Source organism: Tiliqua scincoides, chromosome 8, assembly GCF_035046505.1.
Source record: "Tiliqua scincoides isolate rTilSci1 chromosome 8, rTilSci1.hap2, whole genome shotgun sequence".
Classification (NCBI taxonomy): Eukaryota; Metazoa; Chordata; class Lepidosauria; order Squamata; family Scincidae; genus Tiliqua; species Tiliqua scincoides.
This window is the reverse complement of record NC_089828.1, coordinates 6,580,549-6,645,636: the sequence shown is the minus strand read 5'-3', so window position 1 is coordinate 6,645,636 and position 65,088 is coordinate 6,580,549. Positions and strand designations below refer to the sequence as shown.

General features: G+C 48.3%; 4 protein-coding genes across 4 annotated transcripts; 2 read left to right on the top strand and 2 right to left on the bottom strand.

Moving 5' to 3' along the window:
- The first annotated feature begins 17,515 nt into the window (after nucleotides 1–17,515).
- Nucleotides 17,516–33,502, top strand: CILP (cartilage intermediate layer protein). The gene is made up of 8 exons (XM_066635879.1): nucleotides 17,516–17,840; nucleotides 22,904–22,987; nucleotides 25,087–25,356; nucleotides 26,156–26,341; nucleotides 26,811–27,125; nucleotides 28,069–28,177; nucleotides 29,683–29,840; nucleotides 30,810–33,502. Exons 1-8 carry the CDS (start codon nucleotides 17,777–17,779, stop codon nucleotides 33,161–33,163), a joined length of 3,540 nt encoding a protein of 1,179 aa, XP_066491976.1. The 5' UTR covers nucleotides 17,516–17,776; the 3' UTR covers nucleotides 33,164–33,502.
- A 1,251-nt stretch (nucleotides 33,503–34,753) lies between these two features.
- On the bottom strand, nucleotides 34,754–41,121 carry MTFMT (mitochondrial methionyl-tRNA formyltransferase). Its single transcript, XM_066635369.1, has 9 exons — nucleotides 40,952–41,121; nucleotides 40,450–40,662; nucleotides 39,090–39,212; nucleotides 38,536–38,638; nucleotides 38,211–38,286; nucleotides 37,342–37,433; nucleotides 36,155–36,236; nucleotides 35,719–35,801; nucleotides 34,754–35,348 (listed from the first exon to the last, which is right to left on the bottom strand). Exons 1-9 carry the CDS (start codon nucleotides 41,119–41,121, stop codon nucleotides 35,154–35,156), a joined length of 1,137 nt encoding a protein of 378 aa, XP_066491466.1. The 3' UTR covers nucleotides 34,754–35,153.
- A 6,690-nt stretch (nucleotides 41,122–47,811) lies between these two features.
- SLC51B (SLC51 subunit beta) lies at nucleotides 47,812–50,612 on the top strand. The gene is made up of 4 exons (XM_066635317.1): nucleotides 47,812–47,851; nucleotides 48,302–48,439; nucleotides 48,651–48,741; nucleotides 50,393–50,612. Exons 1-4 carry the CDS (start codon nucleotides 47,812–47,814, stop codon nucleotides 50,610–50,612), a joined length of 489 nt encoding a protein of 162 aa, XP_066491414.1.
- A 4,513-nt stretch (nucleotides 50,613–55,125) lies between these two features.
- RASL12 (RAS like family 12) lies at nucleotides 55,126–64,330 on the bottom strand. The gene is made up of 5 exons (XM_066636347.1): nucleotides 64,213–64,330; nucleotides 62,494–62,550; nucleotides 58,305–58,378; nucleotides 56,023–56,213; nucleotides 55,126–55,765 (listed from the first exon to the last, which is right to left on the bottom strand). Exons 1-5 carry the CDS (start codon nucleotides 64,328–64,330, stop codon nucleotides 55,381–55,383), a joined length of 825 nt encoding a protein of 274 aa, XP_066492444.1. The 3' UTR covers nucleotides 55,126–55,380.
- Nucleotides 64,331–65,088: the final 758 nt, after the last annotated feature.

Genomic DNA, 65,088 nt, shown 5'->3' with positions numbered 1-65,088 from the left:
AATCCTATGCACGTCTACTCAGAAGTAAGTCCCATTAGAGTCAATGGGGCTTACTCCCAGGAAAGTGTGGGTAGGATTGGGCTGTGGGTGGTTTGTGAAAGGAAATTAGGATTCACCTAGAGTTGAGAATGGGACCGTGTGCTCTTACATATCCATTCCTTCTATTTCCCCCCCCCCACTCCTCCTGCAAGGAACTTACAGACGGTGGCGTAGCTGAAGGGGGGGCAGAGCACTCAGCTTGGCAGGGAGGTGAGCGAGCAGCCCCTCCCTTTGGAGCCATTCCCGGTGGGGGGGCAAAATGGAGCTGTATGGCTCCGTTTTGCCCCCCTACCAGGAATGCCTCCAAAGCGAGGGGCTGCTCGCCCACCTCCCTGCCAGGTTGAGTGCTCCGCCCCCCTTCAGCTACACCGCCTCTTACAGTACCAAACATGACCTCCTTCTGATTCTCACAGCAGATCTACGGGATTGACCAGACACTGTCTGGATCTATTCTGAGTCACTGAGGTTGCAATCCTACACCCAATTGCCTGGGAGTAAGTTCCACTGAACTCAGAGTAGGCTTATATCTGAGTAGGCATGTGTAGGATTTCACTGTGCATGAGGCTTGGGGCTACGCAGGGCGTTGAACCCATATCTCCCTCCAGAATTCTAACCCCAGTGTCCCCCACTGGCTCCCCAGGAACGGAAGCACTCTCTTTTTTGCAACAAACATCCCAAATGTACACATTGTGGAAAAAGAAGCCAAATGGATGCATTTAATAATTAGTCTATTACAGTTCCTTTTGATTGTGTTCTGTGGCATGTTCAGCATTCCAAACAAAACACTAAGTGTAAGCGAGAATGCCCCGTCTTCCTGTGTGTGATGTGAAGTGATGCCGGGTCTCTTTCTTCTTCATCTTCAGCCTCATTCACAGCTGCTGATGGTTTTTCCAGCGCTGTTGTATGAGTTCCACAGATGTCTGCTTCCGTGCGCATCATGGCCTTGTCTAAAACTCAGATTTTTCCTGCTCTCAGCATTAACTTCAGTAAATCCTCCAGTCTCCTCAATCTCTTTCAGGAGGGCACCTTCGACAGAAGATATCGGAAGCTGGAGCCAAACTGGTCCAGACTGAGATGACACAAGAAAGCAAAGCTTTTGGCAAAGGTGGGGAGTCCCTTTTGGCACATCCTGTGGACATGTGTGATAATTGCACTCCATTTGTTGCAACATCAGGAATGTCGGTGGTATTCAGGTTTAATAAACACCTTGCATGAAGAAAACTACAGGGAGAAGTTCCAGGATAGCCATTTGCCTGCCGTGCTCACTTTCTGTTTCCAAGGAGTTTAGTCATTAAAACCATTCATAAATTATCATCAATGTGATCCCTTAACTACACTTTGAAGTGGTATAGTCCGGTCTCCCATTCACTCCATTGCATGAGTGACCCAAGTTACATTCTACAATGGGTGTGCAACCTTTAGCTAGAGTCTCTGAAGCAAGCTTCCCATTGTCCCAAGGGGTTTTTCTTTTCATCATCTTTGTTTAATATTACTTTTCTCCCCTCCCCCTTTCAGGGAATAGACATTTAATTTTCTGATGACAATGAGTCAAATATCCATCATCAAATTATGGTAGGCCCGTCTGGGGTAAGGGAGCACTAATGGGACAGAAAGGATTGGCCCCCGCAATGAATCAAAAGGTTTTAAAATAAAACCCTTCACTGGTTTTGTTTCACAATTCGATTATCCTCCTGTTCGATGGCGGCGGTGGGGGGGGGCTCCCTCATCTCAGGGAAGCTCAGGTGAAGGAAAGTGACAAGCATATTCTAATTTGATGAAATGGATTGAATCTCCCCAGGTCAAAGGATGACAAATGAAAACACAGGATGCACATTAAAGAAACTAATTCTTGAACATCCAGCATGCTTCTCATTCAAACTGGTGACACCATCCATGATGGTGAGCAGGTAGCTCCACAAATAGTATTTTAAAAAAAAAATCTCAGTGGGAAGAAAGGAAACCTACACAAGCGGTGCAGAAGCAACTCCAGAATGTATCAACACAAGTGACCACTTTCAAAAATAATGATATTTTGGGACGAGCTAATTTGATTCTATTACAGACTATACCAGTCTGCAACGCTGAGCTGTTTACAACACAAAATGCATTAAGACACAAAAGTGAAACAGAATAAACAGTACAATCAATAAAGCATCAAAAATAGCATAACAGTAAATGACAACTGCCTTTAGAAGGATGGTTGAAAAAAAAAAAAGTTTAAGATCTTGACTCAGTGAAAAAACCCTTTGAAATAAATCAGTCTGTATCCTGCCAGTCAGTGCAGGGTATTGTCAACATAGACAAGTCAATCAGGGAAGACAGTCCTGTTCTAGAGCTTGATGAGGTCTCTCAAGTCAGGATGGTTAGATGGAAGTTCCATATTCAGAGGCAAATTCCACTATGCAACAGGTTCTGGGCTGTGAGTACGGGAGCTGGCTTTGTGCTCTGCTTGGGAGCATTTAGTTGGCCACTATGTGGAATGCAGGGTGCAAAATAGGTGGACTTCCACAGTCCAATTTCACAGGACATTTCTATTTACTAGCCACAATCGTTAGAAATGACACCTCCACATGCAGAGCTGTAGAGAGGGAAGCACCCACATTTTGCGGCCAGACTTCTTGATCTCACATGCACACAGCCAGAACCAGGATCCACTGGTGGATCTCTGGATGATCTGCTGTAGCTTGGAGAGGAGAATTGTTTAACAAGAGCAACTACAAAAAGGCTCTTACCCACTAACTCAGGGAGCTGAGGCCAAGTTTGGGAGCAAATCAGGATGGACTTTTGGGTTGAAGGAGAGTGAGCTCAGTTCTTGGGCTGAGAATATGCTAAGTGCCCCCCAGACATCGTTCTGTGCCTGGCTTTGGTTGGTGGACTTGGCAAGTTAGAAAAAGAGCAAAGGGTGCCCACCAGCCTTCCTACCCCTGGTCTACCCCAGGGGTACACAAACAAAGGAAGAGAAGCACAGTCGTTAACCAAGAACTATGAAGTGGTGGTGATGGTTCTCCATGCTTGTGTGCTGTCTTCCTCCAGTGAGTTGAGAATGGCATGCATGGGTGTAGGTACCCTCCATTCCATTTATCCTCACAACACTCTTGTGAGGTAGGCTCTCCTGAGAGGCAGAGCTGCTGGCCCAAAGTCACCCAGTGCGCTTCATGGCTCAGCTAGCAATCTGAAGACCAGTCTCCATGGCTGAAGCCCAGGCCTGAAGCCACTACCCCAGCAGCCACGAACTGCTGATATAGCAATAGTGTGATTATGTGCTGCAGAAACAGCCAGGACCTTTGAAATGTCTCTGAGTTAGCAAGGCAAGTCCAGCCTCCTCTCCCCCTGTCTGGAGCTCTCTTCCTTGAGCTGTTGCTAGCTACACATTTCTGGCCTCCCTTCTTGCGTCTGCCTGTCTGCTGCTCTCCTGAACTCTTGCACCGGAAGAAGCAGAGTCTGGCGTTCTTGGGCTGGCAAAGTAGCGCATTGTGGGAGTTCTGGCAATACGGTTCTCTTTTTCAGTATCAGCGGTGGGGATGGGGATCAGGACGCAGTTTGGAACAGGGTTGTGGCCACTTCCTCCTCCCTCCCCTCTCCCTCCCCCTTGTGATCCAAAGTGTCCCAACACAGCTGCAATTCCCTGTTGAGGGGAAAACCAAAGGATACAAAACCCGCCGTGTCTGACCGCTGCCTGGCCCTCTCTCTCAGCCAGCCGTGTGAGTGGTCCAGCAGCAGCCACGGCCGCCACCTCTAGAGCGCTTTCAAGGGAGCTGCTTGTGTAGGATCTGCCAAGTGAGGGAAGGGCAGAGTAAATGGTGGTCAGAGGCTGCAGCCACCTGCAGCCCACCTCCTAAGCAACTGCTTCCATGTGCCTTATGGGCAGGGCCGGTCCATGCATGAGACCAACTGAAATGGTCGCCTCAGGTAGCTGATTGGAGGCGGGCGCCCTCTCTGTCTTCCCACTTGTCTCCACTGCTCCTCTGCCTCCTTCCACTTCCTGGGTTGGAAAGGGATGAGGGAAGCAGAGAGGAAGAGGAGGAAATGGGGATGGGCTGCTGAGCTAGAGCATGGGAGAGTGGGAGGAGAAGAAGCTGGCCCATCACCGGGTAAGGGGGCAGCATTGGGCATGCTGTTTCAGGCCTCCCAAGGTCTTGGGCTGGCCCTGCTTACAGGCGAGTCAGCCCTGGTGCGGTGTCACAAGCACAGAACTCCCACATCATGCCTAATTCGGCCCTTTGAAGAAACACCCGCTCCGTGCTTTGCATGCAGAGGAACGTCACCTCATCTTCTTACCTTAGTCCAGTCTGTAGCCCCCTCCCCCAAACATCACACACAACCAAGGCCAAAGCAGAGGTTTGGCTTCCAGATGACAAGGAGAAAGTTCCAGCTGTGTGAGCAACATCTGCACTCAATTGCAAAGAAAGCAACACACAGGATTCCGTGGCAATGTGGAGCTGCCAACCCATTATAGCTTTCTAAATAGTGATCAATCATTTATTTTTTAACCAAGGGATTCAGGACTCGAAGCTGTTATATAAATGTGCATGTCGAAGCTTCACTGTATGGTTGTTTTGAGGCTATACTGAAGAAAGCGTGAGCTAATTTAATCGTATAGCGAACAAAATTATCAGACATCTTTGGATGGAAAGTAGTCTCTTTTTCACTCGCTGTTCAGGTTGTACTCGCTGATTAATCAACAGGACAATTTCTGAAATTGATTCCAGAAGCGGAGTGTGTACAGTTTGCCATGGCTTTCAGTTCCTTCAGTTCTTTTGCATGTTTTCCCTCCACTACATTACTAATGTGCCCGTGTGCATTGATAATAGCTCAGCAAGAAAGCTGTTGTACTATGTTGGCATGTGCGGTTGCAACAAAAATTTTTTTGTGGGGTGTTTTACAACATGCATTTGTGCTCCTGCAGTCTGGTAAAACCCTACAAAAAAAGATAATCTGGGTACAGCTGCATCTACATTGACCTCAAGTGTGATTCTTTGTGGTGTTTTTATCAGCACGAACAGACATGTTCTCTTCAGTGAAATGGCACAAAAATGATATTGACACAGCTGTGCAGATGATCACATTTCTGCAGTGTTGCAGAGGTAATATAACATGGGATAAGATGGAAAGGGAAAAAAGTGAACGTGGGGCAAACAGTGCTTGAAACAGACATCTCAGAAATAAGGAATGGCACAAAGGACTGGGGATGCAATCCTATCTGTACGTAGCTGAGAGTAAGCCCTACTGAACTCTGTGGGATTTACTTCTGAGGAGATATGGATACGATTGTACTAGGTCATTCAGAACTCCAAAAATGCTGAGTTTGGAAGAGGAGAATGTTGGAAGCACCCCTGCTCCACAGCTGAGTGGCACCGTGAGAGAGTTAGAACAGACAAAAGCAAATATTTCTTTACTCAGTGTGTGGTCGGTCTGTGGAACTCCTTGCCACAGGATGTGGTGATGGCGTCTGGCCTGGACGCCTTTAAAAGGGGATTGGACAGGTTTCTGGAGGAAAAATCCATTACAGGTTACAAGCCATGATGCGTATGTGCAACCTCCTGATTTTAGAAATGGGCTATGTCAGAATGCCAGTGCAAGGGAGGGCACCAGAATGAGGTCTCTTTTTATCTGGTGAGCTCCCTGGGGCATTTGGTGGGCCGCTGTGAGATACAGGAAGCTGGACTAGATGGGCCTATGGCCTGATCCAGTGGGGCTGTTCTTATGTGAACAAGCCCCTATCCATCCTTGACTGCAGAGAGTTAGCTGGGAGTCAGATTTGATCCACTTGTCCAAGCAAGAGTTGCAGCTGACCCCACTCCTCTTCCCAAGTACGTCTGCCATACTTTCTTGGCAACCACTGTTGTTCCCTACCCCCTCTGCTTTGTCTGTAATTGGTTCTGGCTTCTTTGAGAAAAGAATGTGAAAGGTTTGACCACTGGCCATGATCTGTGAGGTCATCTGCTTCTGCCTCGGGAGGCCCCTCCAGGTTTCTCATGACCCGTGACATATACGCTACACTCACAACTTCTCAGCCTGAATATAAACAGGTCCCTCCAGCTGAAGCAGGCCTGATGAGCTCTTGGCCCTGGAAGGGAACATTTCTTCCTGAGAGTAATTGAATTAAGATTGCTCTGCTCTTGTTCCATGCAGTGGGGTGCACAAATAATTCATCAGATTGGATTACTTGGGAGGGTGGTGGTGCAGGGCCCGGATTGAGATGCCCCGACACCAACTAGTCTGCAGCCGATTTCTTCTTCCCCAAGGTTGTAGAGAAGCAACTGGCTCTGTGGCCAAAGGGGATAACTCCTCACTACTGGCCATCTAACCCTAAGGAGAGTTGGGGGCCTTGTCTAGTCACCACATTTCTCCTAAAGTGTCATTCTGAAGCCATTCTCTTTAGCAAAAACCTTAAAGAAATTGCAAAGCAATCAACAAGAATTTTGATAGAACCAAGTGGCAACATTTCTCCCTAAGCTGCCACCAGATTTTGCCTGAAACTGAAATCATACTGTGTGGACATTTTCAAGCAAAATGAAAAGTTTCAACCATTTCCAGGAGGCGCCTGTGTGTCCTTCAGTTATGAATGAACTTTGGAGGTGAATTGGGGGGCTTCCTTAGCAGGTGAAACTCAAAGGGCCCCAAAAGATTTCAGAGAAGGTTGGTGAGATTACAGGAAGGCAGAGCTCCAAACTTCCCACTGATGCCTTAGTTAGCTGCCAGGCTTGTGACAGATGCTAGCATCTGAAGATTTGGTATAAAGGGTTGAATTTACTGCTAAGGTGTGCGTGTGGGTGGGGTGGGGTGGGGGAATCAGCACAACTTGGAGGCAGAACATCAATTTGTACGCAGACAGTCCTGGGTTCAGTTTTCCAGCATTCTTAATTAAACAAGGGTTTCAGAAGTAGGATCAAAAAGACTCTAGTTCACCTGGCAACAACTTTGTGTGGGGCTGAATGAGAGATGTGCTGTGAAGCCTGTATGGTTCCAACCAGATTTTGAGACATCCTGGAAGTGTGTCAGTCTGTATCATGTCGCCTTCTTTTGGTGCAGTTTTAACTGATGTAATTTCACAGTGGAGAGAGGTGAAAAGCGGTGTGCCCCAAGGGTCTGTCCTGGGACTGGTGCTTTTCAACTTCTTCATAAATGACCTGGAGACAGGGTTGAGCAGTGAGGTGGCTAAGTTTGCAGAGTGGCTAAGTGCAGAGTGGCTAAGTGCAGAGGTGGCTAAGTTTGCATACCAAACTTTTTCGTTAGGCAAAACGAAAGATAGGTGCACTGGGGAACGTTTTGGGACAAGCGGGGCCTGTACAAGAGGGACGGGCTCCATTTGAACCAGAATGGAACCAGACTGCTGGCGCATAACATTAAAAAGGTGGCAGAGCAGCTTTTAAACTGATCCCTGGGGGAAGGCCGACAGGAGCCGAGGGGCATCCGGTTCGGGACTCCTCATCCCTATGGGATGAGGATGGGGAGGTTAGAGAACAACAAGACAAAGGCAGGGTAGGAGAAGAAATTGGGAAAGGTAGGGAGATGGGATGTGATAGACGGTTTGGCACAATGAGAGGATGCGGGGACAAAGGAGCGAATAAGCAGCCCATCCTGGGGCATTCCGTGTATAAATGCTTTTATGCGAATGCCCGAAGTCTACGAGCAAAGGTGGGAGAACTGGAATGTCTGGTGACAAGGGAAAATATTGACATAGTGGGCATAACGGAAACCTGGTGGAATGCGGAGAATCAGTGGGATACCGCAATCCCGGGCTATAAACTCTACAGGAGGGACAGGCAGGGGCGTGTTGGAGGTGGGGTGGCCCTTTATGTTAAGGAAGGGATAGAATCCAGCAAAGTAGAGATTGAAGGTGGGTCCGACTCCACCGTAGAATCTCTGTGGGTTAAATTACCAGGCTTGTGCAGCGATGTAATACTGGGGGCGTGCTATCGTCCTCCAGACCAGAAATCTGATGGGGACCTTGAAATGAGGAAACAGATCAGGGAGGTGACAAGGAAGGACAGGGTTGTAATCATGGGGGACTTCAATTATCCTCATATTGACTGGGTCAATTTGTGTTCTGGTCACGATAAGGAAACCGGATTTCTTGACGTGCTAAATGACTGTGGCTTAGATCAGCTAGTCAAGGAGCCCACCAGAGGACAGGTGACTCTGGATTTAATTTTGTGCGGTACGCAGGACTTGGTTAGAGATGTAAACGTTACTGAGCCATTGGGGAACAGTGATCATGCTGCGATCCGTTTTGACGTGCACGTTGGGGGAAGAATACCGGGCAAATCTCTAACAAAAACCCTTGACTTCCGACGGGCGGACTTCCCTCAAATGAGGAGGCTGGTTAGAAGGAGGTTGAAAGGGAGGGTAAAAAGAGTCCAGTCTCTCCAGAGTGCATGGAGGCTGCTTAAAACAACAGTAATAGAGGCCCAGCAGAGGTGTATACCGCAAAGAAAGAAGGGTTCCACTAAATCCAGGAGAGTGCCCGCATGGCTAACCAGCCAAGTTAGAGAGGCTGTGAAGGGCAAGGAAGCTTCCTTCTGTAAATGGAAGTCTTGCCCTGATGAAGAGAATAAAAAGGAACATAAACTGTGGCAAAAGAAATGTAAGAAGGTGATAGGGGAGGCCAAGCGAGACTATGAGGAACGCATGGCCAGCAACATTAAGGGGAATAATAAAAGCTTCTTCAAATATGTTAGAAGCAGGAAACCCGCCAGAGAAGCGGTTGGCCCTCTGGATGGTGAGGGAGGGAAAGGGGAGATAAAAGGAGACTTAGAGATGGCAGAGAAATTAAATGAGTTCTTTGCATCTGTCTTCACGGCAGAAGACCTCGGGCAGATACCGCTGCCCGAACGGCCCCTCCTAACCGAGGAGTTAAGTCAGATAGAGGTTAAAAGAGAAGATGTTTCAGACCTCATTGATAAATTAAAGATCAATAAGTCACCGGGCCCTGATGGCATACACCCAAGGGTTATTAAGGAATTGAAGAATGAAGTTGCAGATCTCTTGACTAAGGTATGCAACTTGTCCCTCAAAACAGCCACAGTACCAGAAGATTGGAGGATAGCGAATGTCACGCCTATTTTTAAAAAGGGAAAGAGGGGGGACCCGGGAAACTATAGGCCGGTCAGCCTAACATCCATACCGGGTAAGATGGTGGAATGCCTCATCAAAGATAGGATCTCAAAACACATAGATGAACAGGCCTTGCTGAGGAAGAGTCAGCATGGCTTCTGTAAGGGTAAGTCTTGCCTCACAAACCTTATAGAATTCTTTGAAAAGGTCAACAGGCATGTGGATGCGGGAGAACCCGTGGACATTATATATCTGGACTTTCAGAAGGCGTTTGACACGGTCCCTCACCAAAGGCTACTGAAAAAACTCCACAGTCAGGGAATTAGAGGACAGGTCCTCTCGTGGATTGAGAACTGGTTGGAGGCCAGGAAGCAGAGAGTGGGTGTCAATGGGCAATTTTCACAATGGAGAGAGGTGAAAAGCGGTGTGCCCCAAGGATCTGTCCTGGGACCGGTGCTTTTCAACCTCTTCATAAATGACCTGGAGACAGGGTTGAGCAGTGAAGTGGCTAAGTTTGCAGACGACACCAAACTTTTCCGAGTGGTAAAGACCAGAAGTGATTGTGAGGAGCTCCAGAAGGATCTCTCCAGACTGGCAGAATGGGCAGCAAAATGGCAGATGCGCTTCAATGTCAGTAAGTGTAAAGTCATGCACATTGGGGCAAAAAATCAAAACTTTAGATATAGGCTGATGGGTTCTGAGCTGTCTGTGACAGATCAGGAGAGAGATCTTGGGGTGGTGGTGGACAGGTCGATGAAAGTGTCGACCCAATGTGCGGCGGCAGTGAAGAAGGCCAATTCTATGCTTGGGATCATTAGGAAGGGTATTGAGAACAAAACGGCTAGTATTATAATGCCGTTGTACAAATCGATGGTAAGGCCACACCTGGAGTATTGTGTCCAGTTCTGGTCGCCGCATCTCAAAAAAGACATAGTGGAAATGGAAAAGGTGCAAAAGAGAGCGACTAAGCTGATTACGGGGCTGGGGCACCTTCCTTATGAGGAAAGGCTACGGCGTTTGGGCCTTTTCAGCCTAGAAAAGAGACGCTTGAGGGGGGACATGATTGAGACATACAAAATTATGCAGGGGATGGACAGAGTGGATAGGGAGATGCTCTTTACACTCTCACATAATACCAGAACCAGGGGACATCCACTAAAATTGAGTGTTGGGCGGGTTAGGACAGACAAAAGAAAATATTTCTTTACTCAGCGCGTGGTCGGTCTGTGGAACTCCTTGCCACAGGATGTGGTGCTGGCGTCTAGCCTAGACGCCTTTAAAAGGGGATTGGACGAGTTTCTGGAGGAAAAATCCATTATGGGGTACAAGCCATGATGTGTATGCGCAACCTCCTGATTTTAGGAATGGGTTAAGTCAGAATGCCAGATGTAGGGGAGAGCAACAGGACGAGGTCTCTTGTTATCTGGTGTGCTCCCTGGGGCATTTGGTGGGCCGCTGTGAGATACAGGAAGCTGGACTAGATGGGCCTATGGCCTGATCCAGTGGGGCTGTTCTTATGTTCTTATGTTCTTATGAGTGGTGAAGACCAGAAGTGATTGAATTCTGGCAGAAATGGGCAGAATGGCAGAATGGGCAGCAAAATGGCAGATGCGTTTCAATGTAAGTAAGTGTAAAGTCATGCACATTGGGGTAAAAAATCAAAACTTCACATATAGGCTGATGGGTTCTGAGCTGTCTGTGACAGATCGGGAGAGAGATCATGGGGTGGTGGCGGACAAGTCGATGAAAGTGTCGATCCAATGTGCAGCGGCAGTGAAGAAGGCCAACTCTATGCTTGGGATCATTAGGAAAGGTACTGAGAACAAAACGGCTAGTATTATAATGCCGTTGTACAAATCTATGGTAAGGCCACACCTGGAGTATTGTGTCCAGTTCTGGTTGCCACATCTCAAAAAGGACATAGTGGAAATGGAAAAGGTGCAAAAGAGAGCGACTAAGATGATTACTGGGCTAGGGCACCTTCCTTATGAGGAAAGGCTACGGTGTTTGGGCCTCTTCAGCCTAGTAAAGAGGCGCCTGGGGGGGGGACATGATTGAGACATACAAAATTATGCAGGGGATGGACAGAGTGGATAGGGAGATGCTCTTTACACTCTTACATAACACAAGAACCAGGGGACATCCACTAAAATTGAGTGTTGGGAGAGTTAGGACAGACAAAAGAAAATATTTCATTACTCAGCATGTGGTTGGTCTGTGGAACCCCTTGCCACAGGATGTGGTGATGGCGTCTAGCCTGGACACCTTTAAAAGGGGATTGGACAAGTTTCTGGAAGAAAAATCCATTACGGGTTATAAGCCATGATGTGTATGTGCAACCTCCTGATTTTAGAAATGGGCTATGTCAGAATGCCAGTGCAAGGGAGGGCACCAGGATGCAGGTCTCTTGTTATCTGGTGTGCTCCCTGGGGCATTTGGTGGGCCGCTGTGAGATACAGGAAGCTGGACTAGATGGGCCTATGGCCTGATCCAGTGGGGCTGTTCTTATGTTCTTATGTATATTGCAGTTTTGCCTTATTTATTTTGAGCCAAGTTGAAATAACTCTTGAAAGGAGGCTTACAAACAGATGGACTCCACTCATCTTTCCCCTCTTGATATTGCACTGGGCTCCCCTTACAGGAAAAAAACTGCTGCCGTGGAGCAGAAGTTTGGTGTTTAGCTGGAGAGATCATAAAGCAGAATAAATGTACACGGTGAGTCCAGCTCAGAACATTTGGTAAATGTCCACAGCCATGGCCATACATTTCACGCCTTCCTTTTCTGGTGCTTGGTGGTAACTCTGGTTAGAAGGTTGTATCACACACACGTATGCCCCTGTGTGGGGCCCAGTAAGCAAGCTGAGCGACAAGGGTCCACTTTCATGGAAAGGAGGCCAACAACAATCCCTGTTTGTTATTGCAATAAGATTTTAGTGATCTCATTTGTTTTTGCCCTGTTGCTGCACAAACAGAAATTGAACTCAGTGCAGTCAAAACCCAGATATATTATTAGTTGTGTGACAACTTTCCAAACAATTTTCTCTCTGCCTTGGCCCCATCTTGCAAAGAAAGATGGGGGAAGGGACTGGAGGCAGACCTCTTTGACCCAGCAAGCCTTCCAAATCTCATTTTCTGCCTCCTACTCAAATTCAGGGAAGTACCAGGAAAATTCCTGGCTTGCTTTTGCTCTCTGCATGCAGGCACAAATGCAGCTTTATTTTCAGTGATCCCAGTTAAAATAACTGGCAGGCACAGGTGATAGATAGGGTCTTGTGGGAGAAGAGAGCGACAAGTCTGGGATGTCGAATTCTGAGCTTTGACAGAACTGTAACGACCAACTCCTTAGAGCAGTGCTTCCCAATCCTTTTAGCAGCTTCCAGTTAGCGCTCCAGAATACCTTGCAGCATCCGGGTAGCGCCCCAGAATGCCTTGTGGCATCATAGCTGGTGCCAGCCCACAACTTTATTTTAAGCACCACAACTTTATTTTTAGCACAACTGGTGCTGGACTGCAACTTGACTTTAGTACTTCATTGGCTGTGGCTTCCAGATAGCACCCCAGAATGCTTTGTGGCCCCACAGCTGGTGCCAGATACAACCCACCAAAAATCAGCTTGCGACCCACTGGCGCGTCATGACCCACAGTCCCAAAACTGCTGCTTTAGAACCTAAATAGGTTTTGCAATTAAATTGTGGGAGTTAAAACAACAGAGTCCTGTGGCACCTGAAAGACAAACGCACCTATCTCAGCACACACTTTCACGCCCACTAACCCACAAAGCTTGTTGCCCGATGCAGGGGATAGCAATTGCACCAGGCAACAAACTTTAGGGGGGCAGCAACCTGAGCTTGACACTAGTGGCCAAAACCTTGGCATTTTCGAATAATATCATCATGTTATACACCATTCGATGCGGAATTTAATGCAGAATGCAATGAAACAAACCCTGTCAAAATATCTCTATTATATCAAAAGTTATTGCCAAATAACCAGAAAATAAAAACAACTGCCTTATGTAACAAAAACTGGATTTTCTTAATTCAAAACTGACCAATGAGACTGATTGTTCCAAGAGCCAATTAGCTGTTGTTATGATATAGCGGGGAACCCATAAAGTAATATGGGGAGGGGGAGCTTGGGGGGAGGCAGCAGAGTCAGTGGGCTGCGAGCTGCTGGGAGGAGGAGGCAGATTTCTCCCCGTTTTCACTTTTTAAAAAACCCGGCATGATGTCATTTCCGGGGCATCATTTTGAGATCAGCAGCGGGCTACACGATCATTAGCTATGCTGCTGAGAGCCCCCTGTCGGTTGTCCCTGTCCTGTGGTCAGGACTGCCAATTCCCATGAAAGCCATTCATGGAGACTTTTTTTCCTTAACATAAGATAATGCTGAACATTCCTGGAGGCCTTGCTAGCCAGGATTGCTTTCAGGAGTCACCTGGAGGTTGATGTGGATTCCCGGAGACTTCAGCCCAATTCCAGAGGGTGGGCAACCCTATCAGAGATGAGGCAGGTGGCAACTGGGGACAGCGCCGTCTTCGTTGTGGCAGCTTGTTTGCAGAGCTCTGTTGCCAGAGAGGATTGCCTGGTGCCTACATGATTGCCCAGATTGCCCCCCCCCCAAAAAAAACAACTTGAGACAATAAATAGGTCTTCCCTTGGTGTCTAAAAGGGAAGACTTCTTTATTCTCTTAAGTTTTTTTTTTTTAATTCTTGGGGGTTTCTGAACATTTTGCCTTTGTATTGTTGTGTGTTGTTGTGGTGCTTATTGTTTTATTTCTGTTTGTTTTATCTTGTCAGCCACTTTGAAATCTATTCATACTGAAGAGTGGAATATATACTATGTAGGTAGGTAGCCCTGGCCTCTGCAGCATGAGTCAAAAGCTCCAGGATTTTGAATGCCCACAAAGTAAGGCACCCTCCATGTGCTGCCTTAACCTTCGCGATGTGGGGTGTGCAATCTGAGGATTCTCCCTTGGGGTGGAGGGTGGCTGGTACTGTTGCCACCCAAGCAAATGTCCAGTTGTGCTACTCTTTGGGGACAGTTCTGCAATTTGCCCAACTGGTACACCTGAACAAGAAGAAATCACCAAACAATCCCACGTTTTGGTGCTCTTTTCCATTCTCTTTGTGGTTACTTAACTTTCTCTCCTAGAGCTCTGCTGATGGACTTCCTGGCTGCTCGAATTTTCCCTGATCCTACAGAAAAGTTTGAACTCACAGTCCCTCCTTTAAAGAGGTTCGTAAAAGCTCTGGTTTCCTTGCTGCCAGAGCAGGTTTTCCATCTGTGTGGCTCAATGCCACCCCCTAAGCTCAATGCAAGGCTATATAAGAGACCCCGGCAGTTAGAAGACACACAGAACAACGGTATTTGGACTGGAGTTCAGTTGAGACCGGAGGATCCAGAGCCTTTGGTAAGCTGCAACTGTTCGTTATACTTGCATTATGTTATGATGTCTTGAAACTTTACTAATGGAACAACATTTGAGTGTCACCATTGTTAAAGCCATTGACAAAAAGCTTAAAGGGTGCAAAGCCTTGAGTGTGGCATTTATGCCAATGCTATATACAGCATTAAGAAATCAGAGGCAGAGAGAATCCAATGTTGCGCTGCTTTCTGCTCCATTTATGGCTAAATTCTATGCAACTGACAACAGCTAATTCATTCAGGGTCCTTCCTAATGGGGGGAGGGCAGGTGTTCCATCCTGTAGCAGGCTGCAGGATGTGGGGCAGGAAACAATTTGGTTTTATTTGCTCATATAGGATAAATGCAGTTTTATAGATGTATGTATGCAAATGAATATATGACAAGGGTAAACCATGCATTCAGATCATGCATCAGAGGGAAGACAAGGCAATGAAAGAGAAGTTATTCAAAGGTGCACAGTTGGAGGGGGCATCAACAATGCTTCTTTCTTGGAGGCACCATTTGGTCTAGGATCAGCCCATATTATTATTTCTTTGGAATATTTATATACCACCTTTCAGCTTCTCAAAGTGGTTAACAAAGTAAAGGACTGAGAGATGAATATCTGCCCAAAGGGATTTTTTTAAAATCCAAGGGAGAGTTCAGCACACAGCCCTTGGAAAAGTCACTCTGCTGGGGTAAGGAGGGATAGTTTACCCCCCCCCCCCGCTAAATATAAGACAACCCCACTGCTTTAAATGGCCCCTTTTTAGCCAAATTTGCAAAGGTTGATAATCAATGAGGGGGTGATTGGAGGAAATGCACAAGCAAATTTCCCCCCTCCAAATAACCCCAAACAAACCTGGATTGTATGCTTTCATGCAGTATTTTTTTTTAAACAATATTCCCAATTATTGTTGCCAATGGATTATAAAATGTGTCATGATGGATATCCAACAATGTTGACTTTGGAAAGTTAATGTTGATTGACTTTTTAAAAAAAAAAATCTATCCCTAAGACTGCGGGCCTTGCCTTTTCAACATTGCCTTTTTTCAAATGAGTATTTCAAAATGTTGAGTTGGTTTTATGATAATTGCAGCCTTGGTGTGTCACTGGTTGCAAGAGCATAACCAGGCAGGTGTGTGCTTTATAATTCCCTATAAATGCCAACTCACCCAAAATTTGGCACTGGGCATAGACCCCGGATCCCTGCGAAACTCACTTTTCAGATTTCAGACTACTTTCAGACTACTACATTTATAGTAGAGAGATGGGTTGGAAAACAGGTGGACCATGTCAGCCTGGTGAAATTGCCAAAGCTGGAGGGGACTCTGTAGGCACTCCATCAGGTTGGAGACATTGGTCCCCAGTATGGCTCACTCACTCTATTCCAGCCACTGGATTTCATACTAAGTTTAATTTCTAGCCCTTCCCAGCTCCTCCTGTTGGACTTTAGAGTTGGGTTGGGTTTTAGAGGCATTTCAAAGAGATTTTAGATGAGGCAGGAACTAACTGGCAGTTTGATCTTCCCCTTGATTTCAGTCATGCCAGTGCTTGCGAGAAGGCTGCAATCCTCAGCACACTTTCTCTGGAGAAAGCCCCATGAATATGCTGGGGATGTGGCTGTGAGGCTGTCGCCCTGGGCCAGTTTGCCTTTGCTGTGGGGACGCAGGGACAAAAAACAGTATATTATGTGCTGGGTGGAATGCCATTGTAGTTCCACTCACAGTGATCACCCAGAGCAATGCCTCTCAGCTGAGCTGAACCAGGAGACATCCACTAAAACTGGATGCAAGAGTGTTGGGAGAGTTAGAACAGACAAAAGAAAATATTTCTTTACTCAGCGTGTGGTTGGTCTGTGGAACTCCTTGCCACAGGATGTGGTGATGGCGACTGGCCTGGACGCCTTTAAAAGGGGATTGGACAAGTTTCTGGAGGAAAAATCCATTACAGGGTACAAGCCATGATGTGTATGCGCAACCTCCTGATTTTAGAAATGGGCTATGTCAGAAGGCCAGATGCAAGGGAGGGCACCAGGATGAGGTCTCTTGTTATCTGGTGTGCTCCCTGGGGCATTTGGTGGGCCGCTGTGAGATACAGGAAGCTGGACTAGATGGGCCTATGGCCTGATCCAGTGGGGCTGTTCTTATGTTCTTATGATAAGCCTATTAGTGGCCTGGATGAACTCATATTCTGCTTCGTCTTGAAGTATCAGCTTCAAGGCCACGAGGACTAGGAATATCCTTAAAGAACAATTCTGACTTTCTCTGTGTATTTATTTTTCATGTTTTTATAGTGTCCTTTCTCCAAGGAGCTCAAGGTGGTGTACATAGTTCCTCCCCTCCTTTTGTCCTCACAACAACCCTGTGAGGTAGGCATGACTAAGAGACAGTGATTGGCCCAAGGTCACCCAGGAAGCTTCATGGGTGAGCAGGGATTTGAACCTGGATCTACCAAGACTCACTCTGTCCCGAACTACAGCACCATCCCGGCTAACTTGTTTATCAAGCCAATGTTGTTTGCATGTGTGTATGCACAGCAAGGCAGCGGTGCGGGCTTTACATGCTGGAAGACTTCACTACAACATGCATAACTTCTGGCTCCATTCCTATCTGATTGAGAATAACACTGGCCATGACAACGCTCTGTATTTTTCTTAGCCTTTATCCCAGAGAATGTCCAGTCTCAGGAGGACAGATTAAGTTACAGGAGGGCTGTGGAATGGTCAGGCTTGGTTATTGCAGCATTCTTGACTCATCCCAGTCCTGGGGGTGTTTAATCCTTTTTAAAAGGGGGCCTCCAATGGGAGTGCAGGAAACTTGTCATCTGCAGAACAGATTTAGGGCTGGAGCTTAAGTGGATAGACAGATATAAATATGGGGACATTGTGTCTGATACAGGCTTCCCTGTTGCAGACTAAGAGTTGTGCCAGGAGGTTTTTTGGGAGGGAAAATATCTACCCACTTTTCCAATGAGATAAAGCAGGGATGGCTAACTTTCTGAGCTCAAAGGCTGGCCCCTCTCCAGACAAGATGGACTGTTCCCTCCCTTTCTGTGATGTAATTGACCTGCTCACTCCTAGGATACTGTTGGAAGAAGGCGTGCATGGGTGTTTTCAGTTCTGATCAACCCGACTGATGAAAGTGTCTTTCTATCCAGGTTGTTCCATGCAGGAAGATTTAACAAGAAGCTAAAACAGTTCACCTTCTAAGTGTGTTCTGTCAGACTGGGACTCGACTCTTGCGGAACTTGTTTTGCCTCCATAGGAAAAGATGGATGGGCCAAGACAGCATCTCCTTTCTTCCTTATTCCTTCTTGAAATGATGTGCATCTGTGGTGAGCATTACAGCTGGCTCTTTCTGGTGGAGACGAGCATGTCAAGGTGGCAGGGCATTCTGGAGGCAGCTCAGTGCACTTGTGCTGCAGTTCTGAAAAAGTTGTCATAGGGGGCGTCATTTGATTGAGCCGGCATAGGCAGAAGGAAGGGCTTCTTCATACCAGCTGCATGCATGCTTTAGGGATCATGACTCTGCTGGACCAGAGCAAAGGTCCAGCTAGCCCAGCAGCCCACCAACCAGACATTGCCAGGAAGGCAAGTGCACCCCAGCAACTGGTATTCTGTGGCATCTGCCTCTGAACTTTGGGTTCTGTGCCTAATGATGGCCGGATCCCAAAGGATCTCCTCTATGGAGAACTCGTGCAAGGAAAGCGTCCTACAGGTAGACCACAGCTGCGATACAAGGACATCTGCAAGAGGGATCTGAAGGCCTTAGGAGTGGACCTCAACAAGTGGGAAACCCTGGCCTCTGAGCGGCCTGCTTGGAGGCAGGCTGTGCAACATGGCCTTTCCCAGTTTGAAGAGACACTTGGCCAACAGTCTGAGGCTAAGAGGCAAAGAAGGAAGGCCCATAGCCAGGGAGACAGGCCAGGAACAGACTGCACTTGCTCCCAGTGTGGAAGGGATTGTCACTCCTGAATTGGCCTTTTCAGCCACACTAGATGCTGTTCCAGAACCACCTTTCAGAGCGCGATACCATAGTCTTTCGAGACTGAAGGTTGCCAACTGTAGGTGAGACCGAAGGGCCAGCAGCCTGTCTCCAGGGGCTGGAGGAAGTAGCTGCATGGGAGAGAGCTGGTCTCCTCCTGCTTTGCTCGTGAGGTCTGACGTGTGTTCATGTACTGTTGTATAGCAGAGTGAGTGCATGTGGGCCCAACGGGAAAGGGCCAGAGTAGCTCACAGTTTCACCCAATTAACTGTTCAAAGAGTCGTCTTTAAAAGTGATGTCCTCTTATGTTTAGCAGGGGGAGATCAACTGGGGGGGCACCAGAATGCAGGTCTCTTGTTATCTGGTGTGCTCCCTGGGGCATTTGGTGGGCTGCTTTGAGATACAGGAAGCTGGACTAGATGGGCCTATGGCCTGATCCAGTGGGGCTGTTCTTATGTTCTTAACTGGTCCTTTCCATCCATTTACTGAAGCATCTTTTCCAGTGGCTCTTTGCTGGGGTCTCTTTTTTGCATCTTTTAAAAAATGTTGTGGCCTTTTGGGACAGAAAATCACCTTCCCATCTATTTTGCTATTGTAAACATTTTTGCCCAAAAGCAGCATTTTAACAACAACAATAATAAGAGCTCTTGTAGCGCAATGGAGAGAGTGCCAGGCTACAGAGCAGAAGGTCGGAGGTTTGAATCCCTCCGGCGCTAGAAAAGAAAAAAAATCGTTACCATTCAGAGTGCGATACCATAGTCTTTCGAGACTGAAGGTTGCCTACTAATAACAACGAAATAATTATCTGTCATACAACGGTCATACATACAATACATATAATCATACAACAGTCATACAGAAGGGGACCCAGATCCCTGGAGTCTCCAGGTAGGACTGATGAAGACCCCTATAGGAATCTGGGGATTCCACTGTCAGGCAGTAAACAATACTGGGCTGGGGAGCAAAGAGCCTGACTTGGTAAAAGGCAGCTTCATCTTTTCCTATGATGGACAGCCTGAGAAGCATTGCCCACATGTGGAGTAGATTTGAAGGTGTTGGTGTCTCACAAAAACCCTTGACTTCCTTGACTTACAACGAGCGGACTTCCCTCAAATGAGGAGGCTGGTTAGAAGGAGGTTGAAAGGGAAGGTAAAAAGAGCCCAATCTCTCCGGAGTGCATGGAGGCTGCTTAAAACAACAGTAATAGAGGCCCAGCAGAGGTGTATACCACAAAGAAAGAAGGGTTCCACTAAATCCAGGAGGGTACCCGCATGGCTAACGAGCCACGTTAGAGAGGCTGTGAAGGGCAAGGATGCTTCCTTCCGTAAATGCAAGTCTTGCCCTAATGAGGAGAATAAACAGGAACATAAACTGTGGCAAAAGAAATGTAAGAAGGTGATACGGGAGGCCAAGAGAAACTATGAGGAACACATGGCCAGCCACATACAGGGGAATAATAAAAGCTTCTTCAAATATGCTAGAAGCAGGAAACCCGCCAGAGAAGCGGTTGGCCCTCTGGATGGTGAGGGAGGGAAAGGGGAGATAAAAGGAGACTTAGAGATGGCAGAGAAATTAAATGAGTTCTTTGCATCTGTCTTCACGGCAGAAGACCTCGGGCAGATACCGCTGCCCGAACGGCCCCTCCTGACCGAGGAGTTAAGTCAGATAGAGGTTAAAAGAGAAGATGTTTCAGACCTCATTGATAAATTAAAGATCAATAAGTCACTGGGCCCTGATGGCATCCACCCAAGAGTTATTAAGGAATTAAAGAATGAAGTTGCTGATCTCTTGACTAAAATATGCAACTTGTCCCTCAAAACGGCCACGGTGCCAGAGGATTGGAGGATAGCAAATGTCACGCCGATCTTTAAAAAGGGAAAGAGGGGGGACCCGGGAAACTATAGGCCGGTCAGCCTAACATCTATACCGGGTAAGATGGTGGAATGCCTCATCAAAGATAGAATCTCAAAACACATAGACGAACAGGCCTTGCTGAGGGAGAATCAGCATGGTTTCTGTGAGGAAGTCTTGCCTCACAAACCTTTTAGAATTCTTTGAAAAGATCAACAGGCATGTGGGAGAACCCATGGACATTATATATCTGGACTTGCAGAAGGCGTTTGACATGGTCCCTCACCAAAGGCTACTGAAAAAACTCCAGTCAGGGAATTAGAGGGCAGGTCCTCTCGTGGACTGAGAACTGGTTGGAGGCCAGGAAGCAGAGAGTGGGTGTCAATGGGCAATTTTCACAATGGAGAGAGGTGAAAAGCGGTGTGCACCAAGGATCTGTCCTGGGACCGGTGCTTTTCAACCTCTTCATAAATGACCTGGAGACAGGGTTGAGCAGTGAAGTGGCTAAGTTTGCAGACGACACCAAACTTTTCCGAGTGGTGAAGACCAGAAGTGATTGTGAGGAGCTCCAGAAGGATCTCTCCAGACTGGCAGAATGGGCAGCAAAATGGCAGATGCGCTTCAATGTCAGTAAGTGTAAAGTCATGCACATTGGGGCAAAAAATCAAAACTTTAGATATAGGCTGATGGGTTCTGAGCTGCCTGTGACAAATCAGGAGAGAGATCTTGGGGTGGTGGTGGACAGGTCGATGAAAGTGTAGACCCAATGTGCGGCGGCAGTAAAGAAGGCCATTTCTATGCTTGGGATCATTAGAAAAGATATTGAGAACAAAATGGCTAATATTATAATGCCATTGTACAAATCGATGGTAAGGCCACACCTGGAGTATTGTGCACAGCTCTGGTTGCCACATCTCAAAAAGGGCATAGTGGAAATGGAAAAGGTCCAAAAGAGAGCAACTAAGATGATTGCTGGGCTGGGGCACCCTTATGAGGAAAGACTACGGCCTAGAAAAGAGATGCCTGAGGGGGGACAAGATTGAGACATACAAAATTATGCATGGGAAGGATAAAGTGGATAGAGAGATGCTCTTTACACTCTCACATAACACCAGAACCAGGGGACGTCCACTAAAATTGAGTGTTGGGAGAGTTAGGACAGACAAAAGAAAATATTTCTTTACTCAGCATGTGGCCGGTCTGTGGAACTCTTTGCCACAGGATGTGGTGATGGCATCTGGCCTGGATGCCTTTAAAAGGGGATTGGACAAGTTTCTGGAGGAAAAATCCATTACAGGTTACAAGCCATGATGTGTATGTGCAACCTCCTGATTTTAGAAATGGGTTATGTCAGATGCAAGGGAGGGCACCAGGATGAGGTCTCTTGTTATCTGGTGTGCTCCCTGGGGCATTTGGTGGGCTGCTGTGAGATACAGGAAGCTGGACTAGATGGACCTATGGCCTGATCCAGTGGGGCTGTTCTTATATGCTTATGTTCTTATGGTGGTCTGTCATGCATTGGACAGTGTCTTGGCTCTATACAAGCTGAGTTTGCAACACACAGTGGCATAGCTAGAGTGGGTGCAAAGCACTCAGTTTTGCAGGGAGCCTCATCGCAGCATGCAATGGGCCCCTCCCCCTCAGAACCATTCCAGGCATTCGCCTCTGGTTTGCTTCCACCGCTCGGAATGGCTCCTAAGAGGAGGGGCCACTTGCACTACGCAGTGAGGCTGTCTGTGAAACTTAGGGCTTTGCACCCCCTCTAGCTATGCCACTGGCAACACAGCCCCTCTCCTGAAATCGACCTCAGAGGAGGATGTATTCAATATGGACTTGTAACGTGTTCAGCTCTGTAGAGAGGTTCTGCTCAACAGGCAGGGCAAACAGCTGCCACCTGGAAAGTTTCACTGGGAACAGAATTTGACAGAGAACAGAAATGAACCCTTTTGTTTCATTTTTCCAAAGCCAGCTGCTCTGTTTCCCTACAGGCTCTTTTGGCTGCCACGGAATTAACGACACACACAGCGAGCACCGCTCAAGTGTGTTCTTTATGTTTAAATACATCTCACACAGACATGCACACCTCTTGGCATTTGGGAGAGCTGGGCAGCTAAATGGCAGCAACTGGACTGAATTGTGGCTTTGCTGACCAGCAAGACCACAATTCCACCAACTGCTGTCCTCCAACACACCAGTCCGTTCTCCCCACAGTGAACCCAATACTGGTCTTATTACTCTGTAAAACAGTGAGGATATCTTAAGGGAATCATGGGCTAGCTGGAACCAAATTTTGAATCCTCTGTCTGGAACAGATGAAACTAATATGGGAAGACGTCTGAACATGTGCAGAGTTTATTTTTTCAGTTAATGTCACTTTTTGTCATAGCTGCTCTCCCACATCTGGAATCAGGGGGCCAGTGTTTCTAGTCAAGAATGCATCACTTGCAAGCAAATGTGAGCTCCAGCTTCTCTCTTTTTTTTCAAACACTGGGATGCTATTATGATCATTTTCAGATGTTATTTTCCCCAGGTTGAGTATGAATTTGGATTTTTCTCTCCAAGGTGAGCAGGTTTTGAAGCAATCTGTGAGCAGGATCCGGCCTGGACTAAAACCATACAGCCTTTCCGTCAAACGCGGCCCAGACAGTAAGTCATTTTCCATCTCCAGTAGTTTTGCTTTAGAAAAGACAGGGGGTGTCTTGTGTTTGCGAAAGAGCTGCTGCATTTTTAAAAACTCCCTTGGTTTATAACAGATCCAAGCTCTAAATTGTTTTTGGTAATGGAAACCATGTTAACTTCTGCCATTGCCAAACAGTTCTTGGCTATCTCCAAAAGAGACACCGCCTGACTGCTTTTTGCTTGGAACACCAAACATCAAAACATAGAACGGCTCTCTCTCTCTCTCTCTCTCTCTAAGACCTCACTTGCTGCCTTTGGTCTTGAAAGAGTCAAACTTCCTAAAAGCTGTGATTTTAGCATATAAAGCATGTCTTCATTTTGCACATCTGTGAAGGTGAAAATGCTGCACCACATTTTTGCGGGTTGCAGTGAGACCAGAACTGGCTTTGCACTGGAAATCTTCCTTAGGGGGCTCAGAACTTGTGGGATAAAAGAGTCTAGCCCACTGCATTGCTAGATGGGCTCAGAACAACAAACTTGTTGATCAGGAGGACTGACTAAAACAGGCACTTTTGGTCTGATGGGATCCTTTTATTCCTTTTGTAAACAGCACCTTGAACCACTAACAGCCACTTGCATTTTCCATGTTTTAGGAAGAAATGCTTAGAAGATTTACTCTTCCTGCTGGACCCCTTTTTGCTTTTGTTCTTGGTCAGGACTTTTCAACCAGGTGCAGAAGACAATGACCAAAATGATTACTGGACTGGGGTACCTCCCTTATGAGGAAAGGCTACAGCATTTGGGGCTCTTCAGTCTAGAAAAAGGCACCAGGCGGGGGGGGGGGGGAATGATGACAGGATTGAGACATGCAAAATTATGCACAGGATGGACAGAGGGATTATCCTTTCCCGCACACAACACCAGAACCAGGAAACATTCATTAAAATTGAATGTCTGAGAGTTAGAACAGACAAAAGAAAATATTTATTTACCTAGCATGCAATTGGTCTGTGGAACTCCTTGCCACAGGATGTGGTGATGGCATCTAGCCTAGATGTCTTTAAAAAGGGAATTGGTACAGTGCAGTGGTTAAGGGCCCAACCCTATCCAAATTTCCAGTGTTGATGCAGCCGTGCCAGTGGGGCTTGCATCCTGCAATGGAGGGGCAGTCACGAAGGTTTCAAGATAAGAGAACGCGTGTCCCCTTAACTTGGGGCTACATTGCGGCTACATCAACGCTGGAATGTTGGATTGGACTGGGCCCTAAGAGTCTTGAACTGGGAAGACAGATGTCTCAGACTTGAAACTCACTGGGTGAGCTGGGACTAGTTGCTGTCTCTCTGTCTAACTTACAGGGTTGTTATGAAGATCAAATGTGTGGAGTCAAACCATGTGAGCGATCATGAACGAAGCGAGGGATACACATAAATCAGGGGTGTCCAAAGTTTTTGGCAGGAGGGCCACATCTTCTCTCTGACACTGTGTTGGGGGCCAGGGGGGGGAGAATTAATTTACATTTAAAATTTGAATAAATTTACATCAGTTTACATAAATGAAGATATTTAAGATGAACTTATATGAATGAAGGTCTTGCAATAGCTCAAGGCCTATAAAAGGCCTTGTAGAAAGCAAGGCTGGCTTTTCCTTTTGCTGCCTCTGCTGCATCACAGATGTGAAACTGCAAGCAGTGGCAAGAGACCTCATCCCACAGCTCACGCAAGAGGTCAAACAGTTGCCCTCACAATAAGAGCAGCTGGGTTGGGCCAGTGTGGGCTCCAACAAATCTCTGGAGGGCCAGAGGCTCATTGGAGACTGGGGGCTCCCTGAGGGCCGCATTGAGAGACCTCGAGGGCCGCAAGTGGCCCCAGGGCCGGGGTTTGGGCACCCCTGACATAAATTAATAAGGGGCTGAGCAATACGAATCATTGGGAGGTTTCTCCTGCACAAGCTCTGTTGCAGTGAATGTGAGCTATGCAGGAACACTTGGTTGGATGTGTATTTCAAACCCTGACTATGAAAGGACAGGAGGAGCCGGGAATTCCAATGTGTAGAACTGTTGCAGTCGCAAATGTGTGCTGGTGCTTGAGATAAACGTCAGGACTTGTGCACCCTTTTCCCTTGCACAGATCACGGCACATGGACCACTTGGTTCAACATTGACCACCCTGGAGGCAGCGGGGACAATGAACGAATAGACGCCATCCGGTTCTATTACCCGGAGAGGGTGTGCCCCAGGCCCACGCGCATTGAAGCCCGGACGACAGACTGGATACCCGCAGGCAGCACAGGCCAGGTAGTCCACTCCAGTATCCAGGAAGGATTCTGGTGCCTGAACAAGGAGCAGCCTACAGGGCAAACCTGCCGGAATTATGCTGTGCGCTTCTTCTGCCCTGCAGGTATGTGCTGAGCCGCTCTGTGGCTTACTGACTGGGGCTGCAATTTGATACACGTTTTCCTGGGAGCGAGCCCCACTGGACACAAAGGGACTTACTCCTGGGTTGACATGCATAGGATTGCACAGTGGGTTTCTGAGAATGGGCCTTCAAGGGAGGAAGGAGACGGACAGCAGTAGAATTCTAGTCTCTGCCACTCAGGCACATGTATCGCCTTTGTGGTTGGATGAGGCTTAGAGGGACCCGTTTCTGGGGTCTTGTAGAAGATGGTTGTGCTCTGTGCTGATTGACCGGCTCTTGAGTCCATCGTGATGCTCACTCCCTTTAGCTCAGAGCAGGGCTGGAGACTTCACTGATTAGCCAGCCCTTGCACCACCTGGCTGGTCCTTTTGTCACTAAACAAATGGCATTTGGGGTGATTAGCTGTCCCATTGACCCCAGTGGGGGCTTCCCCCACATAGAAACGCTGATCAGAGGTCTGATCGGATCAAAACTATGGTGGGTAGAGTTGTTGTTCCCCGCTGCTCATGCCATGGGGATCTGGTTGCTATTTTGTTCAAAAAAAAGCCAACACATCTGTGTTGAGCACATATAGTTTAACCTGAAGATGTCTGTGTAGGCTGTGCATCAGCCCAGAAGAAGCACTTTGGGGTCATGGCCTAAAGCTCAAGGACAGCAGTGGCTGGGAGCACTCACTTGCTATGGGAGATAGAAGAAAAGCCCTTCTCGCTTCAGTGCTCAGCCTTTCTGGATTGAGGAGCTCAGACCTCAGTCACGCAGCAAAAATCCACCTTCTTTTCAGGCTCCTTATCTCAAAATGTGAAGCTGCTGTGGTCCTCATGGTCAACGTGGAGCGCGTGTCCTGCTCCATGCGATCAAGCCGGAGTCCAGACTCGGACCAGGAACTGCCTCGCAGAAAGCCTTTCGGACCCGCGCTGCAAAGAAGTGAGCGAGGAAGGGAGGCGCTGCACTGGACCCCCTTGCTCAGGTGCCCCGTAATACTTGGGAGGCTTGCAGCTGTGTGGGCAGCAGTCGTGGGTCTTGCATGTTGACTGTGTTTAGAGGCAGTATTTTTCTGACCGTGGTATGCTGGGGACGTGCAACAGGGAAGGGTCCTGCTTATGGACTGGGTGGAAGCTCCTGGTTGTCCCGTGTTGGAAAGAGAATGTGGGGTTAGGTGAGCCCTTTTGGTCTCCTTCAGCGGAGCTCTGTTTAGATTAGGCTCTTATAGGATGCAAGACAATATTTCAGCAAGAATACTGTGTGTGTGTGTGTGTGTGTGTGTGTGTGAGAGAGAGAGAGAGAGAGAGAGAGAGAGAGAGAATGCTTGTTAAAATGAAGACAGGAAAAATTAGCTAGAACACAGAATCACAGTTTTCTTTTTAAAAATCTTTCTGGCCTCAGAAAACAATAATATGACTGCAAATTAACTTGCTGTATTTTCCCTTCTCCCTCAGTGTGTAACTTGACTTGTTCCATGGGCCGAGTGAATGCAGAATGCGATGCGTGCATGTGTGAGGAACACCTGCTCCAGGGCAAGGTCTTCCTCCAAGATGGTGCTCCTGCCGCCGGAGCTGCTGTCTATCTGCAAGCCAAGGCCACCAAGCCATTGACGGTGACGGACAGCAATGGGCTCTTTCAGGTTCCTGGCGTGTGCCCAGATGGCAGGACCATTTTGCAGATCCAAAAGCCCAACTACGTGACGGCTTTGGCATCCATGCCTGAGAATGTCAAAAATATCTCCTCGCTCCGCATCGACTTGAAAAGGGCAGGTAAAGAACTGCTCAGCAGATTCCACCAAAGTGCCTTTTACTGCATAGGGTCCCTCTGCGCCCACTGATTTTATGCTGAGATATCTGTGGCAGCAGGATATAAGAGGCGGATATTTAGCTGGGCAGCCGTGCATTCAGTGAAGGTGTGTAGGCAGGGGCTTGTGGTCGTGGTGGCAGCTTCTACCCCCCACCCACTCTACAGACAGCTGCAGGGAAATTTGTGCACGTACTATGTGCGTAGACACTTTTCTGCAGGACTGGAAACTTCTGATCACAGGAGAAAGCACATCCATGTGCAGGCACACTATAAATGTGTGTGTGTGTGTGTGGGCCTCCCCCTGTCCTATCCATTCAGGAGGAGAGGCCAAAATGTCTGCTCAGGTCGTACTGTGTGCTGGAAGACAATCCTGTGACAACAGTGTCACAGCTACCACAATGAACCACACACGTAACCTGCTCCTGTGGTCTGCTGTGCAAAGAGAAAAAGGGAAGAGCACTCAGTCTGAGGCTGTCACAGAAGTGCTATGTGGCATTCCAGATGCAAGATGACAGAATCCCACTTGATGCAGGGATTATAAATAGCTCTAGCTACATGAATCGGTACACAAGCAGTTTGCTGGAGCCGCCAAATGGACTTTGTTTACATACTCTCCGCTTCTCAAGGGTGAAGATGCTCTCGCTCCTTGGGGATGAAGTTGTTCTTGTGAGGCCGGAGGTCAGCATTCTAGTTATGCAAAACTGTCACAGAAAAAAATAGATGGTTCTGGGGCATCTCTTTGCCGACCTTCCTCTGGGCCCAAGGTAGACAACAGAAGCTGAAACGTGCTTAAGTGGATTACATGCAGGGAGCCAGGCTGGAAGGCCTTTACAAGAGAGGACAGTCAAGCTAATGCTTTCAAGTCAGCAAAGTGAGGAATATTATTCTTCTCTTTCCCCCCTTCAGGCAAACCGTACATGGTGCAGCACCCAAGGAGCAAGGCCAGAAGAGAAGGACAAAGTGTCTCTCTCTGTTGTGATGCTGTTGGAGATCCAGCACCAGACAGATACCTTTGGTAAGAAGACGTTAAAGGGAAATTGCAAGGGAAGCGTGCAGTTTCATTCATCCATTCAGTTTATGCTCTGCTTTCCCCCAAAATGAGCAGCCCGGAAGGGGTATTAAATTGTGCAAAGCAACAAGGGAGTTCATACACCAGCAAAACAAAATAAGTTCTTTACGAATTATATCTCATAAACATCATGATTGGCTCCAAAGCAGCCACATGAAGTAGAGGCACATTTTCCTTTAAATGCATAGACAGAGCAGCTGCTAGGACTGGTGTCCCCAACATTTTTGAACATGTTTATCTATGACAGGGGTCTCCAAACCCCGGCCCGGGGGCCAGATGTGGCCCGTGGTGAGCATCTATCTGGCCTGTGGTCAGCCTTTTGTCCCCTGAAAACCTCTGGCCCACTTGGCCAAACATGACCGGAACTATGCTCTGCTTGTGTCTGGAGGGTGTTCAAGGGCCAGAGAGGTTGAATGAATGATCCCATTCATTCATTTATTCACTCATCTAAGTTCCATCTCTAATTTATTTAAATAAATTTTATATTTAATTTTTTTCCCCCGGCCCTAAACACCATGCCGGACATTTGATGCAGCCCTCTGGCCAAAAAGTTTGATCTATGATGTCCCCTTCCTGTCCCCTTCCATGAATTTGTCTGAGCCACTTTTAAGGCCACCTGGGCAAGTAGCCAATGAATTCCTGAAGTTAATTTGGTGTTGTGTGAAGGTGCACCATCACTGGGTCTGTCCTGAACTTGGATTGCTCATCCATTTCATTAAGTGCCCCACATGCTTGCATCATGAGCACAGGGGAGAAAAATGTCTCTTGGTCCGTATAATTCATGATTCTATAAACATCTGTCATATTCCCCTTTATTGGTCTTCTTTCTGAAAAGAAATCTAATACATGTGGGGACAAAAGCAAAATAGGTTTCTGTGTACCAGAAAAGCAATAGTACTGTATAAATCTTTTAAATAAATAAAATAAATGTGACTCTTCATGCTGGAATCCCTAGCATGTATGCACTACTGAAACAGAGACGCCTGCGTTGGCTCGGTCATGTCGTGAGAATGGATGATGGCCAGATCCCAAAGGATCTCCTCTATGGAGAACTCGTGCAAGGAAAGCACCCTACAGGTAGACCACAGCTGCGATACAAGGACATCTGCAAGAGGGATCTGAAGGCCTTAGGAGTGGACCTCAACAAGTGGGAAACCCTGGCCTCTGAGCAGCCCGCTTGGAGGCAGGCTGTGCAACATGGCCTTTCCCAGTTTGAAGAGACACTTGGCCAACAGTCTGAGGCTAAGAGGCAAAGAAGGAAGGCCCATAGCCAGGGAGACAGACCAGGGACAGACTGCACTTGCTTCCAGTGTGGAAGGGATTGTCACTCCCGAATTGGCCTTTTCAGCCACACTAGACGCTGTTCCAGAACCACCTTTCAGAGCGCGATACCATAGTCTTTCGAGACTGAAGGTTGCCATCTACTAAATGTGACTCTTGAATCTCTGCAGGTTCCACAATGACACTTTGCTAGACCCTACACTCTATAAATACAGAAACAACCTTGTGTTAAAGAACTTGAAAATGAACCAAGCTGGAAGGTATTTCTGCAAGACCAGCAATGATGCAGGGTCTGTGAAATCTGAAGCCGCCACACTGACCCTCACAGGTGAGAAACTTGGGTGAGAGGCTTAGGTGAAGGGAAGGAAGCAGGGCGAGTTCAAGAGCTTCCTGATGGTCTATGGGAAATAAAATGGAGCCACATCAGAGCACAGGTGCTTAAATGCAGGTAGGAGATAGTTTCAAGTTCTGGTCTGGGCTCTCTCACTGTTAACTGGTACACTCTCTCACCTGACTTAGTATAAGGCAGCTCAGGAGTACAGCACCTGTTTTGCATGCAGAAGGTCTCAGGTGCAATCACTGGCATCTCGTTTGCAAGGAACACATGCAGCAGACTTGGGAAAGAACAGAGTCCCTGGGCAGTTGATGCAAGGTGGAATAGACAGCACTGGGGGAGGCGGACCAGTGCCCTGGTGAAGCATAGGCAGGCTTTTACAGGAAAGGCTAGAGCTGTTTTCCAGCTCTGGAAGGCCAGCTGGTGTTTTCCACGCAGAAGGCTGCAAGCTCATGGATGACATCCCATTCTTAAAACCATTGTCAGCTATTGGTGTTGATTCATTAGGGACCTTCCAAACTGAAAATATTTACAGCTGGTACGTAGGAAGAGGAGGATCTTTTTTAAATGAGGTAACAGTAGCTAGGCTGTATGGCACCAAGCACACCGCTGAAGCTTGACTATGACATCACATTCTACTGGTTTCAAGACGGTCCACTCTTCTTTGCTTTATATGTAGCTTTGTAGAAATCTGTTTAGAAGAATCCCTTCCAAGGCTATGTTGTTGCACTTTACACATACTCACAACAGCCTTGCCAAGTTTGCTCAAGCTACATGACACGTAGGATTCATACCCTACAAAGAGAACAGCTGGGCTAGGTATCATGGTTCAATTTTTTTTCCATTTTGTAACACCCCTGTATAAGGTGTAGTAACAGGTAACAGCTCAAGATCTCAGAGAAAGCAACAAGCAGTACAGAAATGCTCACCTTGGGTACTAACGAATAAAATGTATTTTAACAGCCAAGAACAAAGCTCCTTGCAACCCAAGACCTCAGGAGTTCCTCATCCGACTGCCAAATGACTGCTATCAAAACTCAACCAGGTCCTTCTACTATGATGTTGGCAGGTGCCCGTCTGACACATGTGCTGGAATGGTGGACAAAGGCCTCCGATGCAAGGACACCGTCGCTTACTGCTGTGGGGTCTCCAAGATGGAAACTCGAGAAATAGCATGCGCCAGCTACACACTTCCCATCAAAGTGGCCACAGAATGCGGTTGCCAGAAGTGTGTAGAAACGAAAGTTGTGGTGCGAGGCAGGGCCGTGGCTTCCGATACTGGGGAGCCCATGCGATTTGGCCATATCTACATGGGCAACCATAAGGCCAGCATGACAGGCTACAAGGGGACCTTCTCCATCCAAGTGCCACCAGACACAGAGAGGCTGGTTCTCACGTTTGTTGATCGCTTGCAAAAGTTTGTCAACACAACAAAAGTGCTGCCTTTCAACAAAAATGGTGGGACTGTCTTCCATGAGATCAAGATGTTAAGGAAGAAGCCGCCCATTACACTAGACTCAACGCAAACCAACATGATTTCCTTGGGAGAAATGGAGGGAGGTGATCCGATTGCTGAACTGGAAATCCCTCCCAATACATTTTACAGACAGAATGGAGAACTCTATGCGGGAAAAGTGAAAGCGAGTGTGACTTTCCTGGACCCAAGAAATGTCTCCAGCGCAGCCACAGTACAGAGCGACCTAAATTTTGTCAGTGACGAAGGAGACATGCTTCCACTGCGGACATACGGCATGTTCTCTATGGACTTCACGGATGAAACCGCCACAGAGTCCCTCAATGCAGGAAAGGTCAAAGTCCATCTCGACTCTGCACAGGTCAAGGTTCCAGAACACCTGCAGGGGATGAAGCTTTGGTCTCTGAATCCACAAACAGGCCTATGGGAGGAAGAAGGGGATTTCCATCTTGACCAGAGCAGACGCAGCAAGCGAGAAGAACGGACATTCCTGGTGGGCAACATGGAGATAAGAGAGAGGAGGCTCTTCAACCTGGATGTTCCTGAGAGCAGGAGATGCTACATTAAGGTACGTGCCTACAGAAGCGAAAGATACCTGCCCAGTGAGCAAGTTATGGGCGTGGTGATTTCTGTTATCAACTTGGAACCAACACCAGGATATTCTTCCAATCCTAGAGCCTGGGGCCGCTTCGACAGCACAGTCACTGGCTCCAATGGGGCATGTGTGCCAGCTTTCTGCGATGACCAAAACCCAGATGCCTACAGTGCTTACGTTATGGCAAGTCTTGGGGGAGAAGAACTGGAAGCAGTCGCATCCTCTCCAAGGCTTAGCCCTATGGCGGTTGGAGTCCCACAACCGTACCTCAACAAGCTGAAGTACAGGCGGACGGATCATGTGGACCGTAATGTGAAGAAAACTGCCTTCATGATCAGTGTGGCCAAGCCTACCCCCAATGCCGCTGAAGAGAGCAACGGTCCCATCTACCCTTACAACAAGCTGCAGGAATGCGAAGGAGCTCCTCATACCGCTGCTCACTTCAGGTTTTACCGAGTAGAGGGAGACAGGTATGACTATAACACAGTTCCTTTCAATGAAGATGACCCCACGAGCTGGACAGAAGACTACCTGGCCTGGTGGCCTAAGCCAATGGAGTTTAGGGCATGCTACATTAAAGTGAAAATAAATGGACCTCTTGAGGTTAATGTGAGGTCTCGCAACATGGGTGGCACACACCCACGGACCGTCGGCCAGCTATATGGCATCAGAGACGTGCGCAGCATCCGCAACTTGGACCATCCTAACCTTTCGACCGCATGCCTGGAGTTTAAGTGCAGTGGCATGTTGTATGACCAAGAACGCGTCGACCGAACACTAGTGAAAATTATTCCACAGGGAAACTGCCAGAGAGAGAGTGTCAACAGCATGCTTCATGAGTATCTAGTGAACCACCTTCCAGTTGCTGTTAATAATGACTCCAGCCAGTACACCATGTTGGCTCCCCTTGACCCGCTTGGTCACAATTATGGGATCTACACAGTGACAGACCAAGATCCCAGGACAGCCAAGGAAATAGCTCTGGGCAGGTGTTTTGCTGGAACATCCGATAGTTCCTCGAGAATTATGAAAAGCAACATAGGCATAGCACTAACTTTTAACTGCCAAGAAAGAGATGCACAACAACAAAGCTTATTCCAGTCGCTGCGGAATCAGCCAGCAGCCCGCTACTCAGTCAGCCCTCTTAGAGAAAGAGTAGCAGGTGTGAGAAGGCCAAGTGACACCCGGATGGGGCAGATCAGGCGGAAAGGTGTGCCCTTTGTCAGAATTTCACAAAGAGCCCAATAAGCTTTTGCACACCCTGAACCAGCAGCTCTGTAGGGGCACCCAGGACCCCTGCCAGAGTATGCACCTCAGTGAGGCCACGGGACTGAACCTTTCCCAGCAGAGAAGTCTACAGGGACTCACATGAAGCTTCATGTGTCCTTCAAAGCATCTACTGATATTCAGATCTCGATCCAGGAATGCAATGGAGCACTTGTAAATAACCAGTACTGTATTCAACTAGCTATATTTTCTGCAGAATGTTAAATATTGTAAAAAAGTGGGGAGGGGGAGAAAATCATTTGTAAGAGAACTGTACATAAATGCTTTTTTTCAATATCAGCTAAATGCTAACCAATAAAAAAGAACGATTCATTCATATTGAACTCCCACTGTAAGGATGTGTTCTTGTAATGAGAATTATAGTCATTACTCTGTTTGCTTGACAACTGTGTGTTCATGGTGAAAGATCGGTTCCTGGACCAAATCCCTAATTTGGAGCACATGAAAAACCTCAGCGAGAAGCACTGCTGCCAGGCAAGAGGGAGCATGACTCTGCATTGCACAACCTGCTCCGACTCCATGGAGCAGAGCTCAGGGCTGGATTTGCCTCATGAATGTTTTAGGCCCACCCTACAGTGGTCTGCTTATAGATAACACCCCATAACACTGTTTCAAGGCTTGAAGCAGAATTCAGGGGAGAGGCTCCAGCTCAGAAAGCAAAATGCTCAGACCCTGACATCTCTACACAAAAGCAGAGAAAGATGCCTCCCCCCCACCCCAAATCCAGGACAGTTGAGGCCAGTTAGAGGGCTGTACAGTACTGAGCAGGATACACTAAGGTGCTGCCTGGGCAGAAAAGCTTCTTCAGACATTTATTGCAGAGTCAGATTATGCCCAGCATCCATTGGCCAAGCTGATCATTAGCCATAGACTGTGGCTTTTGCATAAATTTGTCAGACTGAGAAGCAGAGCAGCACCTGCTGGTTCACTGGCTTAAAGGAAAAGGAGCAGGCACTGGCAGAAGACTGAACTTGCCCTTGGTGTGCCAAGCCCCAGAGAATCAATAATAATAATAATAATACAGGTATTTCTATACCGCCTTTCTTGGTCCTCAGATTTCTCCTCGGACTTTATTCAAGGCGGTTTACATAGGCAGGCTAATTAAATCCCCATAGGGATTTTTACAATTTGAAAGAAGGTTCTATCTTTCAAGAAACCACAACATTCAGATGTTTCTTTCTGATCTGGTCGCAACATTCTGGCCTCCATCCTCCCACGCTCAGAGCAGATGGAATAACTCAGCTCAGCTTGTCAGCTGCTTCAAGGTCACACGGTGCCGGTGGCCTCGAACTGGCAACCTGCAGATCTTATCTTCAGGCAAACGGAGGCTCTACCCTCTAGACCAGACCTCCTGCCTAGCTCTGCCTTCTGCCTAACCCCTCCCTGGGTTTGGCTTCTTGGTTGCACTAGAGTGCGATAGTGTGCTAAGAACCTGCTTGTCTTTGCCAAGTACGAGTTGCTGTCCCTAGTCTTTTAAAACACTAATGGGTTATTTCAAAGCTATCGTGCCACAGAAATTTTTTCGTCTGATTGATTACAAATAGACAAACGTTATGTACAAAAATAATTTATTGTTCGATAATACAATAGGGGTGACTCTGTTGGTAAACTTTGCAGTCTTGCACTTCCAGGTACAAGAGAAAGGAAGCTGTTCTTCGTACCCTTTTCAAGGGCTAAAACAGTATTTCAAGTTGGCAGAATTCAAGCTGAACACACTGTTCAGGGTCACCTGGCAGTTTCAAGTTCTTGGAGACCCTTTCAGGAGCAATGGCCAAACTGTACCACCCAGTCATATTTCTGCTACTTTCACCTTTTCAACCAATGCCCAGGAAGACAGACACCAATGGCACATTTTCTGTTGTGGATCAGAGAAAATGCTGGAATCTTCCCTGTCCTATTGAACTAAATAAGCGTGAGGTTGCTTTGGGCAGTAGATTGTTCCTTAGTACTGCTAGGTATTGTGTACACACAAAGTTTTTCCTTTGGGACTCTTTTTTGCAGTGGCCAACTTGAGTGACTGAAATCTGCACTCTGCAGGAAGAATTTTGGAACTCTGCTGAAACCAAGCGTGCAAGTATCCATTGTAGAAGTCAGCAGCTGTCAGCTTCTTCTTAAGTACGAGGGCTTTGACTCCAACCCAGCCTTCCTTGAAAGAAAAATTACAGAGATGTAGCAGAATCTTGGAGCACCTGGCCGAGGTGCCCTTGGAAAGAGATGGAGGTAAAGGTTCATCACAAGTTACAAACCATAATTATATGCAGCGTCTGGGTTTCAGAGGTAGCCTCTCTTTTAATGCCAGAATCAAGGGAGGGCCAATAGTCTGTGTGTTCCCAGAGGCCTCCAGTGGGCCACTGCAAGATATAGGAAGATGGACCATAGATGCCCTCTGCCTGACCGAGAAGGGTTATTTTTATGTTATGGACCAGTTCAGCAGCCCAAGCATAATTAGATTATATCTGCTTCATTAAAAAATAAGAGGGGAGTAGGAAGCCCACACACACAGGCACCCAACTTACCTTGCAACGGATCACCAGTGTCTGCGATGGCTTATGATAGGACACCGATCCTGGAATGGCACCACTTTCAGCGGCTAACCTATCTGAACACAACACACATGTTCCACACTTGGCTTACCCACAACAGACTGCTCATCATTAGCATACTGTGATGGAGCCCAGCCCAAATGAAGAGATTGCACAATGCTTCCAGAACCGGATCAAGCTTCAGTTTTGACAAGCGCCCAGGGAATGTTACTCGGTTATAGAGTTGCCACTGAGAATAACTCTCAGCCAGGGGGATTGGCTCACAATATCAGTGAGAAATAGCAAAGGAAAATTCATAAACCAAGGGGGAAGCATCTCTTGGTGTCACAGAAGTCCTTCCACTGCCACACTGAACCCTTCCTTGTGTCACACTTTGCATCTAAGAACATTAAGAGATTCAGATAAATACCGGTAAGATCAAGTATTGCATCTACTTCCACAAAATCCAATAGTTTCACAGTGGTGCCCATCCACAGTGTCTGCAGAGGCATCTGAGAAGATGAAGCAAATGGAAGACATGAACATTACTCAGAGCTTGTATGAGTCTGGAGTTCTCAACTAGCACCTGCTAATGCAGACAAAAATCTCAGCTAACTCCCACTTTTTACTGAGACAGGCCTTCTGAGGCATATCAACAACAGCATGTCAAACACAATTAGCAAGATGACTGCATTTCAGAGCCCAGGGAGCAACAGAAAGAAGCTGGAATTTTCACCAAGACACCATCTCAGTTTCAGGTCTGAAACAAGTACAGATGTATTCTGTTTATCCATAGATTTTATATAGGCGGATCTGGCTCAACGTGGGTCCCCTGGATCTGTGTTGAGCCAGACTCGGCCCAATCTGAACCCTCTGAAGGCAACTGGAGCTGTGACTTTTTGACTAGTCTGAAGCCTACAGAGGCTGTGGATGGACACTCACAATCTTTGCGAGCTCCAGAAAGCCCTCTGGAGGCAACTGGAGCACAGCTCCAGTAGCTTTCAGAGGGTTTAAAGGGGTTGAAACTGTGGATCTCATTATCAGTAGTTTCCAGTATCCATGGGGAAATCCAAGAACAGATCCCTTGTGGATACCAAGGCTCCACCTGTATTAAGACCAGAGCCAATAACAGATGCTCACCTGCAATGCCCAGCCCAATTGTGTTGGTGGTACAAAAATGCCTTTTAGTGCAACAGTTTTATCTGTGGTGAGACTCTCAAAGACGAACCACTGATGAAAGACTTCTGTGCAAGTACAGTCATGATTTTAAGCTTTGTTTCTCTCAAGTTACACCAATGCAAAAAAGAAAAATCCCAATGTTCCCTTTCCCTTTTGAGAGTCTCTTCCTTTTAACAATATTGCAATCCCTGAACAGCTGGGTTTCTAATTCCATTTTCGAGTTTCTAATCCCATGAAGTTACAAGGTCTCTTTCCCTTCAAAAAGGTGGCTTTTAAATTGACATATGTATCTGTACCAGACTCTATGCATGTCTACTCAGATGGCAGTTCCACTGAGTTCGACAAGGGTTACTCACAGGTAAATGTGCACAGAATTGAAAAGAAAAGAGAAGAAGGTACTTTAGTAACTTGTGAAATTAACTGCCAGGCTGATCTTACCACAGCTCCCAGCGCACGATGCAGCCGGAGTATTTGTTCAGGAGTCTGTTCTTCCCACTGGATGCAGCTCATTGCAACAGTGACTTTAGGGGCTTTAAAAGAACATGTAAAAAAAGCTAAGATGACAACACTTTGGCCTTTCATCAAGACTTTGGGCAGGCATCTTCAACAACCAGTGTTGCATAGCTGCTAAGAGACTGAGCTGCAATTCAGGACGTTCCCAGTTTCAGTCTTGCTTCTGACATGAATTCTCACTAGGTGGTGTTAAGGCAAGCCTCTCCCTCTGTGTTTTCCCCAGTTGCTTATGTGGATAGTACATAAGAACACCACATAAGAACACTCCTATATGCTTCTACTCAGAAGAAGCAGCACTGACTCCAACACAACTTAGTCCCAAGTAAGTGTGTACTGGACTGCAGCCTCACTCACCTTACTAGATTGTTGCAAACACTACATCAACATGATACGTGCAAATCTCTCGTACAGTCAGAAAGACTTCGTGGTTATTTATTAACCTTCGTCATCAACAACTGAATCTACAGATCACATGATTCCCCCACTAGTATTCACAAACTGCAGTACGTGGTGGACTGACAGGATGATAACCAAACACACACCTGAAATATTAAAGAGTTTCCAGCACAAGCTCGCCCTCTCCCCACTGCTGATACCAGACAACTGTCCATCAGAAAAAGCAGCTGCTGAATCTTGCAAGGATGAAAAAGAAACCATTCTCAGTAGAAAACTGGATAATTCATTGCAACTGCTTCCAGGAGAACTACCTATTCACTAAACTTGATCTGACAAGAATGGGAAAACTACTGATCCAAAGGGAATACCATATCACGCATAAGACAGCCAGTACCTACCAAATGTTACTCCCTCCTTTGGTTGCTCCCTCTTGTTTCTTAAACATTCAGGTAAGTTTTGCAGAACAGAAATGAGCTGTGAAAGCAAAAGCCAACAGAACAAATGAGTTCTATGAAGAAGTGATGCTCATCAGTGTGATTCACATTCTTGACCCAGAAAAGGGGCTTTTCCCCATAACCTTTGCCCATCAGCAGCCAAATGCAGCAGACCTCACTAGACTGGGTCCTGTCACCTGACTCACCACTTTACAAATATTCTGTAATCATCCTCCCACTGAAAGCTTTGGGAAGCATCATGGGGGAAAGAAGACCTGGGTCCACTTACCATGTTTGCACCCAGTTTGGACAATACTGACTCCAGCTCTTTTGCTGAGCAGTTGGCTGGGACACTAAGTGTTTCCTGTTTAACAATTGGACCAACATCGAACCTGGGAGTACAAAACAGAGCATTAAGCCTACCTTTCATCCAGGCTCTAAGGTGCCTTCAAATCCATCTCCAGTCTTCTCTATTTGCTCTTACATCCCATCACATTTTCCCTGTGACCTAAACTCATCCAGCTCCAACCCTCTTAACATTTCAAATATCTTCAGAGCCCTTAAGCAATTTCCCTTTGTCTCTTGCCTGGAACTACTTCCCAGAACACCAGCATAATAACACCTCTTACATCCCTCAGATCTCTCCTCAAAATTCCCCCTCTCAACAAAGGCTTTGACACAACCCAGTAGTCCCCATTACATAACCTCAGGTAATTAAGTTTAAGAACATGTAAACAGAATAAACGTACCTCTTACCCAGTTTACCCCAGCAACCATATAATAAGAAATTAAAAAACTAAACATTTGCACTGACGTTCCATTGAATGAAAATGATTGCTATACCTTTTAGGTCTAATTTGCATAATTGTAACCCCAGAAACGGTATCTCCATGGAGCACTGTGTGGATTATTGGCGCAGGACCACGCCACCTCGGGAGATAGCTGGGATGGACATTCAACACGCCACTGAATCAGAATATTTGGAAGTTAGATTAAAACCAGTAATTCTGTAACATACATAAATGGATGGTAACCATTTGAGGAGTCACTTTAAAGAAAAAGGCTCTCAACATTCAGCATCACTATTAAACGTACTGGAATAAAATGTAAAACCTTAATATTACTTTATAGTTTTTGCTTTTTGCCATATTCAGCCAGTGGGCCCTATATTGTGGCACCTCTGACCTAGCCTTACCCTCTGATAAAAACTGAACACTGTCATAGACTATAATTCTCCATGGGTTCAGAACAGTATCGCTTTAGACTAGTCTATGCTGCGTTCCAAGTGAAAAATATACAAGGTGCTATGACTGAGGAACCGAGACCAAAAGTGGTAAGCAAGGTTGAGACCAGGGGTGCCAAACATAAGGGCCGGAGGCTGAATATGGCCCGTGGAAGCTTTTTATCTGGCCCTCAGGCTCTCAGCTGCTGAGCAGTGCTGAGGTGCTACTGCTGTAAGGGCAGCTCACATGAAAATTGGGCTCTCCCATATTTTGAATTATGATCAAAATTTGCATATTTTCTCTTCTGTCATTTGCAGCTAATGAGTTCCTAAGTGAGAAAGTGTTTAGTTTTGGTCATGACCTGTTCAATGACATCACTCCCTGCCGTAAGAACAGCCCCACTGGATCAGGCCATAGGCCCATCTAGTCCAGCTTCCTGTATCTCACATCGGCCCACCAAATGCCCCAAGGAGCACACCAGATAACAAGAGACCTGCATCCTGGTGCCCTCCCTTGCATCTGGCATTCTGACATAACCCATTTCTAAAATCAGGAGGTTGCACATACACATCATGGCTTGTACCCCGTAATGGATTTTTCCTCCAGAAACTTGTCCTTTTAAAGACAAGCGTCCAGGCCAGTCGCCATCACCACATCCTGTGGCAAAGAGTTCCACAGACCAATCATGCGCTGAGTAAAGAAATATTTTCTTTTGCCCTCAACAGACATCATGAATGCTATTCAGCCTTTGGTATAAAATGAGTTTTGCACCCTGATTGAGACTGTCACACTCCACAGAGCCTATGAATTAATTAATTAAAGTTCTAAGCTTTCAAATCTCACAGGGTAGCTTCAGGCACCAAAAAGGGCACTCACTCAATGGCAGAACCTGCTTTGTTAAAAGGAGCCCTTTTCACTGCCTCCCTGCAGGGTTCTTTTTCCCTTAATTGACTGGTATGCTGTTTTCGTCAAGCCCTTACTAGGGAAACTTCAGAATGAGGTCCTCGCTGAGCAGGCGCCCAAAGGAAGCCACCACACCCACGTCGAAGTGTCCGCAGGGTCCTGTGTCCGGCCAGAGGTGGACGGGGAGCTGCAGCTGCTCTGCGTAGCGCTGGACGGGGAGTCCCCTGGGCAGCTGCGACTGCAGAGTCACCACTTCCAGGCGGTCCACGAGCAGCCGCGGTCCGAGCTCCCTACCCCAGAGGAGAGGAGACAAGAGGCCTCGGAAAGGGCCCGGCGACGCTGCAAGCCTGCCGCCACCCCGCTGCCGCTCTGCCTGACCTGTGGATGGCTGCCCCGCACTGCCCCTTGACCCCTGCCCTGCCATCAACCTGCCACCTGCCAGGATGGCTCCCCTGCCCCACCATCGCCCCACTGCTGCTCTGCCCCTTGACCCCTGCCCTCTCCAGCCGTCTCACCCCGCATCGTGACCTATGACCCCGCGCTTCCGCCCCGGCCGTGTCCCCGCCCCCCAGGACCCACCGGGCCGCCTGGAGCGCCCGCAGCGCCTCCGCGGCGAAGGCGTCGGTGCCGAAGAACAGGACCCGCCAGGGGGGCCCCTCTCGCCACCGGGCGCCGCCGCCGCCGCCGCTCGCCGCCGCCCGCCCCCGGCTCCACCCTCCCCGCCAGGCCCGTAGAATCCTGCCCCGCATCGCTGCCTTCACGGGCAGCCGCCGCCACTACTACTTCCGCTTTGACGTCTCAGCGTCGTGACGCACGCAGCGCGACCCCAGCCTGCGTGGGCCAATGAAGAGCCGCGTCCCGCCTCCAACGTCCGCGGTGGGCCAATGAGACGCCGGCTCCGGGTCTGCGGGGGGCGGGGCCAGACAAGGTCTCCTCCCAAGAGCGGGCCGGGTCCGCCGCGCAGCATTCTGGGATCGTTCCCGGTGGCCCTAGCAACCGAGGAGTGACCGTTGCCATGGAAATCAACTACTCCCCACCAGCTCCCTCCTCCCCGGGGCTGCTCTCTAGGCGCCGCCCGTTGAGGTCCAGGGGGGGCTGCTCTGCCCCTCGTGCAGGGGTTAGGCTACCTTCCTCTCCACACTTACCTGGGAGGAAGACCCATTGACTATAATGGGACTTACTTCTGAGTAGACCCATGCATGGGAGTGGGCTCTGAGGCTGCCATCCTCTCTGCACTTACCTGGGAGTAAGGCCCATTGGCTAGAATGGGACTTACTTCTGAGAAGACATGCATAGGCTTGGGCTCAGAGTTGCCATTCAGGGACCACCTGTGGATGTTTGGGGGGGGGGTGGCTTTCAATCCCACAGTCATAGGCATGTCTACTCAGAAGTGAGTCCCATTCTAATCAGTGGGCCTTACTGCCAGGTAAGCGTGTGTAGATTTCAGTTACAGGCTGTGCACACACTTTCCTAGGAGTAAGTCCCACTGAACACAGTGGAATTTCCTTTTGGGTGGACACACCTAGGATGGTGCTGTTGTTTACTCAGCCACCCTTAAAAACCCCTGATGTGCCAGTGTGTCTACTCGGAAGCAAGCCCTGCTCAACTGGGAGGGACTGAGGCCCCGATCCTGTCCCACTTTCCAGTCCCGATGCAGTCCCCAGGTAAGGGGAAAAACGTTCCCTCATCTTGAGAGGCCTCCATGGCTGCCCCTCCACCGCACAATGCAGTGCAAACCCCATTGGCATTGGCACTGGAAAGCTGGTCGGGATTGGGCCCTTATTCTGCCCCGAGTGGGAGGAGGAGGCCAGGTTACTCTGTAACCAGCAATCAAGGTCAAAGGCACCAAAGTACCGAAGAGATCATCAGAGGGAGCCGGGCAGACAAGCAGGATGGACCAAGGACGCCTGCCAGGGTGGCAGGAGGGAGCACCCTGGAGACAAGGACGCCCAGGCCCCCGGGCCTTGCTGGAGGAATGGGTTCAGAGGTGGAATTTTGGGCACGGGTCTCTGCCTAAAGCACAACAGAGGAATTGGGTGGCTCTCCGGAAAACTGAAATGGTTCTTATGGTCTCAGAGTGAATGAGAAATGATTCCTTCATGGTGTCATTAGAAAAACAAACAGACCACATGTCTTTACTGCTTATGGCCATGATGCCAGGAAAGGAAGTGCAGCCTCCGTGCTGGGACTAGGCTCTGAGTCAGGCCTCCATTGTGACTGCCCACCACCAATGGACGCCATCACAGCCACCACTACTGTGGATTCGGGTCAGTCGGGATGGATGGGTTTTTGGTCGGTCCAAACTGGCCAACCACTGTCGCTGCCTGTGTCCTCATGCCTTGAAACACCTTCCCAGAACAGCTGCACGGTGTCATCTCTGCTTACTTCCCAACACATGCCATGAAGCCCTTGGCACAACCCTTTTGTCCCCATGCTCTATTGCAGGGGTGTCCAAACATTTTGGCAGGAGGGCCACATCATCTCTCTGACACTGTGTCGGGGGCCGGGAAAAAAAGAATTAATTTACATTTCAAATTTGAATAAATTTACCTAAATGAATATATTAGAGATGGAACCTATATGAATGAATGAAGGTCTTGCAATAGTTCAAGGCCTATAAAAGGCCTTGCACAAAGCAAGGCCAGCCTTTCCTTTGCTGCCACTGCTACATCACAGATGTGGAACAGTAAGTAGCGGAGGGAGCCCTCAACCCACAGCTCTGGTGGAAGGTCGAACAGTCGTCCTCATGCTGAAAGCAGTTGCGTTGGGCCAGCATGGGCTCCAGCAAGTCTCTGGAGGGCCAGAGGCTCATTGGAGACTGGCGCTCCCCATGGGCCGGATTGGGAGCCCCTGAGGGCTGCAAGTGGCCCCCAGGCCGGAGTTTGGGCACCCCTGCTCTACTGTAACAAAATGCATATGCAGCTGAATTTATCTCATAATATCCTCCTATTGATTCTTGTGTCAGTCTCCCTTGTGTCAGTTTCGAGACTGGCAGGGCAGAGATTGGCATTGTTTGTCAGGTGCTATGCAAATGGCTGGTGCAATGTTAATGATGATATGATTAGTGGTGGTCATGGTGTAATGAATGCTTGGAACTTTCATTCAAGTTGTTCACTCCTTGTAACATCCTTTACATCAAAATGAAACGTGAACGACACTGTTCGGTTCGCCTACAGAAGATTTTTGGGTCAATCTCTTGTTTTAATACTCTCAAACAGCAGAGCTGGGGAAGTCCCAGGCTTGAGAACTTGGAGATCTACTGTTAGTCAGAACAGCCAGTATTGGGTGAATGGTCTTACTGAGGGACATATCCTGACAGAGCCTGTGGTGCTCACTCAGTGGTAGAGCACAGATTTCACAGGCAGAAGCTGCCAGGTTCAGTCGCCATGTAGAAGCCTCCTCCGGGCAGCCCATGTGTGACTGAGGTGGGCACCCATCTTCACCGAACCACTCATCTTCGTCATTCCACCACCTTCTCCCACATCCTAGACTGGAAAAGGAAGAGGGGACAGAGCGGAAGAGGGAATCTGAAGGAAGCAGATAAGAATGATGGGCCAGAGCATCTACCACCACCACTGTGCTCTCTCATGTTCCCTTTCCCAGTGTGTGGGAGGCTTTCATTTCGCCAATGATGGAAAATGCATTTCTGCTTCCAGAAGGCAGGGATCTGATTTCTTGGCAAACTCTAGATAACTGTGTTCCTGTCAATGAGTGACAAGACCTGAGAGTTCAACTTTGGGGAGAGTTCACTCACCTTTGGCCTTGAGCTGAGGGTGTGCAGGGTTCAGGGCCCCAGCCATGTGCCCTTCCCCTGTGCTCTAGCTTCTCTTGGCAGCAGCTTCACTGCTGGGGAATACCAGCAGTGGGGGAACTGAACGGGTCTCACATGTGCCACTGAGCAGTCCAGAGGCAAGATCACAGGAGCCTCCAATCTTCTGAGGACAAGAGACAGACTTTATTCCTTCTGGTAAGGTTGTTTTGAAACATTGGAAAAAATAGGGGTTTTTTTTGGGGGGGGGGAAGCTCATGAAACTGGGAAAGGGGCAGCAGAGAGATCAGCTCCTAAGAGAAGCAGCTGGAGCCCAAACCTACCCAGAACTTCTGCCCCGATCCCAGATGTACAGTCTTGCCCTCTTGTTAAGTGTGCTCCACTTTTCTAGATCCTTATAGGTGATCTGCTTCCTCCTTGTAGTGTTCATGCTTGAGCTTCTTGGCATGTGTTTCTCTCTGTGGTTACTTGTTAATTTAATGGACAGCTCATACCAGCTGATATGGTATGGTTGCTGACTGGCAGGCAACCGGGGAGCCAAGATTGCATGCAGTGTGACCCAAACAGTTTGGCTCTTGTGGAAGGAAAAAAGTTTCTCCGGATGGGGGTGGATGCAGACTTAGAAATAAGAAACATGACCCATCACTGTCTGGTTTTGGCAACGCAGAGTGAAAAGGAGGGAGGTGAGGGTGAGGGTCTTCAGGTTTTTGAATGTGGCACAAAGGATGTCTTGATTTTCCACGTGTCACACTTTTCACAGACACAATCCCATAAAAATTCTGTCAGCAGCAGAAGAGTGAAGAAGACTTCTGGGGGCTGTGTGGTGGAGGGGCCCCTGCCTTGTTGCTCCTTCATTAAGTGCCCCTGTGAGAGAGGGGCAGTTTGCTGGGGGGGGGTGACCCATGATTTCTTTGGCCTGGACTGGGACTGCCACCCAATATAGCCTTGGCCCTGTGTGAGATGGGGGCTTGGAGGTGGGTGGAATGGGAGCTGTGTGAGATGGGAGTTGGGGGGTGAGATGGAGGCTATGTGAGACTGGGGCTGGCCCTGAGTGAGATAGGGGTTGGGGTGTGTGTGATGGGGTCTGAGTGAGATGGGGGCTGGCCCTCTGTGAGATTTGGCACATTGGTTTGGCATGTTGGGGAGGAGAAAAGGGCAGCCTGGTGACAGCAGTGCTGTGTGTTATCTCTGCCGAGTGGAGTTGGTAGTGCAGCTGATGGTCTGCTGGGGTGGAGGGGGTACAAGGGTTGCCAAGACTGGGAGGCACAAATAGTACTTCTTTTGCCACTGTGGGTGTGTTCCTGGAAACCGAGCTGTGTGAAACAGTGCAACAAGAGGGAATTCTAGCACTGTTCTGTTGTAGATGTGTCCATAGTGCTAAACGCACCTATGCCTGAGGCTGGAGTTTGCTGTGTCACACCTCCTACAGGGCACCCGCGGAAGGTGATGGGAGCAGCTACTCCCAGGAGGATAAGTGAGGTTGCAACTCATCCTTGGGAGCTGCAGCAGAACTCATCCTTGCAGAAGATGTCCACAGTTGCTTGCCTCACTCGCCATTTCCCAAAGCATTTTTGGGAAGTCATACACTGGCCCCATACTAACTGGGATAGAGCCCTCCGCACGGCACAGAAGATTCTAGCCAGAATCTGCAGTTAGCACAGGGTGGGTAGCTGTACTTTTCTGTCCCAAACTTGCAAACAGTTTATGGATTTTAGTCTTTTTTAAAATGATGCTGTAAAATCTACACCCAAAATAAAGTGTTCTGGAGAAACAGTGTTCTAGGAAGCAGCTTTATGGTACTGAAGAGAGGGCAGTGGATCATGGTGAGAGGGTGGGTTTTGGGAGTCTTCAGTATCAAGTGTGACAGGGAGGTATGGCAGTGGGAGCTGGCTGCTCCAGGAAGACGGATGTCCCTGTACCTGTCCCTGTTCTGGGTATCCCAGTGTCCTGCCCCAGGGTTGAAAGTTCTGCTGCCAAATGCCACGTTTGTGCGATCTGGTCCTGGCTGACTTGACCTGTGTCTGGGCCATGTGGCTGGATGAGGCAAGGAGGGGCCTGTGTGTGCAACCCAGATTTGTTGTGGAAAACCACACCTGTTTTGTCTAAAGGCGCACCTGCTTGCCAACTAGACCTGGGAACTTCAGGGCTAAGAAAGAGGGAGGGGAACGTCCTGTTATCTGTGCCGCCAGGGATTAGTTTTGTTTGTTCCATCAGGCTTTGGGCTTATGAATTGCTGTTGACACATTTTTATTTTGTCCTTATTGTAAATTGTATGATATATTTTCAGACTTTGTTAGGCACCTTGAAATTAGGATGAAAGATGGAATAAAAATGAATGAACAAATGAATGAATGAATGAAAGCCAATATAAAAATCAGTCCTATCTGGGATTCCAAAGGTCGTCAACCTCCATTTAAAGAGAGAGAAAGGGGGAGTCAGTGTTTGAACGGATGAGGTTGTTGTCGCCCTTTCTACAAATGTGCCTTGTAAATACAAAGAGACACGTGTGTGACTTTTAACCATCCTTTTGAACTGGATCACAGAGACCGCCCGCTTGGCCATGAAATATGAACTTTGAATAGTTCTGAGAAAGAAACTGGGATATTTAGCAACATGATTAAGCAGGTCACTAACCGAGAGGCTCAGCCTGATATGCTACAGACAGCAAGATTTTCATGGCATGACTCAGTCCTAACCCTGAGAGTAGTTTTTTAGGATCAAAAGGGGTAAGAGCCCTAATGAGTCAGACCCAAGATTAATCAGGCCCATCATTTGCTTTCCCACAGTGCCTAGCCAGTTACTTATGGGAAACCCATAAGTAAAATGTGAAAGCAAGAGTCCTGTTTCTACCCCAGCAACTAGTAGTCAAAGATATCCTGCCTTTGAACCTGAGTATTAATACCAGCTACAAATTAGCTGGGCTTCCCTGTTTTAATTCTCACAAACAGCTGTTGAAGAGGAAAACTTGTTTCTGGGCTGTCCTCATTTGAGAGTGGGGGAAGCTCATGATTTGAATGCACCTCCAAAAATTGCCTGCACATAGAAGAAAACTGGCCCATCAGGGAGAAGGACAGTCTTGAATTCTTCCTCTTGATGTGCTAGTTTTCTATGTGCAAGAATTAAAAATAAATGACCCTGAACATTCACTCACTCTAGCCCACATCTTCTGCCTGAGTGGTACAGTGCAGGCAGCTTTATCACCTCACTTGCTATTTATGAACAAAATTTGGGAAGTTCCAGGGAATTTGCCTATCTGTGTTTACTCTGCAGGAAGTCCCTTTGGGTTCAGTGGCATCTACTCCCAGATAAGTATGCATTCAATTGCAGCTTAGTTGAGGTCAGACTTTGTGCTGGAGATCTGTAATTGGGTGTTCCATCTTTGCAGAGGCCCTTTTCTCCTGAGTTATTTTCATGTGTGTTTCACTAGTGGGGTAAATAGCAGCCGTGAGAGCAATTGGGATCTGGAAAATGTGGAAATGCAAGCCTGTTGACCTTTTTTGGTCCTGTAGGCTTGTATGCCATGGGCACAGTCCCCTATGGCATCTTGCTTATCAAGGAGATGTCACGTAGCATCCTGGCTTCTCTCCTCCCTCCTTCTCAGGTTTCCCCCTGTAGGTCATTGGAAAGAAGCTCACCATCTCCTTGCCTCAGAAGGGCTCCTGCTGCCATCATGAAGATGTTCCATGTGATTGTCTGTCTTATGGTATACGGTAAGTACATTGCTTGGTGTAATGGTAGAGGACAGTTGCAGAAATCCCCCCCTCCCTCCACTTGCTTCATGTCCAAAAGGTGGCACACTTGGGGTAAGGAATCTGGGCTGCTTTTGACCATTGTGGGCCAGATAGACCAGTGGTCTGCTCAGGCTAAGAAACAGCAATGCAGTTTCTTAAGACAAGATCAACAGTGACGTTTCCTAGAAAGTGAAATCTGAAGGGTCCCCCCTCAAAAAGCAAAACATCTGCAAATTTTTAAGGGGTGTTAAGTTTCTGTAAGAAAACTGAATTTCCTGGGGGAGTTCTGCACACCCCTGTTGTGGGTATTTAGTTCCATCGTTATTTTAAGGATGAAATGATGAAGAACTAGGGAACAGGGCGCCAATAAAGTACTTCATTCTAGCCCCGAGGGGCGCTGTGGCTGAACACTGCTCTCTCATCCAACAGTGCACACAGACTGCGGTGTCCTGGCCCTCGCCAACTCAGACCCCCATCACGACTCAAAGGAGAACACCAACCCCCAAACCGATGGGATGGCGCCAGACATCTTTCAGGAGCTGCTGTGGTTTTTCAGGAGAGATGACCGTAAGTTCTTGCAACCGGTTTGACAAGATTCAGTGGCAGAGTTAAAAACCAGAACAAGCCAGGGTTCCCAGGCTCCAGAGAAATCAATTTAATGGCAAAGACTAATACTATAGGCAGCATCCCTGGGAGGGACACAGTGTTACGGTAGGAGAGGGAGGCTCAACAAAGGCCTTCCTTATTGGCATTTCTCTGGATGCTCTTTCTCTCCCAGCATCTTCATGGAATTACTGCATCCTTGGCCTATCAGTGGTGGTCCTGCTCATTGGCCTGACCCTCCTGGGAATCAACATCAAAGCAAACAGGTAAGGAAGGGCTGTCAGGCTCCAGGGCTGCAATGGAGGCTGCCTGGCTCCATGTGTCGATACATCAGCTGGCTCAACTGAGTACAGAGGAAGCCGACTCTTGCGAGCCAGGGTGGTGTAGTGGTTTGGGAGGTGGACTTAGACCTGGATGATCCAGGTTCAATACCCCCCTCAGCCACAAAGCTTCCTGGGTGACCTTGGGCCAGTCACTTTCTCTCAGCCTCACCTACCTCACAGGGTTGTTGTGAGGACAAGAAAGAGGGGAGGAGCAGCTGTGTAAACCGCCCTGAGCTCTTTGGAGGAAGGGCGGTATAAAAATGTGAAAAATAAATAAAATAAAAATAAATAATTGAGCCTAGTATAGCCTACTTTGACTTGCAATATACTGCTCTCCAGGGCCTTGGGCAGAGAAGGGTCTTTCCAATCTCCTGAACCTTCTCTAGCTGCAGATGCCAGGGACTGAATTTGGGCAAAGCAGATGTTTTCCTTCTCCGCTATTGCCCCATTTGGAAGGATCTGCTGTAGGGTGGGGTGGCATGACCTAGACGACCGCCTGATGCTGCCGCAGGTCTGCTACCACTGCAGTACAGAAAAAAAATATGTAGCATGATCCTTGTGCTCTGCCGTCAAACCCACAAGTGTGGGACTTCCACTTTTATTTACAAGGGCAGCTCATTCACAGTTTTGGGCCAATCCATACCCCTGACAGTGGATCCCGACACAGGCAAGCTGCGTGTGGCCTCCCCAGGCCTCAGAAGGCCATCTGGATGCCTTATAAAGGCACTTCCAGCAGGTCTTCAGAGGGCTAGAGAGGCTGCATGCAGCCTGACTGCCTCAGGATCTGCTATCAGAGGTGTAGGTTGGCACCCCTCAAGGTGTGGTATCCAGGGCAATGTACACCCTGCTTCTCCTTAGCTATTCTATGGGGTGAAAGGCATTCCAAATTCACTGCTCCCTCAGACCCTTTGCCATCTGCTGCTGATGCAACCCACATCAGGTGGCTGCAGGGATGGGCCGGCGCTGGTGGGTATAGTTAATTACAGACTGAGCTGGCTTGTCCTGCAAACCTTGGGAACTGTAGTTTTGTTAGTGGCTCAGGATCACCATTCTCAGCACCTTCCCCAAACTACAATTCCCAAGTTTTTTGAGGGGAAGCCATGACAGTTCCCCTAATTTAAAACCAGTATGTGTTCGTGGTGTAGACCAGGGGTCTCCAAACTTTTTGGCCAGAGGGCCGCATCAAATATCTGGCATGGTGTGGAAGGCCAGAAAAAAAACCTTAAATATAAAATTTAAATAAATAAATTAGAGATGGAACTTAGATGAGTGAATAAATGAATGAATGGGCTCATTCATTCCACCTCTCTGGCCCTCAGAACGTCCTCCAGACACAATCAGAGCACAGTTCTTGTCATGTTCAGCTGAGTGGGCCAGAGGCTTTCAGGAGACAAGAGGTTGGCCGTGGGCCGGAAAGAGGCTGGCTGCGGGCCGCATCTACCCCTGGGCCAGGGTTTGGAGACCCCTGGTGTAGACACACACCTTCAGGTTTTGTTTATCTCTGTTCTGGCTTCTGACATATTTACCTAGCAGTTTTGAGTTTGAAATGAATCTGAGCCTAATGAAATTATTTTATGCTTTCATTCCTTTGCAGAAACCGGCATGCCCTGGCCCTGAACCCCACAAAAGGGGACGGAAGCACTCAGACCGATGAGGCAGAACTGAAGCAAGCCCCTCTGTCCTTGAAGGAAGACTTGGGACCAGCTGCAGAGAACTTGCTTCCGAAAGCTCAGAACTCAGGACAGGTGGTGATTCAGTGGAAGGACGGGAATGTCACGACCCTCTTTGCTGAAGCGCCTGAAGAAGATGTATGACACCAAAGGCCGGAGAAACCGGAGCACCGGAGCCCTGTGCTCAAGACTGAAGATTGGGAGGCCAGGCCAAATATCACCCTGCAGCAAAGTTCATCAAAGCAAAGCAGCAGCAATGGGAGGGGTTGTTGGTATGCAGGCCCCAACATGTGACACATGGAGCAGCATTACTGCTCAGAGTTACTGCCCGCCCTGCGTGTGCCATTATAACTTCAAGGATTTCACTCAGGATTACAAATCTGTTGCGACCTGCTTAATTGTCAGGGATGGGAACGTAGTACAGGTTGAGCACCCCTAATCCCAAAATCCAAAATGCTTCAAAATCGTAAACTTTTCCCACACTGACATGATGCGACAAGTGGAGAATTCCACACCTGACCTCATGTGACGGGTCGCAATCAAAACACAGGTGCACAACAGTTTATTCAGTGTCCCAAAGGGGAGAAAGACCCTCCCAGCCCCCCTTCAGCTGCTGTACATCTTTTCTGTGCATGCCCAGATTCCTCCATGCAAACGCACCCAACAATATACCTCGTATTATTACATGTAATGAAATAGCACATGTCCAAACTACAAAAAAAAAAATTCAAAATCCGAATCACTTCTGGTCTCGCATATTTCAGAGAAGACTCAGCCTGTACCTCCATGTTCAGAGGCACTCTACCTCTGAATTACAGTTGCTAGGGAACAACAGTGGAAGAGGGACATTGCTGTCATGTGTCTGCCGGGCTTCCTGGAGGCATCCGGGTGACCAGTGTGGGCAACAGCTTGTGGGGGAGGAGGCATTGCTGTGATTCAGCAGGGCTCTTCTTCTGTTCCTACAAACCACCTGTTCACTACCAGTCTCTGTTCTCAATGGACCTATTAAATGCAGAATTCTAATCTGCAGCAGGTACAGAGTCCATAGTGGTGGTAAGCATCAGTGAATGTCCAGGGATGAAGACCAGCGGGGGTGGTGGTGGCTGCAGTGGTGTACCTAGAGGAGGGTGCAAAGCACTGTGTCTAGCAGGGAGCCTCACCCTCACGTGGTGTACAAGCCGCCCCTCCCCCTCCCCTTTTGCTCCTCCCACCTGGAATGGCTCCAAAGGGGAGGGGGCCACTTGCACGACTTGGTGAGGCTCCCTGCAAAACTTAGTGCTTTGCACCCCCTCTGACTACACCACTGGGTGCCTGCTGTTTCAGGCTCCTGCCAATACGTAAATCACATCCAAAACAGAGAAGGAAAAACTGCAGCTGTGCCAAGAGGCACCCTCAGATTGGAGGCCCCATGCTTGGTTTTCCCAGTGTCTCCTTTATGGAAATATTTTCTGCAACTGTAGAATGGAATGGAATGGCAAGGCTGCATCTTGAAAGTCTGTGCCTTGACAGGAAGTGTAGCCTGAGATAGAAGGGAGAGTTGGTTTGGACCCCCAGCCACTTAGCACCCCTCCGCTCCTGAGAGAAGACGAGAAGTGGCGCAATGGAATGTCTGAGGAGAGAGCTGTGCTCATCTTCATGACCCTGTAATTCCTCAGTCTTGTCACGAAGGCACCCAGAAGGTACAGAAGGACAAGCAGGAAATGGAAGGAGCGTCAGGCCAAATGAGACACCCATCTGTCGACTGAGGCTTCTGAGGATGGTCTCTTAGCGCAGTGTTTCTCAACCAGTAGTACAGGTACCACCAGTGGTACTAAGGTGATGTTTGATGGTACTCATGGGATACTTGCTGCCCGTAACATGACACAACAAACAGTGGTAGGAATCTCTGCTCGGTGAGCAGAACTCCAAAGCATGCTTTTCTGCACTTGAATGCCTGACTTTTCACCCTGAGCCTCTTACCCATGTTTGTCATGTCACATCTGACCTCCCAATCCAGAAGTAACTGGTGATGTAACTTTCATCTCCAGCTACTTCCGGTGGTACTTTGAATAGGTGGACCATGTGAAGCGGTACAGCAGAGGACAAACATTGAGAAACACTGTCTTAGAGCCCACCCCCCAGCCTTTCTCACAGGCAGTTCCCAGGATCCTGGAGTGACAGAATGTCCCTTGAAGCCTGAGGGCAAGGACATGCATTCCAAGCCCACAGCACTGCAGCAACTGGGCACTTGTGATTCTGATAAGAAGCCCAGGTGGGAAATCTCTGGGAACTCCCTATAAAGATGTAACAAAAATCAACAGTTTAAATCTGGAGTGTGGAGTCCTGTGTCCCCTCCCCGTGTGCCCATTCAAGGGCAAGTGTGCTCATGCATCCCTTTCAGAAAAAAAACATAAGAACAGCCCAGCTGAATCAGGCCATAGGCCCATCTAGTCCAGCCTCCTGTATCTCACAGTGGCCCACCTGATGCCCCAGGGAGCACACCAGATAACAAGAGACCTCATCCTGGTGCCCTCCTGGTGCCCTCCCTTGCATCTGGCAAAGTTTAAGCTCAGCAAGACCAAATCTCTTGCTGACCTTAAACTCAGCAATAAATTCAACTTAAACTCGGTGGCAATGCCCGTCTACTGTGTGTTCCTCTTCTTTCTCTTGTGCAAAGTTCCTTCTTCAGAGCCTGTGCCTTAGCACAGCTGCACTTCCCTGCTTTTTACTAAAGCAACAAACATCAGGCAAATATCTCCTGAAGTGGGACCGGCTACGGCAGATAGGCTACTGCAACAAGGCTACCCTCCAATCGTTAGCATAGCCCTTGCTGGATTGCACACCCAAGTATGCTGCCAAGGGCGAATTTGAGCTGCGGATCTTGACTGGATCTGTCCAGAAGCAAAATGCGTGCCACAGACAACGTGTTGTACCTTCCGCCAGGGGGCTCTGTGGCCCTTCACTCCATTACTGAGCTCCGTTTTGCTTTGGCTACAGAAGCATCTTGTCCTGCCATCCTCTTCTCATAGAACCAAAAGCAGCCAGCTCTTTCCATTTCATCCGCAAGCACGGTGTGTTCATGCCCACACGCCCTGGCATGTTAACTTGCTCCCCCTGCGTTCCCATCTGCTCCCATTTCCTTGCCAAAAGAACTCCAAATTATTTGAAGATGCTCAAATGCAGAAACATTATGCAAAGTGAAGCAAAATTATACAAGTGATTCATTCCATTTTCAGAATACGGGTGTGTGGAATGCAGAATTTGAGGGGGGGGGGGAAAAAAAACTTGCACAGAGTTCAGGCTTTGCCCTGCCAAAACGACATTTCAGTGGCTCTGCAGATTCTCTCCGAATGTGCCCAGAAGAGCTTAAAAAAATTCAGAATGACATCCTGAAGTTTAAATCAGTGTCTGTTATAATGTTACATCCACAAAAGGTTCAATTTACATGTGGGATTGCAGGAAATGGGCATGATCATTTTCAGGATTTGGGGGGGGGGGCAGGAGCATTCCTGGGCAAAGAACCTTCAGGGGACTCCCTTAACCTAGAAAAGGTGAGATGTATACCCAGGAATCCTTGTGTAACATCTCGAACCTTCAGGAGGAGAGCCCTACACTGTGGTAGAGCATGAGCCTTGCACCAGAACAGCCCAGCTAAAAGCCTCACGTTGCGAACTAAAGGATTAGGTAGCAATACAGGGCCGACCCAGGAACTCAAGGTGACCGAGTCTGCATTCCAAAGGCAGCCCTTACTTGCTTGGCGATGTGCAGCTAACCTCTAGTCCCCCCACTCCTTGGACTGGCAAAAGAAGTAGTGGCAGAGTGGCAGAGAATGTGTGGAGGAGAGGAGTCTGGTGGGTGTTGGAGGTGCTCTCGTCTCATGCTCTAGCGTCTTCTCCATACTTCCTCTCTCTCACCTTCTTTGCCAAACCAGGGAGTGCGAAGAGGAGGAGAAGTGGGTGCAAGTGGGCAGGGGAGAGGGTTGTCTCCTGTAAAACTGCTGCTGGAGGCGTGGATGGGTCAGCATGGCAGCCAACAAGAAGGACTCCTTCCTTTGAAATGCCCTTGAGTAGCAAGTGAGGGGCAAGACCTCTCATCCTTGCCTGGGTGCTTGAAGAGCTGCTGCCAACTGTCAGAGCCAACTAGGGGGCGGCTTCAGATGCCGCATGCAAGGCGGGAATGCCTGATCCTGCCAGCCCTGGTCAGTGGCAGCAAGTGCATGGCCTCTTGCAAAATCAGTCAGTGAGAGGAGTCCATCTCTGCCAGGAAACAGCAGGCAGCACCGAGACAAAAACAGCCAGACCTCCCTGGATGCTTTGCAAGAGCTGGGACTGACACAGGTCTTCCAGAAGCCTCCTGGGCACTTGGATGGCTCCCCCAGGCCTGTCTGGCTTGTCCTCCCACAACCTCTTTCCTCTTCTGAGCCCAGTGGAGGTGCACAGTCCCTGCTTGCCACCTTGCAGACTCTGGTCCTGCTGCCTTTTCTGAACCTTGCCTGGCAGTGGCTCCGTCACACGATTCTAGTGGCTGCCCAGTGTGACCATCCACCCATCAGTCTAGGCAGCCTGTCTGGACAGCAGTACCTAGCACAGAACTGCGCTGCTCACAATGGAGAAAGTCAGCTGTGTGCAGTCATGCACCCCACAGCTAAGCCATGCAGGGGGTGCTGGCTGCAGGGGCAGAATGGAAGAAGTACCACAACTAGCTGAGGCATAGGAAATGGGCAGTTGACAGGTTGACACAGAAGGCTCTACCACCCACTCAGCTACAGTTTGTCCACAAGCTGGTTTGTTGTGTTTTCCCAGCATGCTTTGCTGTAATAGCGAGAGTCATATGGACCATAGGGTACCCAGTGTGTTGCTCCTTAAAAGAGCTGGTGGCTCTCATGGTGCCCAAACCTGTCCAATGGTGCCTTGTCACCTCTCACAGACTCGCCTTAAAATATCTTGAACCCTTTCAGCAAAGTCAATGTTGGTGCTTTCCTCTTACTCTGGGCCCGTGAGGATTTCACGGTCACCACCTTGGCCTGGGCCACAGAAGGGATCTCCTTGTAGTTTACCGTGGAGAGAGTGTTGTAGGTGCAGCTGGCCAGGCCGTGCTTGGAGGCCATGGCGCCTGGAGGGACGAAGTGAAGGGAGGGCTTATCTTCAAGGATGAACAAGGGGTGAACCGCCATGTGCCGCTCCATCTCCCGCCTCACCTCCCTCACAGCCTCATGGAAAATGTGTTGTACCGACTCAAAATCCAGGCAGGCCGAGGCTTCGTAGAACAGGGAGCCATACTTGGTGGCCAGACAGGTCCCCTCGGCTTTGGTGACCTGCCTGAAAAAGAGACAGAAACACTCAGTTCCCCACATTTGACCTAGACTTTCATCCCCCCCCCCAAGCCTCCAAATTTGGTTCTTGCCCGGTTGGAGCCTTGGTCTGCACATGAAGGTCCATGCGCAAGGCAGAAAACATTTGTGTTGATTCAGGAGTGAGCTGAGCATGTCTTCAGAGCTTTGGAAAACAGCCTGGTGTGTTTCCAGTCTGACCCAAGCTCCTAACCAGTCGGTTCTTCAGCAAAGCCTTGCAGTTACCTGTATTGTTCCATGTCAAGCTTGTTCCCCACCAGGATGATGGGAGACTCATGCTGGGCGTTTTTTGAGTGGAGCAGGAGGGTTTCCAGGTACTGCTGGCATCCATCAAAGCTCTTGCGGTTGTCAATGCTGTAAACCACCATGAACGCATTGGCCCAGTTCAGGTATCGCTCACAGCTCACGGGAGCTTCCTGGTAAAAAGATATGCACAGACTGTCAACAGGTGTGGCATCCTCAAGAAGGGCCCACAGCCACCTGGCCCCAGGCCTGCTGAATCCAGCATCTTGCTTCTTCAGCAGCTGGCAGCCAGGTGTGCAGGCGTGCGCTGCTTAACATCTGTTTGCTTAATGACAGATCGCATATATGACGGTGGTCAAAGCACAATAAAGGTGCTCTTAATGAGGCAATCACATCTCCCATAGCCTGTAGCAGAGTGTCTGTTTACGCAACAGAGAGGCTCTTAATGCAAAGAAGAGGCAATCTATCTCCAGCAGCCTGTGTAGCTAGCTAGTGTCTGGAGGGGAATGTCTATTTACCCAACAAAGGCAATAGATTGGACTGAATGCTCACTTAATGAGCTAATCACATAACAACAGGAATAGGAGAACATATCCCCGTCATTAAGTGGCACATATCTGTATTTTTAAAAAATGTCTTCATTGAAAGCATTGGTACCTGACTCTTTGGCCAACCAGACTCCAGGAGAAGCTTACAGAATAATCAAACAATAGGAGATAATTACAGTGGGGAAACAGTTTGGGGAGAGCACAAGATGCGCCTTCCTTACATATGTTATGATTTCCTTAACTCAAAACCGACCAATGAGACTGATTACCCCTGCTAACTGGGTAAGAGGCACTTTTTAAGTGGGTGCTCTTCTTTTATTTAGTGGGGGGAGAGTAACTGGCCCTCCTCACCCCAGCACTGTCTTTCTAGTGGCTGTTTGCTGGTGTTCTTTTGTATCCTTTTAGATTGTGAGCCAACAAGGTGTTAGTATGACACAGCAGGGAACCCATAAGGTATTAGTCTGAGTCAGCTCTCATTTCCATGCCTCAGAGCTAATACTAGCTCTTATTCAGAGTAAAAATCAGTTTTCCAAGATACACAGTCAAAGTTCATTCCATGCTCAGTAACAACATGTATATACTCACATCCAGCCTCCCACATTACTGGCAGCAGTTCAGTAGTCAACTCCTACTGCTGCACTGGAAGCTTAACAAACCACACATTAAGTAGTTAAAGTGACCAATTACTGTAGGCTAAGCCACACCCAAGGTGAGGCAGTCACAGGTGTTTGCTGATCCTGCTGACTCCAGCAATCTGCACCTGTTCCTGAACCACCTTGTTAGCTGTGTTTCTGCCTTATCCAGAACATAAACCTAACATCATCAAGTTGAAGACTGGCATTTGGTTGGTTGCTGATTTGTTGGGTACCTGGACTATATTAAAATTAAATGAATGAAAGTGACACCAACCCTAGTGATGCCATATGCATATGATACTGTAATAAATGGTCTGGTTCATTCATGGGGTGATACAAACCCTAGTGACACCTCTGCCCCCCCCCATTCTTAAGTCTTTCCGCATGGGGAAGGTGCTCCAGCTCCAGCTCTGAGCACCCTGTCTCCAATTCCAGCCCCTGCCCCCAATCAGGCTTTTGTCCATAGTTTCAAAACCCTGCAAGGATCAAACAGCACTGAACATTGTGCAGCTGGCATGGCATGAAAAGGCCATTGCAGACAACCAATGGAGGACACAAAGAGCACTGCCTGGGGCCAAGTATCACAAAGCCAGGCTGACCCAAGCACTTATCCATTTGATTGGTGGCTTAAATGGTTTAAAAACCATTTTAAGTAAAAGAAGCTTTGCTGGCATATTCAAAAGATGTTCTATACTTGACTACATATAACATGTCCTTTAATGTTTCACATCACTGGGCATTCTTAGCTATATTTTTGTCTGTTTTCCAGAACAGGTTTGTAGTGGATCTTCTGCCTTTGATCAGAACGGACACAGCATATCCAGCCCTTGATTTGTCTGGTGGTGATGTGGTCCATGAAGTTGTGCTGGGAAGGAGGAGCTTTGCTCTGGTGCTCCCCCCCACATGGTGAAAGAGCAAATACTTCAGCAGCAGTCGTGAGCTCTAGTGTGGAAGCAGCCTGAGAAACACTTCAGGACATTCCATGGAGACAGTCAAGCAGACGTCTTTCCCTCACTGACTCACTTGTGCAATGCTCCTTGCAAGGTCTCTCCCTTGTACTGCAAAGGCCCTGTCCCATTACCTGGTCAGCTGTATCCATAATCTTTAGCAGAACCGGTTGTTGATCCACCACCTCTTCTGAAGGGTACGTGTCCTCTGCAAGACACAAGTTTTGGAGAGGAAAGCATGAATTTGGCAGAAAGCCGGCATCCTCCAACCGAGCCATGACTCTCAGAGGAGGTGTAAGCGACTAGTAAAGCAATCTGATACTTGTTTACTTGGAACAGTGTCTCAGGGGCTTATTCTCAGATAAGCTTATATAGGGTTGACACCTAGGAAAGGAGACAGAATATGTCCTTTCTCTATGAAGTCAGAGTTCATCAAAATGAAATGGCAACTCACTGCAACAACAAACTTTTGTCTCCAGCCGGTGGCATAGCTAGAGAGCGTGCAAAGCAGTAAGTTTTGCAAGGAGCCCCATCGCAATTCCATTCCAGAGCCATTACAGGCATTCACCTCTGTTTTGCTCCCCCACCTGGAATGGGTCCGAATGTGAGGGGGAGGGGCCACTTGTACCTTGTGGTGAGGCTCCTTGCAAAACTTACTGCTTTGCACCTCCTCTGGCTACACCACTGTCTTCAGCCACTTGGACTTGTGCCTGTGATGGAGAGTGCATCTCTGGAGACCCCTGTCTGAGGGATGGCGGGAGAAGGTTTACTGGCCCTGTTCCGGCTCTACACAGTTCAACTGGGCTGGTCATATTAAAAATATATGAAAAGCTACCTGTCAAGGGTTAGTCCATTATCCAAGTGTCTTTGTACTTTTTAGCTGTTGTCTGTGTCTTACTAAGAAATGCAGCTGAAACATTATCCACACATTTCCACACAGCTCTCCATTTTTTTTAAAAGCCCCCCTTTTAGATTAAAACTGAAAATTCAGGTGAGATGCCTAAATTACTCTCAAGGAGGACTCATCCTCAACCAAATGGCACCCCAGGTGAGATGCCCGCCCCCCAATCCATTCTCATGGTGTGGGGTTCAGCAATCTCTCTCGCCCTCCTTCTCCCGCGGCTGGACCCCTGGGCTACCTCCCAAATTCGGTCTCTCCAGCTTTCTCTGAGATTCTGCTCTCCCTCTCCCAGCCTCTGGATTCTATTCAAACTAGCCACCTGCCAAGAATTTCTGCAAGATTATATCTCAGCTTTCTTGCCACTGACACACCGGTGAAGGCCTTGGCAGCCTCAGTTCTTGCACACAGATGTACAAATAAGCAGTGAATGTGTGCACCAAGAAGGAGCCCTGTTTAAAATCTTAGTTTGGGCCTCCTTCTAAACAAACACAAGCACCTGATTCCCCCCAACATGCAAGCCCTCATCCCTTTGGCAGGTGAGGTGCAGAAATCCTCAGGCACACAGCTGTAGGGATGGAGCTCACTGCATTGTGTCTAAGAATCTATGGACTGGGGTGCTGCTAATCCAAGCCTGGCATTTTGAGAGTAGCTCTCCAACTCCTAGCGATGCACCTCCTCCAAAGGCCTCCCGTAGCCCTTTTCTTTTCCTGTGGGAGGGGGGGACGACACAATTTGAGCACAAAATGACAGCACTCTTTGCCTTTGAAATTCCACTCCATGCCCTTTCTGAACTGCCAGATGGACACTTAACAATGATGACCAAAGCAGAGGAAAATCTCTCTTGGCCCAATTAAAACTGGTTCCAGGCCTTTTTCCTCTTCTCTGCGAAATGAATGCCTCGTGATTCATCTAGTTAGCTATTTTGCAATGCAACATTTTCTCAGCGATTTCAAAATTTCCAGGACAACATTGTCCTCTTTTTCCTTCTTTGAAAACACACCCAGCACCATCACAGTCTAGAGGAAGAGTTGGGAACTGAATCCACTGTAGTTGTTCAAGCCCCCAAAGAAGTCTCTGAACTGGGTTGCACGTCTCTCTGGACCTCCCTGAGATGAATCACTCATGGCTCTTTGCCGTCTCCGGTTATGTTGGCCTGAAGGCAGAGTTGCTTGAACACAATCCACAGAAAAAAAATATATACCCAGACTAGTTAACATCTGGCAGCACCGGGGGGAAGGGGGAAGGTCCTTGCCAAAGTTAACATCACAGATTGCTGGTTTATGACCTCAGATGGACTTGCATGCCATCCAGACAGTGCAAGGCATTCTGGGTTAAAAATTAGGTTTATTTTTAGGTGTATGTGTGTGTGCTTTTATTTATGCATACCTATGTATTTTCAAAATTATTGGACCTTCTGGTTTCATTGAAGGGGCAGGCTGAGCTCTCAAAGATGAGAGTGTTTCCTTTGAAGGTACAGGAGCCCAAACTGGGTAAGTTAGAGTTACACTTCCATTTAATTAGAAACCAAACCAGTAATCGGGTTTGCAAAACACAGGAGACTCACACAGAAGACACTGGAAATGAATGCGCTAAACATGACATTGTGTGGATGCTCTGGAAAAAGTGGGCCAAAAATGGCTGTTCCATAAAAAAGGCCTGGTGTGCAAGAAGAATCTCAGGAAATGTCCATGCGATTCCCAGGGAAATATCCCACCTGACCACTGAGCAGTTTTCACTGTAGATGTGATTCGGACATCCTCCTCTGAGCCTCGGACATCCTCCTCTGTGCTCCATCCTCCCCTTGGCATTCCAATTTCTCCCAGATTCCCTGCTTCATAGACGAGCATCATTTAATTTTTGATTGGAGGAAGGGAAGGGAGAGCTGGTGGAAGAGCTGGACAACCTGAACTTGAGACACCCACTCAGAACCAAAGCCCAGAAGGTCCAAAACCTGAGTTTCAGACCAAAATCCTGAGCAACCCCAGACAGTGGCTGCTCATGTACCAGGACGTCAGAGAGGAAAGTGGAGCAAGCGAGAGGGAGAAGCACACAAGGCTGAGGCTCATATCCAGTGGCTTGGCCCTTGTGACTGATTTCAGCTTCTACCGCTGTCACTAGGTTCCAGGTAAACAAGTCTTGGTTGCCAACAACCAAGCCGCAGCAGCCCATGAAGGCTGAAAGAAAGCAACACACGTGCTTGGAGGTTCTTGAGATCCCATCAGCCTCCCTGTTTTCCTTCCATACAATCAGTATTTTCCATCTCTGCTTTTCCTTGGTATGTGCTTGAAACTTGGCAGCTTGTTTGTGTCTACCACAAAACAATATTTGTAAAAGCTGAAACTACAGCAGCTGAAAATACCTTGGAACGTTTCAGCCCTCCCCCTTCCTGTTTCTCCACAAAGCAGGCGTGCAATTTGCCAGATGTTCCCCAGAGTTCCAAGGATCGGGCCCTCGTTTTCCACCGCATTCTCTCTGAACGGTTTTAAGGATTGGCATTGCACACAACCACTTGCCTTGCACTTCTGGTGGGTCTCTACTCACTGACTGCAAACAACTGACTTTCCCATCCTGCTGACCCACCCACACTGGAGAGGTTCCTGAAAAATCACCACCCCCAGTTTTTAGTTTGGGAGATGCAGGATTAAAACATTGTTCATCTGTATGGGTTTCTAGAGCTGACATCCTTCAGAGTTCAGCTCCCTGCCCAGAGTCTCTACAAGTCACATTTCTGTATGGGTGGGTGGGCAGGGGTAAGAAAAGGGCTAGAGTGGAAGCACCAGGAAAAGGGCAAGGGAGTGACTCCACACGATCATGGAGAATGTTTGGATGTCACAGTGGTCTGCCAATGTATGTGCAGGAACCCTAAAGCACCCTGTGGTGAGCAGATGACCATTTCAGACCCTGTAGCTGCTGAGGCCCAGTTTGGCCTGTTGATAACAGGTTGCAGGACAACTGCAGTCTGTTCAGGCAATCAGCCTGAACTGGAAAAGAAGGGTTAGCAGTCACATCCATTACGCCAACCTGCTCCTTGACCACGCGCCCTGCTCTGCCTATATTCAGCACTCAATACCCTGAGCCCAGAGAGAGTTTCTCCCTGGATTCGAGAATCCTGGCATTATGGGCAAAAGCACTTGCTGCCTTTAACCTCTCCTGCCAGGCAGGTTCATTGGATGACTCTGGGCAAAGGGAAGACGGAAAGGCTTCTCTCTGTCCACTTTCTGTGGGTACACCTTGCCTGCACTTAACTGCCTTTTGCCCACACTGAAAAACCCCAAAGACTCCAGTCGCTCCTGAAGGAGAAGGTGTTGTGGTCTCCCTGATCATTCCAGTTGCCCTTTATTTTAGAGAGGAAGCTGGGGAGTAAATGGTGCCAAGAGAGAAGGAACACCAGAAGAATTGTACGAGCAGAAAGACAGCCTTACCCAAGTTTGGATCATATTCGCTGATGAACCTCTTGGTGAGAAACTTCACTGTCAGAGCTGTAAGAAGCGAGAGTCGCCGTTTAGTATCTGGCATCATTCTTTTGTCACAGAGAGGAATTCTTGGGGCTTTGTATGCATGGAACAAACTCTCCCCTCTGCACCTCCTAGTGATACTGTCCTGCAAATAGTCCCAGAACCCATTTCCGCAAGTCCATTGCACTTTGGACACACCGGTCCTTGCTGTGACAACAAGCAAAAACCATACAAAGGACTGACCATTGTCCCACACTTCTGTATCTTGTATGTGACAAAAGACCCCCTCTTTGCCATTGGGTAAGATGATGCAGGTGGCCAAACAGTGGCATAGCCACTGCTTTCTGTCTCTCGTTTTGCTCCCCCTGACCAGAATGGCTCCAAAGAGGCCTCTTGCATGCTGTGGTGAGGCTGTCTGCAAAACTTGGTGCTTTGCATCCCCTTTAGCTACACCACTGCGGCCAAGTCAAGATACTCCTGTGTAAGTGTGCTTATCCTGGGCTAGTCTGACCACTTGTAGATATCTGCTTATCTTCTAGTGTTCTTGTCCTCAACTGGCTTGCCAGCTTGTTTCTTTCATCTTTGATGACCATCAAAATATCCCCCTTTTATTTTTGGAAACTCTGTCTCTTTATTCTGTTACAAAAATGAATGCGGAGCCCTTGGGAAACATTTGACCTCCTCTGGGATACGTCTATCACAGTTGCAGCCCTGGCAAAACAAGCAGAATCCTGCGGAGATTGTGACTGGTGCTCAAAAATCAAGGATTTGTTCCCAAAACGGAACGTGACATCCATGCAAATTCCCAGCAGAGCAGCTGGGTTGGTTTGGAAGTGTTTAGAACCTGGATAGAGTAAATGCTACTTTGGGCACTATGAAGATACATTTGCAAAACGGGGAAACTCCACACACCCACAGAGACTCTTTCCTAGAGTTGCCTCCAGGGGAACTGGGACCTTTTGGGGTTCCCATACAGAGAATGGCACACTTGCCCTGTAACAGAGCCAGTACCCACCCCTTCAAGCAACAGGTGTGTGTGTTTCCTAGTCATCCCTTCTCTTTTCAAATAAGAGGCATTGTTCCTTCATGGCAAACCAGGTTTGATGTGGAAGGTCCACTTCTAGAGGCTTTTTTTTGGGGGGGGGGGAGCTTTCAGTTTTCAAAGTGCAGCTATGGTGGGGGGACAATTTGAACTGAGAACACACTGGGGGGTGGGTGGGAATCTTGTGGCACTGTGGACCGGTTCCAGGTCCTTGAAGTGGCTAAAATCATGGGCATAAAATGGAGAGTTCTTCGTGATAGGGATGGGAAAATATCGTGCAGAGCATCTCTTTGCACGGGGAGGGTCTCAGGTGCAGTCTGCACATCTCCCATTATAAAGGATGACAGAAAACTGGGAAGGAACCTGAAGAGGTGCTGCAGATACCAAGGGGTGATGCCAGGCTAGATGGGCTGACAGCACATAGCATGACCTGTCTGGTCTCAGTCCATTCTTAGTGAAGAGATCTACTCCTGGGCGAATGCCCCATCCAGCGAGTGGGAAGCCTGGATGCCTCCCTGGAAGGAGATTCACAAATGCATAGGTGTCCGGGAGATACCACCGTGGGACCTGGAGTGGCAGCAGCTACAGGACAGGGAGAGTGGCAAGATAGGTCCACCTGTCCTTCCCTCTGTCCCCCTCCTAACCTGATTTTCCAGATCCTCTACATCCTAGGATGGCCACATTGCATTCTGGGAGGATAGTGTGGAGATGGCGCTCCGCAGCCAAAGGGGTGGTGCGTGGCTTCCCAAACATGGTTGACATCCTGTCACTGAGTGAGCATAATCCAGCTAGGCAGCAATAATCCGTAATTAGGAACTCATTTCTTCAGTGCCCAGATTGCCCTGTGGAGACAGGAAGCAAACGGCAGTCAGAGAAACCCAGATTAAAACCAAACTGGCCCATTCACGAGACAGGTTGAGACGGCTGAGATTGGCAGGAGCCAGTCCGCTTCCACTGCACCTCCTTCTCCCACTACCTAGATTGAAATGGAAGCGAGTGAGGAAGCAGAAGATGGAGTGTGGAAGGGGGGGGCTACAGCATCAGACACTCTAGCCCACCACACCTCCTCTTGTGAGTGGGAAGAGCAGAGGCGGAGGAAGCATTTGGTCAAACTGTGCATTATGTCAAAAACCTGCATGCCCAGTAGGCAGCAGCTGTTACCCTGCACATGCCTGATCTCGTCTAATCCTGGAAGCTAAGCAGAGTCAGGCCTGGTTAGTACTTGGATGGGAGACCGCCTGGGTATACCGGGTGCTGTAAGCTCATATACCATTGTCTTTCGAGACGGAAGGTTGCCAACCTGTAGGACAGCAGGACCATCTGTTACTACTACTACTACTACTACACCTGGTATTATGCACAATGGCTTCTGGAGGGCAAGCAGACAGGGCCCTGCCCCGAGGTGCAGGGCTGGGCTTCAGGGGATTTGCCCAATTTGCCCGGTGCAGCAAAAGGATTGTCACTGCCACGGCTGGGATCTTGGAGAGCTGGAGGCTGGCAGAGCAAAAGGAGTGTCTGTG

Bases quoted from the DNA above. Each gene is read 5' to 3' on its own strand.
- CILP (XM_066635879.1), top strand. From the start codon at position 17,777: ATGGATGGGCCAAGACAGCATCTCCTTTCTTCCTTATTCCTTCTTGAA. The intron at 17,841-22,903 runs GTGAGCATTACA...TTTCTCTCCAAG, and splicing joins TGAAATGATGTGCATCTGTG to GTGAGCAGGTTTTGAAGCAA. The intron at 28,178-29,682 runs GTAAGAAGACGT...GAATCTCTGCAG, and splicing joins GCACCAGACAGATACCTTTG to GTTCCACAATGACACTTTGC.
- MTFMT (XM_066635369.1), bottom strand. From the start codon at position 41,121: ATGCGGGGCAGGATTCTACGGGCCTGGCGGGGAGGGTGGAGCCGGGGG. The intron at 38,639-39,089 runs GTATAGCAATCA...TTGTACTCCCAG, and splicing joins ATGCAAATTAGACCTAAAAG to GTTCGATGTTGGTCCAATTG. The intron at 35,802-36,154 runs GTATTTATCTGA...TGTTGTGTTCAG, and splicing joins TGCAATACTTGATCTTACCG to ATAGGTTAGCCGCTGAAAGT.
- SLC51B (XM_066635317.1), top strand. From the start codon at position 47,812: ATGAAGATGTTCCATGTGATTGTCTGTCTTATGGTATACG. The intron at 47,852-48,301 runs GTAAGTACATTG...CTCATCCAACAG, and splicing joins TGTCTGTCTTATGGTATACG to TGCACACAGACTGCGGTGTC. The intron at 48,742-50,392 runs GTAAGGAAGGGC...ATTCCTTTGCAG, and splicing joins ATCAACATCAAAGCAAACAG to AAACCGGCATGCCCTGGCCC.
- RASL12 (XM_066636347.1), bottom strand. From the start codon at position 64,330: ATGTCAACCATGTTTGGGAAGCCACGCACCACCCCTTTGGCTGCGGAG. The intron at 58,379-62,493 runs GTAAGGCTGTCT...TGTGTCTTGCAG, and splicing joins CGAATATGATCCAAACTTGG to AGGACACGTACCCTTCAGAA. The intron at 55,766-56,022 runs GTAACTGCAAGG...TCTCTTTTTCAG, and splicing joins CTTGACATGGAACAATACAG to GCAGGTCACCAAAGCCGAGG.